Source organism: Cibotium barometz, chromosome 42, assembly GCF_041138505.1.
Source record: "Cibotium barometz isolate CiBa-2024 chromosome 42, ASM4113850v1, whole genome shotgun sequence".
NCBI lineage: Eukaryota > Viridiplantae > Streptophyta > Polypodiopsida > Cyatheales > Cibotiaceae > Cibotium > Cibotium barometz.
Window position 1 is genome coordinate 4,896,961 of NC_141087.1, and position 72,089 is coordinate 4,969,049.

At 38.7% G+C, this 72,089-nt stretch overlaps 5 protein-coding genes and 1 long non-coding RNA gene across 8 annotated transcripts; all 6 read right to left on the reverse strand.

Annotated features, from left to right (window-relative positions):
* Positions 1–6,820: 6,820 nt before the first annotated feature.
* Positions 6,821–14,033, reverse strand: LOC147614091 (uncharacterized). 3 transcript variants are annotated; one of them, XR_015263017.1, is made up of 6 exons: positions 13,533–14,033; positions 13,333–13,393; positions 13,189–13,245; positions 12,324–12,394; positions 7,148–7,825; positions 6,821–6,998 (listed from the first exon to the last, which is right to left on the reverse strand). It is a non-coding gene; the product is annotated as an uncharacterized LOC147614091 (long non-coding RNA). The 3 variants fall into 3 exon arrangements; XR_015263018.1 differs by lacking the exons at positions 6,821–6,998; positions 7,148–7,825 and adding an exon at positions 11,063–11,518; XR_015263016.1 differs by lacking the exons at positions 6,821–6,998; positions 7,148–7,825; positions 12,324–12,394 and having other exon boundaries at positions 12,448–13,245.
* Positions 14,034–17,627: 3,594 nt separating this feature from the next.
* On the reverse strand, positions 17,628–18,849 carry LOC147614092 (uncharacterized). Its single transcript, XM_086780388.1, has 2 exons — positions 18,373–18,849; positions 17,628–18,292 (listed from the first exon to the last, which is right to left on the reverse strand). Exons 1-2 carry the CDS (start codon positions 18,668–18,670, stop codon positions 18,198–18,200), a joined length of 393 nt encoding a protein of 130 aa, XP_086636514.1. The 5' UTR covers positions 18,671–18,849; the 3' UTR covers positions 17,628–18,197.
* Positions 18,850–22,979: 4,130 nt separating this feature from the next.
* On the reverse strand, positions 22,980–23,773 carry LOC147614093 (uncharacterized). The gene is made up of 2 exons (XM_086780389.1): positions 23,314–23,773; positions 22,980–23,202 (listed from the first exon to the last, which is right to left on the reverse strand). The coding sequence occupies exons 1-2, from the start codon at positions 23,591–23,593 to the stop codon at positions 23,159–23,161; spliced, it is 324 nt and encodes a 107-aa protein (XP_086636515.1). The 5' UTR covers positions 23,594–23,773; the 3' UTR covers positions 22,980–23,158.
* Positions 23,774–26,029: 2,256 nt separating this feature from the next.
* LOC147614094 (uncharacterized) lies at positions 26,030–27,071 on the reverse strand. Its single transcript, XM_086780390.1, has 2 exons — positions 26,593–27,071; positions 26,030–26,480 (listed from the first exon to the last, which is right to left on the reverse strand). Exons 1-2 carry the CDS (start codon positions 26,876–26,878, stop codon positions 26,362–26,364), a joined length of 405 nt encoding a protein of 134 aa, XP_086636516.1. The 5' UTR covers positions 26,879–27,071; the 3' UTR covers positions 26,030–26,361.
* A 4,123-nt stretch (positions 27,072–31,194) lies between these two features.
* LOC147614095 (uncharacterized) lies at positions 31,195–31,988 on the reverse strand. Its single transcript, XM_086780391.1, has 2 exons — positions 31,529–31,988; positions 31,195–31,416 (listed from the first exon to the last, which is right to left on the reverse strand). The coding sequence occupies exons 1-2, from the start codon at positions 31,806–31,808 to the stop codon at positions 31,373–31,375; spliced, it is 324 nt and encodes a 107-aa protein (XP_086636517.1). The 5' UTR covers positions 31,809–31,988; the 3' UTR covers positions 31,195–31,372.
* A 2,257-nt stretch (positions 31,989–34,245) lies between these two features.
* LOC147614096 (uncharacterized) lies at positions 34,246–35,285 on the reverse strand. Its single transcript, XM_086780392.1, has 2 exons — positions 34,808–35,285; positions 34,246–34,695 (listed from the first exon to the last, which is right to left on the reverse strand). The coding sequence occupies exons 1-2, from the start codon at positions 35,091–35,093 to the stop codon at positions 34,577–34,579; spliced, it is 405 nt and encodes a 134-aa protein (XP_086636518.1). The 5' UTR covers positions 35,094–35,285; the 3' UTR covers positions 34,246–34,576.
* Between the last annotated feature and the right edge of the window lie 36,804 nt (positions 35,286–72,089).

Consider the following 72,089-nt stretch of genomic DNA (forward strand, 5'->3'; position numbering starts at 1 on the left):
AATAATGCTAAAAGAAGACTTCCTACCATATTCTAGGATTGGACATCCTATGCAAAAAAATGATTTTCATCATATTCATGAGACATAAATTTTTGTAATTATGCATAATTAATTAATTATGGTAAAAGATAAATTTTTGGTAAATTTATTTTTATACAAAAAGAGGAATTCCCATGATATTTGAGACCCAAGTAATTAAATGGTAAAATAGGAATTTTTGGCATAATTCAAATTATGAGTATTTATCAAAAGTAAAATTTTGAGCATTATTAATTTTATTGAGGAATATGGGTAGAATTGATTTTTGTAAATCCCATGAATCTTTTACTCGAAAAGAAGAATATTGAATATATTTTACTTGAGAAATTTGAGAAAGAATATGAAAATATCCATTGAGAAAACTTGGATAATTCTTATTTAGAAAAGAGAATCTAGAATCCCTGGAAGGATCAAGGATCCAATGAGTAAATGGAAGTTTAGAATTAATTCTCATTAATGAAGCTTAAGGAATGAAAATACAATACTTAAATGCTCTTTTTGAATTTTTACTATATTCAATTCTGATAAGGTTTATTTTTCCTTTTTAAACCTTCAACAACACTCTGATACCTAGATTCAATGGGATCGAGAAAAAGTACCTTTAACTAGGCCAAGCAATTGGCACAGAAACTTAGAAAAGTCCTATCAGTATCAAAAGTAGAAAATGGTACTAAAAGTGGATGTGATAAGATGTGATGTGGATCAGAATGTGTGTATGGGATGTAAATGGATGTGGATGTGAATGTGATGTGATAAGATGTGAATGTGATGTGATGAGATGTGAGTGGATGTGATGAGATTTGGATGAGATGTGATGTGATGTAAATGGATGTGGATGGGAATGTGAGGAGATGTGGATGAGATGTAAATGGATGTGGATGTGGATGTGATGATATGTGAAAGGATGTAATGTGATGAAAATGGATGAGAATGAGATATAATGTGATAAATGTGCATGTGAATGAATGAATGGATGTGGATGAATGTGATGTGAATGAATGTGGGATGTGAATGGGTGTGATGGATGTGAATGGATGCGATGAGATGTGAGTGGATGTGGAGAGATGTGGTGAGATGTGAATGTGATGTAATTGTTGAGAGATGTAATCGCGGTGTTGTGTGTATGTGGGAAAGCACCCTAGAGGTGCAAGATATTGTGGCAAGATAAGAATGCCACATGTAATATTGTATGGTGTGTGTGTTGACCAAAAGAGTGGAAAAGGGAGTGCCACATGGATGATGATGTGTAAAGTGGGATAAGGCTAGAAAGTCTATATCATTGTATGGTTCATTGTGAATGCAATAGATCAATAGAACTTGTATTGAGTGTGCAATCTCTCTCTCTCTCTCTCTCTCATGGAGTTTTTAGTGTGGTATAATCCACCTTAATTATGTTGCTTAATCTATATACTTCACCACCATGGAGTGTGCAATCTCTCTCTCTCTCTCTCATGGAGTTTTTAGTGTGGTATAATCCACCTTAATTATGTTGCTTAATCTATATCCTTCACCACCATGATCAATCCCATTTTAGGATTGTTAACATGGTATCAGAGCTTGGGTGGGCTCTTGGTCATGGGGTGATTATTTATGTGTAGTTTTTTCTTGGTTATGTGTTTATTTGATTAAGCATTATTTTCAGTTTATTATGATTTTTTTAGCACACTCATATTATCATTTGGATTTGTATTTGTGAGGATTTGAGATGAGATTTGCAACAAGGAGGTTGCATAGAAGCTGCCCAAGAGAGTATTAGTGATGGGATATGTGGATCCCATGGATCTTTGCATTTGGCAACAAAGAGGTTGAAGGTGCACATGCTTGTTCAAGTGGTGGACATGTGGTTATGGGCTGATTTGCAGTCCATGTTGGAGCTTGTCAAGAAAATGGCATGGCTCGTAGTTTGCTCAATGAAGGAGAGCAAAGAAGGGGATGAAAACCTTGGTAGTTTTCACATGTTTTGCACCTTGGTTTCATGGTAATGAAATCTTAAAAAGAAGAAGCACCCTTGAAGCATGCAAATAGCATGCATTACAAAGCTCCTATGGAGAGCTCGAGAAGTGGGGAAGGCCCAATGCAGCCAAGTCTCAGTGGAAAAACTATGGCAAGAGAGAGTCGTGGTGATAAGAAGCAGCACGAAAAAGATAAGATCCCATGATAGCTCCTCTAGTAGGCAACCTCGAGCACACATGCGATGTAGTCAGCAGAAGGCAACTAGAGTGAGCAAGAACCCTTATGCATAGGTCATGAGGAAGATTGTAGGAGTGGAGAACAAAAGTTCACTATGGGTGCATCCGCCTTAAGAGGGTGTTGCATGGAATCTCTCAGTGTATGAGAGAGAATCGTAGCTACAATAGAGGTGCAAGCTTTGGCTATGGCGTAGAAAAGCTGTGTAGCAAACCACCACGAGGAAACAGGTGCACACTATTCCACAATTTGATGAAGCACTGGAAGTTGAAAGAAAGCTCGTGCTAGTGGAGTATGCTGTGAACCACAGTTCAAAGTAGAAGGTAGAGTGACGCTTAAAGAGGAGAGGCCTTGTGATAGTAGCGATGGCAACTATGAAGGTTCCATGGCTATGGTGATGCTAAGAAAAAGAGTCCATGAAGAAGACGATGATCACCTATGCGGGTCCCAGCCAGCTATGCAAAGTCTAGCGAGCAACCGATGAAAGCGGAGAGCATTGGCTGCAACGCATTCAATACATGGCATGCAGGATTGTAGGTGCCGGCATTGTAGAGAATTTTTTTAAAAAGAATTAATTTAACCCTTATTTTGGCAGTGAGGGTCATTCAAACACAACATATCATAAGCCTTGTTCACAACATGCCTTGTTCACATGCCTTTAAGAGGCATTATATGAGAACGTGTTCACATGCCTTTAAAAGGCATTATATGAGAACATGTTCACACACAAAAGACTTTGTAATTTTTATTTTCACCCATAATTAATGATGGGGAAATCGTCCCCGAGCCTGCAAGCTCAAAACGGGAAATTTTTGTAATCACCCACATTGGTATGAGGGTTGCCCTGCCCGAGCTCACCTAGAAGCTCGAAATGGTTGTTGCGTGATGTGTGCATTAGCGATGCACCTGTGAGGTGCATGTGCATGGGTTGGTTCTCACTCGAACTTCCATGTTCAAATCGGACTCAGTGGTTCCGCTGTGAGCGAGTCGGCTCAAAATGGACTAGGTGTCTAAGATGGTAGACACGCGCACACATATTTGGTTGATGAACACTCCAATGTATCATTGAGGGAGACTGTTGAGAGCTAGCGATTGCAGTTGTGCAATGCTACATTGATGGGTGATGGGTGAGTTGTGGAACACCTCAATTAAGAGGGGGTGTTGAGAGATGTAATCGCGGTGTTGTGTATGTGGGAAAGCACCCTAGAGGTGCAAGATATTGTGGCAAGATAAGAATGCCACATGTAATATTGTATGGTGTGTGAGTGTTGACCAAAAGAGTGGAAAAGGGAGTGCTACATGGAATGATGATGTGTAAAGTGGGATAAGGCTAGAAAGCCTATATCATTGTATGGTCCATTTATGAATGCAATAGATCAATAGAACTTGTGTTGAGTGTGCAATCTCTCTCTCTCTCTCTCTCTCTCTCTCTCTCTCTCTATCTCATGGAGTTTTTAGTGTGGTATAACCCACCTTAATTTATGCTTAATCTTGTGTCTATCACCATGATCAATCCCATTTTTGGATTGTTAAACAGTAATGAGATTTGAATGGATGTGATGTGATGTGGATCTGGTTAGATATGAATGGATGAGATAAGATGTGGATAGATGAGATGTGATGTGATGTGGACTTGGGTAGATGTGAATGGATGTGAAGTGATGTAAATAGATGTGAACGTGATGTGATGATATGTGGATGTGATGTGGATCTGAATGAATGTAGATGGATGTGATGTGATATGAACGGATGAGATGTGATGTGGATATGTTGTGATGTGATGTGATGAGAGGATAGATGTGATGAGATGTAATATGATGTGATTGGATGAGAATGGATGAAGACGATGGGAATACACATGACTGGATGTGGAATAAGCAACGTGAATTGATGTAGAAGAATGTGGAATAACGAGAAATGATGTGGAACAATGTGGAAAGCTGAGAGTTCGTTAGAAACTGTATTTATGAAACTTGTTTTTAAATGACTGTTTTATGTCAAGAATGCTAGGGAATCATTTTGACCATCTTGTGAATAAGGTCGTGGAGAGCTACGTGATAAAGTTGCAACATTTGACGGAGAGTCAACGGAGGACATCTCACGTAGCAAGGTCGGCCGAGGTCTTGTTGACCAGCCTCGGTTCGATTTAAATGGTGAGCTTTCGGTACGGTGGATGAGGGACCAAGGAAGCGGCCTATGAGTGAAGCGGTAGGTGACCTGCGAAGGAGCTTAGAGGGTGCTGACCATATGGTGCTCGAGCTATGGGTCGCCAAAGATACCCATGCGTGCGTCGGGGAAGAAAATAAAACAAGGAAATAGAGTTATTTTCTGAACTCGGGTATGGATCTGGTTGATTGGCCTTGTTGGTCCTCAACAACGGATGAGTCCATCACTCTCTTATATGGATCTGTTGGTTGATCTTGCTGATCTTAAATAGAGAGTCCATCCAGATTTTCCTATCTGATTATAATTTCGGGTACTATAAGCTAGGAACTATTGAAAAGGCACCTGAGTGAACATGTGGTGAGCGTTCTGGTTGCCAATGATGCCATAGGTACACCAATGAAGGAATGATTGTAAATTTGAATTCAAGCTAGATATTTTGGAGGATTATGATCAATGATGCTATGGATTCATTAAAAGATTGTTTTAAAGACACCTAAATCAATGAAACATGCAATTTCATATTAGTGTGACTATCTTGAAGTTTGCTTGAAGCACTAGCTAGGGGGCTTGGGAACTCTTTGCTAAATCTGTGAAATGACCATACAATAATATAAGCTTTGTAGCCTTATCCCACTTTACACATCATCATCCATGCGGCACTCCCTTTTCCACTCTTTTGGTCGACACTCACACACCATACAATATTACATGTAGCATTCTTATCTTGCCACAATATCTTGCACCTCTAGGGTGCTTTCCCACATACACTTCTCACATACACACAACACCGTGATTACATCTCTCAACACCCCCTCTCACCCATCACCCATCAATGTAGCATTGCACAACCCCAATTGCTACCTCTCAACACTCCCCCTCAATGATGCATTGGAGTGTTCATCAACCAAACATGTGTGCGCGTGTCTACTATCTTAGACACCTAGTCCATTTTGAGCCGACTCGCTTACAGCAGAACCATTGAGTCCGATTTGAACATGGAAGTTTGGGTGGGAACCAGCCCATGCACATGTACCTCACACGTGCATCGCTCATGCACACATCACGCAACAACCATTACGAGCTTCTAGGTGAGCTCAGGCAGGGCAACCCTCATACCAATGTGGGTGATTACAAAAATTTCTCGTTTTGAGCATGCAGGCTCGGGGATGATTTTCCCATCATCAATTAAGGAATCAGTTACTTAGGTTTTCAATTTGTCATCCCTTAATTAGATCCATTGGGTGCAAAGGTCAAACAGCAGTAATCTGTCAACACAATCCACTAATCTCATAGTGATTTGCTGAAGTTATAATCGTTTTCCAGGTACTAACATCATCATAGGGATTCGTCCCATTCATCCTCATTGTGGCTTTGTTCAATTTATCTTCCTTCAACCAGAATTTAGAAATCATCATCTTTCAATTAGAATCTAAATCAATTCATCAAATCTCAACCAGAATTCAAAAATCATATCAACCAGCATTCGAATTCATCCTCTGGATAGCATTTTTGCTTATAACTTCAAGGTCTTAGATTTACTCGTATACATTGTCAGTAAAGAGCTGTAGATATACCCATGATATATACGATTAGTCACGGTCCTTGGAGCAATAAGGTAAATACCATCATATCTATGCCTCAAGCAAGTTAGGGATTCTATATAATTGCGGTACTTCCATCTGAAGACCCAATTTCCAATTTATGAATCTTCATTCTGAATATCAATTTGTATGAATTTCATCACACAATTACAATCTTTTACTGGTACTTCATAAATTTTTGACATTTCTCGCTTCTCGGTTGATCCTCTTTAGCCAATTCGCTCTGATACCAGCTGAAAGATCCCTACCCCCTCCGTGCAACGAATTCAGGGGTGCTGGCAGTAGTGTTTGGAAGCATGGAGGGTACTGTGCTTCGTGACTCCCTTGCATAACCGAGGGCATCGCCCCCCTCTTTTTTCCTTGTAACCAAATATCAAAAACATCTTTCCAACAAACTTGTGATGCATGACTTGCATTAAGTGATAACAACATCAATGCATCAAGCGTCTCTAGACACAAGCTACTTCTCAAGCTACTCTTTATGTCATTTTGTCGAGAGAAACCTCGCTCACATGATGTTGTACTCACTCAAATTACTATGCTTGCTTGCCATAAATACATCAGTCTTGGAAATGTGTCCCACCAAGTCTTTGTGTTGCTGCAGATTGCCCAAGCATCATGCATACCTCTACTCCTAGTAACCCTGTACAGCATGCCAACAAAATCCTTCCGTTGACCCAAACATTTCCTAATGTCAATTGTTAAATCATTAACATTAAGCTTGCCAATAAGCCTCTCTAACCATTCTTTAGTCTTTTTATCCCTTTCAATTACATCTGAAGGATAGGTAATGGATTAAATAGCTTGACCGAATTGAAATCCCCAAGATCAAGAAACCTATTATTTAAAGCATTCAAAACATCTTGTACAAATGTCCATCCAATGCAAATACATTCAACAAGGGAACCACTTGCACTTCTAGCATCATGAGGCAGTACATTGAGATCAAGAGTTGCATCCTCCTCTTCTGAATCACTTGTGCTCTGCCTCGTTTCTTTCTTCGAGCTAATTTTGGAACCGGCACAAAGTGTAGCACATGCTTATGAGTAAACCCATTAGAATCAACATATAACATATTCCCATCTTTTGACATGTTCAAAAACTTTGTAAGCTATTTTGAACCAACACCAAATTGGCCTTCATAAGATATATACCTTTTAGTAAGCTTCTCAAATGTCAAATCCAAGTAGACTCCAATCATAGTAACATCCATGTTCTCCATCTCTCAAATTTTGCATTTAATTTATTCAATTCAACCAAAACATCAGCCAACAAATGATCATAAACTGGACTTGAAAGATTGTAGCATAATTGTACAATTTTTTCTCATGCATTCTCCATTGCTCCAAAATAGCACGCATTACGGGAACCAATCTTTCCATTACTTGGCCTCTAGATGGCCATCGAATTGCATGGATTTGTAAAACTTTCAAGTTTGCAATATGATACTCATGCATCAAGTTTCGAAGTTCGACATGTCGATTTGTTGATTTCCCTAGCCATGCATATACCTTGTTCGCAACCTTATCAACAAAAGCAAACACATGAGGATTCGATGCAAAACCATCCTTTGCTTTTGTTGTTGCAAGTGCCTCACGGTGGGCAATACAATGCACGCCCATAATTCATGAAGCCGATGCTTGAAACTGTGCCACTGCACTCAACAACAGACTAACAACAAAAACAAGACACAAAAGGGAGACACCCAATAGTTGAAGATAGCTTAACAAAATGTTGAAACAATCAAAATAAGAATCCAACCTAGAAATAAGTTGTCGCCAGGTCCATGTCCTCCACCAAGATCGAAAGTAGCTAGCTATGATCACAACTCACTAATCAAGATTCAAGAATCATAAAAGTAAGTTAAGAGAGAAAGACAGATAGAGAGCAATTTCATTTAATTGTACACAATCATACAATACAAAACCACCTCTACATATTATAACATTTGTCATGTTGTGGTATATGCCCAAAATGAGGAGAAACAAGAGGATGTTTAGATCATTTGGAGGGCTATGTAGGCTATTTGGAGTGCTGTTGGACAGTTCTATGGACAACCAAAGTATGCATCCAAGTGCCCACCATCACACTACTCAAAGGGGGCTATCCATGAATGAAACTATTTATGCTATTTTGAGGGAATCCCTAATAGATGACCACGTGAACCTGGTTTCACCAACAAGTCCACAAGCCAGACAACCCTCTCATCTCCTATTTAAAGGGAGTCTGGGCCCTTATTTTTGCTATCTCAAATACATGCAAGCACATCCCCTTCTAGCAACCTTCAACAAGTGGTACTACAGCTATTAGAAAACCAAGTCTACAAGCTGCATGAGCATGATGGAGATGCAAGATGATATGGACATCTTATTGCTTTATCATCTATGACTACCAAGGGTACCACTGAAGAGGGGCTAGAGATAAAATCCTGCAAGAGGTGAACATCATTGGCTTGTGCAGCCACCATGTAACCCAAGCTTTGACTGTGAGCAAACTCAAACTAAAACATACTACACATGCTAACCCAAGCTCTGACATTCTTATTTTCTGTCCCAACAATCTCGAACAACAAAAAGAAGCAAGCGACAATTTCTAGGATGCCTACGTCAGGTAGAGACGAGTAGAGTCTAGACCTGAGACAAGCTGCAAGCCTGAGGCGATTCTCCTGAGTCCTTGTATGCAAAGGGTGAAGACGCCTTTATGAGCAAACACCAAAACGACTCATGAGAGGACCCCTTATATGAGTTGAGTAGACCGGTTTTGCAAATGCTGGAGATTTTACTTGCTGCAACTTGCAAGTAGCAATGGTTCTCTTTGATCGAATGATTCAGGAATCATGATAACCCGCAAAGGCCAAGATTCAGGAATCAGGAAACCAACGCCACTTAACTTCCAAACAGTGAACAAGATGTGCTAATCATTGGATGATATGCACCGCCGGCCCATGCATAGCCGATGGTAAGAAAGAGATTAAAATGGTACCAATCAGGATTAGATTTCCTGATTGAGCCATTAATTTTGATGATTAGAGCCGTCGAACGATTTACTATGGGATTCTTGACCTTCCAACTTGTTGCCATCGCGGCCCCCCACTACTTTACTCCCAAAAGATTGCTATAGAGAATGCGGCTTAATCATGCCCTAATGGCCTGCATCAAATTGTAGTTAAATGACAAAGGGCCTGAGGAGATTTTTGGAAATTGACCGATTTGCGGGCACATTCTTGGCCAGCCTCTAGAGTTCAACTCGTGGGCGAGTGCAAAAAAAAGAGGGGAAGAAAGAAAGAGAGAAATGTCATAGACTGGGAGAATCCAAGCCAAGGCGATGTTAAAAATGGAGATTAAGAAAAACAAGTGTGATTTGAAACGTGAGAATTGGGATTAGTGAGGGAGGTTTAAAAACTCACTGGCGGCGTCACCGCGTGAAGTGTGAAAGGTGGCGATTGGTTGCTAATGAATAGGGATTAGAGAATATAAATTCCAAGGTTACAGCCTGTAGAGCCAATGCAAGCTGCAAGAGAATGAAAAAACAGAGCTCTAAGCGAGTAAGCATGCTGCGTGTTTCAACTTTCCTCTTTTGGCTAAAAACAAAAATTGAAATTTTTAAAATTTCAAGAAAACGTGGCCCAGTGCCCAGGTTTCCAACGAGCCACGCAAACGATGCATCGTGCAATCATGCAAATTCATGCAATAAAACGTGAATATTTATTAATATTAATTAATTAATCGATTCCCATGAATCCCACACACATCCCTAAGGTGGTTAAAACTTAATACTGGTTACTAACTTTCTAGTGGTAACTTAGTGGTTACTAGTAACTTACTACTAATTAGTGGTTAGTGGAGTGCTTATAGATGTGTCATGTGTGCATTGTGTATTATATAATACACTATATATATATATATATATATATATATATATATATAAATGAAAAGCACTTTTTTAAAAATGACGTCATTTGAAAGGCATTTGAAATTATTGTATTTCAGAGTGAAAAGTTAATTCTAGGACATTGCATGTTTTTTGACATAGTTTTTTTTAAAATCTTTTTTGATTGGCAAAATCACCCTTGACAGGTAAAACACCCGTCAAATTTAGGCCATGGTGCCAATAATTACTGTTGCTACTCCTTTGGATCTTTGTTCCCTTTAAAGTTTATGCCTTTGGAGTTTGCAAGTCGAGACAGAAATGCTATCTAAGAGTCAAGCCAATTGACCACCTATGACCGTATGACAACGCGTAGGGAGTGGGCTATTCTATCTATCTATTTATCTATACACGATAACGCGCAAGTGTCCTAGGGTTGATGTGGGGCTCTTTGTTATTTCTTTTGTGAAATTTCAAAAGATGTTGAGCAGAGTCTGAGCACGTCATCACCGCGAGAGGGAGGGCGGTGACGTGGTGCTCTGTGCGTTTTGTTTTCTGAAATTTCAAAAAGGTGCACAGTCCAGTGCATATCACCACTGCGAGAGGGAGATCGGCATAGATATTGTCGTTAAGCCTCGCTAAATGTGTTATCTCAAACCTCTACGTAGGCAATAACTTTTGGATCACTCTTTTTTCCAACTTAGGTACTAAGGTGGATTTTTTCATAGTTTTCTATTGGGAAAAAGAAATGGACAGATTGAGGTTACTAATAGTACTATCTTAGATCTACTCAGAGCCTATGTAGGCTCTGAGCAGATCTCAAACCTCTACGTAGGCAATAACTTTTGGATCACTCTTTTTTCCAACTTAGGTACTAAGGTGGATTTTTTCATAGTTTTCTATTGGGAAAAAGGAATGGACAAATTGAGGTTACTAATAGTACTATCTTAGATCTACTCAGAGCCTATGTTTCCTAACAACCTAATTCATAGGATAAGTACATTCATCTTCTCCAGTTTGCTTACAAATAATACTCCTCATTTATTACTGGTAGAGCACCTTTCAAAATTGTGTATGGAAAACCTTTGCCTATGCTGCTGGCAACTAGACTTTCCCATAAAATTGAAGCTGCTAATCAATTCACTATCGATTTTACTAGTATTTTAAATGATGTAAAACATTCTATTGCTTATGCTCAAGAACAATATGTTAAGAAAGAAAACCGTAAACGTAAAGCTATATCTTTTGAAATTGGAGATTTATGTACTTTTGAGAATTGAGAAGCGTCGACTTAAGAGTGTTGAAAACTTTATAAATGTTATGTTTATCCCAAGATTTTATGGACCTTCTAAGATGATTCAAAAAATTAACGATGTTGCTTATAGACTTGAATTAACTTCTCCTCCTTGGCAGATTCATAACTTATTTCATGGAGTTTACTAAAACCTTTCAGGGGATCACTTCCCACCCATCTTGTGTATGAGCAAGAAGCTTTTCTTCTAGATACTATCATTGTTCATCAGATTACATCAACTCATTACTGGAAATCAATATATCAAATACTTGGTGACTTTTCAAATCATTCTCGTGAAGATGCAAGATGGGTCCCTGAAATACTTTCGTGCCTTCCTTGAGATCCTTTGTTCTTTTTAACAAACCTGTGATTGAGGGCAATTGTAAACTCAAGTAAGAGAGAATGTTATGGGAATATATTTTAAGCCCTCTTAAAAATATTATTCTATGCTCTTAGACAATTTGGAGACGCTTGGATTATCTTTGCGTCAAGCCAAATCATCTTAATATCATGGATGATGCTATTATAAGTATTGATACCTTTTGTGTACATTGACATATGGTTGGGACCTCTAATGTTTGTTATAGTTTGGTTTGTATGGAAGGGTGATTATTATGAGTTACTTACACCTGGCAAACATGTATGTGGTTATGGTTTGTATTCACTCTTCCATCTTCTTCACACCAAGTGCATTTTATGCGGTCCTCATTACATGGAGACTTGCATAAATATGCCCAAGGATGTAGTAGAGTCCATTGAGTCCTCCACTTCCTTTTGGGTTTACTGGAAGAAGACTATTGGAAAATCTCATTACAAGTTTCTGAGCTCCCACCACTACTCATGTCCTACATTGGCACTGGTCCGTCTTGACAAAAAAGAATCTATTGAAGGCTGTGACTTTTTCTTTTTGCCGCGTCCTCTATGAGGCACTAGATTGGGACGGTTAGCCATGACTGAAAATATAAGAATAAAATAAGAAAAAGAAGCCACATGAGAATAAAGAGAAGAGAGCCTACCTTAACAGTTAAGCACGTTCATTTATACAAGGCAATTATACTACTATAACAGGGGAACAACAGACAACAACAAAAACAAGACACAAAAGGGAGACACCCAATAGTTGAAGATAGCTTAACAAAATGTTGAAACAATCAAAATAAGAATCCAACCTAGAAATAAGTTGTAGCCAGGTCCATGTCCTCCACCAAGATCGGAAGTAGCTAGCTATGATCACAACTCACTAATCAAGATTCATAAAAGTAAGTTAAGAGAGAAAGACAGATAGAGAGCAATTTCATTTAATTGTACACAATCATACAATACAAAACCACCTCTACATATTATAACATTTGTCATGTTGTGGTATATGCCCAAAATGAGGAGAAACAAGAGGATGTTTAGATCATTTGGAGGGCTATGTAGGCTATTTGGAGTGCTGTTGGACAGTTCTATGGACAACCAAAGTATGCATCCAAGTGCCCACCATCACACTACTCAAAGGGGGCTATCCATGAATGAAACTATTTATGCTATTTTGAGGGAATCCCTAATAGATGACCACGTGAACCTGGTTTCACCAACAAGTCCACAAGCCAGACAACCCTCTCATCTCCTATTTAAAGGGAGTCTGGGCCCTTATTTTTGCTATCTCAAATACATGCAAGCACATCCCCTTCTAGCAACCTTCAACAAGTGGTACTACAGCTATTAGAAAACCAAGTCTACAAGCTGCATGAGCATGATGGAGATGCAAGATGATATGGACATCTTATTGCTTTATCATCTATGACTACCAAGGGTACCACTGAAGAGGGGCTAGAGATAAAATCCTGCAAGAGGTGAACATCATTGGCTTGTGCAGCCACCATGTAACCCAAGCTTTGACTGTGAGCAAACTCAAACTAAAACATACTACACATGCTAACCCAAGCTCTGACATTCTTATTTTCTGTCCCAACAATCTCGAACAACAAAAAGAAGCAAGCGACAATTTCTAGGATGCCTACGTCAGGTAGAGACGAGTAGAGTCCAGACCTGGCTGCAAGCCTGAGGCGGTTCTCCTGAGTCCTTGTATGCAAAGGGTGAAGACGCCTTTATGAGCAGACACCAAAACAACTCATGAGAGGACCCCTTATATGAGTTGAGTAGACTGGTTTTGCAAATGCTGGAGACTTTTACCTGCTGTAACTTGCAAGCAGCAATGGTGCTCTTTGATCGAATGATTCAGGAATCATGATAACTTGCAAAGGCCAAGATTCAGGAATCAGGAAACCAACGCCACTTAACTTCCAACAGTGATTAACAAAATGTGCTAATCATTGGATGATATGCACCGGCCCATGCATAGCCGATTGGTAAGAAAGAGATTAAAATGGTACCAATCAAGATTAGATTTCCTGATTGAGCCATTAATTTCGATGATTAGGGCCGCCGAACGATTTACTCTGGGATTCTGGACCGTCCAACTTGTTGCCATCGAGGCCCCCCCCACTACTTTACTCCCAAAAGATTGCTAGGCTTAATCATGTCCTGCATTAAATTGTAGTTAAATGACAAAGGGCCTGAGGAGATTTTTGGAAATTGGCCGATTTGCGGGCACATTCTTGGCCAGCCTCTAGAGTCCAACTCGTGGGCGAGTGCAAAAAAAAGAGGGAAAAAAAGAAAGAGAGAAATGTCACAGACTGGGAGAATCCAAGCCAAGGCGATGTTAAAAATGGAGATTAAGAAAAACAAGTGTGATTTGAAACGTGGGAATTGGGATTAGTGAGGGAGGTTTAAAAACTCACCGGCGGCGTCACCGCGTGAAGTGTGAAAGGTGGCGATTAGTTGCTAATGAATCGGGATTAGAGAATATAAATTCCAAGGTTGCAGCCTGTAGAGCCAATGCAGGCTGCAAGAGAATGAAAAAACAGAGCTCTAAGCGAGTAAGCATGCTGCGTGTTTCAACTTTCCTCTTTTGGCTAAAAACAAAATTGGAAATTTTAAAATTTCAAGAAAACGTGGCCAGTGCCCAGGTTGCCAGGCAGCCACGCAAATGATGCATCGTGCAATCATGCAAATTCATGGAATATTTATTAATATTGATTAATTAATCAATTCCCACGAATCCCACACACATCCCTAAGGTGGTTAAAACTTAATACTGGTTACTAACTTACTAGTGGTGGTTACTAGTAACTTACTACTAGTTAGTGGTTAGTGGAGTGCTTAGAGATGTGTCATGTGTGCATTGTGTATTATATAATACACTGTATTATATATATATACTCCAGTAACCACTAACTACTAGTTAGTGGTTAGTGGAGTGCTTATAGATGTGTCATGTGTGCATTGTGTATTATATAATACACTGTATATTATATATATATATATCTAAAAAAATAAAAAGCACTTTTAAAAAAATGACATGTCATTTGAAAGGCATTTGAAATTATTGTATTTCAGAGTGAAAAGTTGTTTCTAGGGCATTGCATGTTTTTTAACATAGTTGTTTTTAAAATCTTTTTTGATTGGCAAAATCACCCTTAATAGGTAAAACAAAAATTAGGCCCTGGTCCCAATAATTACTATTGCTACTCCTTTGGATCTTTGTTCCCTTTAAAGTTTATGCCTTTGGAGTTTGCAAGTCGAGACAGAAATGCTATCTAAGAGTCAAGCCAATTGACCACCTATGACCATATGACAACGCATAGGGAGTGGGCTATTCTATCTATCTATCTATCTATACACGATAACGCGCAAAGTGTCCTAGGGTTGATGTGGGGCTCTTTGTTATTTCTTTTGTGAAATTTCAAAAGGTGTTGAGCAGAGTCTGAGCACGTCATCACCGCGAGAGGGAGGGCGGTGACGTTGTGCTCTGTGCATTTTGTTTTCTGAAATTTCAAAAAGGTGCACAATCCAGTGCATATCACCACTGCGAGAGGGAGATCGGCATAGATATTGTCGTTGAGCCTCGCTAAACGTGTTATCTCAAACCTCTACGTAGGCAATAACTTTTGGATCACTCTTTTCTCCAACTTAGGTACTAAGGTGGATTTTTTCATAGTTTTTTATTGGGAAAAAGGAATGGACAAATTGAGGTTACTAATAGTACTATCTTAGATCTACTCAGAGCCTATGTTTCCTAACAACCTAATTCATAGGATAAGTACATTCATCTTCTCCAGTTTGCTTACAAATAATACTCCTCATTCAGTACTGGTAGAGCACCTTTCAAAATTGTGTATGGAAAACCTTTGCCTATGCTGCTGGCAACTAGACTTTCCCATAAAATTGAAGCTGCTGATCTATCGATTTTACTAGTATTTTAAATGATGTAAAACATTCTATTGCTTATGCTCAAGAACAATATGTTAAGAAAGAAAACTGTAAACGTAACGCTATATCTTTTGAAATTGGAGATTTATGTACTTTTGAGAATTGAGAAGCATCGACTTAAGTGTTGAAAACTTTATAAATGTTAAGCTTATCCCAAGATTTTATGGACCTTCTAAGATGATTCACAAAATTAATGATGTTGCTTATAGACTTGAATTACCTTCTCCTCCTTGGCAGATTCATAACTTATTTCATGGAGTTTACTAAAACCTTTCAGAGGATCACTTCCCACTCATCTTGTGTATGAGCAAGAAGCTTTTCTTCTAGATACTATCATTGATCATCAGATTACATCAACTCGTTACTGGAAATCAATATATCAAATACTTGGTGACTTTTCAAAATCATTCTCGTGAAGATGCAAGATGGGTCCCTGAAATACTTTCGTGCCTTCCTTGAGATCCTCTGTTCTTTTTAACAAACCTGTGATTGAAGGCAGTTGTAAACTCAAGTAAGACGGAATGTTATGGGAATATATTTTAAGCCCTCTTAAAAATATTATTCTATGCTCTTAGACAATTTGGGGACGCTTGGATTATCTTTGCGTCAAGCCAAATCATCTTAATATCATGGGTGATGCTATTATAAGTATTGATACCTTTTGTGTACATTGACATATGGTTGGGACCTCCAATGTTTGTTATAGTTTGGTTTGTATGGAAGGGTGATTCTTGTGAGTTACTTACACCTGGCAAACAAACATGTATGTGGTTATGGTTTGTATACTTATAAAACATTTGTTTACCAATTTATTATTGGTTATTTTATAGGTGAAGAGGATTCAACAAATTGAGGAGAATTCACATATTATTATTACTTGACACACATTTTTGTAAACAAGCTTTGTATATACATGTGCTAGCTTGTGCACATTTTGATTTATTTTGATGAAAGTCTTGGTTTATCAAGCTTCGACTTGAACTTCAATATACTTGGTAGTGAACAAGGTTTGTAAAGAAAAAGATAAGAGTAATGTAAAATCATGTAAGGAAATAGTAAGGGAGGTGAGAAAGTACAAGTGAGACAATTGTTCACATTCAAATTTGATTATTTAAATGATTGGAAGTGTCATTTAGTCTAATACAAAACGTAGTTTTACGTGTCACTTGAAAACACAATAAGTTGTGTTTCTTGGTGACATACAACTTACGAACATTTAATTGTGTAGTGACACACCAGATTATATTGCTTGGTGCATAATCAAGGTTGACACTCCTAATGTCAAAACCATAAAATGTGTCCTTTGAAGTGACTACATCGCTTTCTAGTGGTCCATGAAAAGAATAACCCGTGCTATAGACTCATTTACTATCTAACATATTCCTAGGTAACTCCCACCCTCTTTGGGGACTTTAGTTATTCCAAATTGAGAGATGATTTAGTAGAGATTATATATTCTCGACGCGTTTTGCTTACTAGTGTGTTAAAAAAAAAAGAGATTTAGTCTATTATAAATCTCAAATATAAAAAATACCAACAAATTCCTCATGTCAAGGTTTCAAAATCCAAACTTTTGGGATATTTTAATTCAAAATGAATTCAATTTTCTCTTAAAATCAGTATAAGTTATAAGTTTTGAAATTGAATGTTTTTCACGATTTGAACTCGAGTATTGTTAACTATATTGATTTCACAACTCCATTTGCTACTATTTTATAACTAGTAGCCATGCTTACATTTGAGTTGAAATCTCTTAAGCCCCTAGAAATTCATTATGTTCACCACCACCGGGTTCTACTCATGTTCCTTATGCATATAATTCTCATGTGGGTCGAATAGTGGACCAAATGTCATTGTATGAAAAGAGTCCCAACTATTGACTAGCACGATATAGTACCAATTACCATCACATCTAATGATAATTAATCATTGGATGTGGTGGTAATTAACTATTAGTTAGCCCGATATAGTACCAATTACCAACACATCCAATGATAAATTAATCACCTCCTATAGATACCTAGCCATCATCACACCAAATCAATACACAAAAACACTAACCATTGCACAAGCAATTAAACATAGGCAAACCATTACAAGTTTTTTACATTGCAAATAAAAATTTGGAAGAAAAGGCAAAACGGTTGTTTCAGACTGTACCACTAGAAGAGGTAGTGCCTGGAGGTGGAAAAAAATGATTTGTTCACTTTCCATGTCTGTGAGGCAGAAAAAGCTTTCGACCTCCACACATTGTTGCCCTGAGGTGGCAAAAAAATGATTTGTTCACTTTCCATGTCACACCTATCCGTGAGACAGAAAAAGCTTCCGGTCTCCACACGTTGATGAGAAACCCTCTTACAAAATATAGAAGGTAAGACTCTAACCACTTGGGCTATGCCCATTGGTGTTGAACAGTATATAATGGAGGAGGCTAGGCCAACTTATTAGGCCCGGTAGAGTCTAAACCGGGCCTGATGTACTAAATTAACAATAGGCCAACTTATTAGGCCCGGTAGAGTCTAAACCGGGCCTAATGTACTAAATTAACAAGAGAACAGCTCTCTTTCTGCCCTTGCCCTTGGATGGAGAGAGAGAGAGAGAGAGAGAGAGAGAGGCGAAGAGAAAAGAAAAGGATGAGAAAACTTTAGTAGTTTTACATCCAAGTCAGCATCATGCCCCTTTATTTACGAGTGATGAGAATGCTAATAACTGAATCGTGAGGGTCGTTATCCGCAGCGAGGGGGGAAATAATACATGTCGTTTCGGTAGTAGCAGTGGTAGCCACCACAGCTGCAGTACGGTGGATAACACCGGACGATTCCTGTGCAAAGACAGACAGATTAGTCAAGCTGGCATATGTGCAAAAGGGTAATTTAGATCGAGGAGGCGGCGCTGCTTCACCTTCCGGGCAAGGGGGTGGCGGCGGGGGCGGTGGAGGCGAAGCAGGCGGAGCAGGCGGAGGAGGCGCCACCTCCACATCGCCATCGATACAGCTGGCGCAGTGCGTCTCCACCCAGCCATTGGAGTCGAACTGCGAGTCTGCACTGGGGTACCAACCGCTGCATATCCGCCCCACTATGCTGGCCAACAACGCGACCACCGTGATCACTGCCAGCACCACGAACATGACACCCAGCCCGCCGCCGCCGCCGCCGCCTGGCTGGCTGGCACTGCAGCTGAAATTTGCACAACTTGCCATGCTTCGTTGGTCTTAGGCCGACAGCACCGGAGATGAAACCTTACTCTGAACTACACCATGTGATTGATCTTCCAAAACTGGAAGTAGGGAAGACTACCTTCTTCTGCTTTGCCGCAAGCTTATCAACCACACTCTTCTAATGGCTTTGCACTTCTTTCTACCCTTTCAGTGACTAAAAAAAGTCCCTCGTGGTGCACAATGATTTGTGTAACCGGGTCAAGAGATCCAAAGACTGACTTCCCGTGACTTTTCTGTTAAGGGGTCTCGTACAATGGAACCCCTCCTTCCTTTGGATGCCCGTGGGGGCCACTTTCTACTCTATTCCATAATTTTCATTTTCGTGCAAATAATCCCCAAACGGATCAAAGATATGACGTTAAGTGTACTAAGTAAGCATCACGTTTAGTCACATTTACACATACTATCTATTCAATTTATGGTTTGCTATTTCAAGGTAATGATCAACAAGAGTTTCCACCTTTACAAATTTGCTAAGTACTAGAATTTTTACCTTTGCATTTAAATGCCTTGAGCAAAAATGGGCTATTTTCTATGATGGGAAAGCTTTCATTTAAAAAATTTGCAACCTGAAACCAACGGCTCGTCCAATGGAACCACATATACATGCAAAAGGGGGTTAAACAGTCGTTGTTAAGGTAATTAACTTATGTGATTTTTATAAGGGAGTTCTAAATTTTAGAATACTAACATGTATGCTTATAAAAAAGGGGTAAAAGATTATGTTGAAAAAAATATAAAAATAAAGGTATTTTACATACATGCATGCATGTGTGTATTTAAAATACATGCATGCATGCATGCGATAAGGGGCTTCTACATATATAGATCTATACACACACACACACACATATATATATATGTATGTATGTATGTATGTACGCATGCATATATATATATATATATATAATGAAGCAACAACTTTTAGATTAGGTCTAGGACCATGGTAATGGGCCCGGGTACCAAGAGGCTCATGGGTTGTCATTTGTACCCTTTATGACTTTTATGATCTTTGGACATTATCTCTCTTGGACATTTGTAGGTTCTTGGAGCTTTTGGTGTATGGAAGACTATTTCCATCCTCTTGGTGAGAAGTTAACTCACTTAGGCATCATAGTTCTTTGTATGAGATTATCTCTTTAATCTTGTATTAATCTATGGTGATTATCTCATATCTCACCTTTATTATCGCTCCATTTCAATTAGCATCAGAGCTCTTGTCTTAGATCCTTATTTAAGGAGTGATTAGGAGATTAATCATTTTTAAATTTTTTTAATCTAATTTTTAAAATGTATTTTTTAATCATGATTAGTGATAATAATTTTTGGATTACTATTAATCTAGTTTTTTAGAATACATTTTTTGATCATGATTAGTGTTAATCATTCTCCGATTAAGAATTTCCATAGTTATCAAAATGCATTTTCTTGATGTTCTTGAAAAGCTTCTTGATTTTCTTGATTTTTGTAGAAATTTTACATGAATTAGAGTCTATTTCCATCAAATCTTCACACAAACCCTAGTTTCCTATTATTATCATTTACAACATCCTTTGAGTTCTTTGCATTCTTGGTGGGGAGATTCTTGGTTACGATGTAGTTTTGGTGAAAAATTCCTATCAAATATATTGGAGACATATTGCAAATATTGCAGATTTTGATTCACTTTTCAACATAAGTCAATAGATTAAAGATCTATTGCTGTTTTGTTACATATTTGAGTGCAGGATTCAAGATCAGTGTAGAGTTATTGTTCAAATTATAGTTGTGTGCAGATTATAGTTCTATGTAGATAATTAGAGAGCCATTATGCAGATTTACAGTTGTTTTACAGATTTGAACATGTTTATGTTGCAGAATTGTGAAGATTTCAAAGAAAAATTCAGATTGGAGCAGATATTGTGTAAAACTTTACTAAGTAGAGTGAGGTTTTAAAGAATCTTGGTGAAAATTTGTAAAGATTACAAAGGCATTGTGCAAATCAAGCTTTCTGCATGGATTTGGAGTTAAATTTTGCTATAAATTAAGTCTACAATAATTTCAATAATGGAAAGCTTGATCAAATTTCAAATCTTTGTCTAAAAGAGGTCTTACTTGAGCTTGATTAAGAGAAGGATTATAGTGATATTGAAGATCAAAAGGCTACTAATGAAGATCAAATCTTTGTCTAAAAGAGGTCTTGCTTGAGATTGATTAAGAGAAGGATTATATTGATAGTGAAGATCAAAAGGCTACCAGTGAAGTAGGTTCAAGAATAACTTGCTTACAATACTCCGTCTTATATCCACATAAGGTAGAAGGCTAGAAAGCTCAAGCAACATCCAACAAATCTAACACTTATGACACAGTAGTGGTTCTAATAGAGAAAGGCATTAGATTTACAACAATCTTTGGTATATGGTGAGGATGTGCTAGGTCTTGTAATACTGAAAGAGACCAAAGATCACATGCACCTTGCACAAGCAGATGCCGAGGAACTTTACAAAACTGGTGAAGGCAGCTTGGACACTGAGGAAGCCACCATCATTACCATTCTAAGCACCAGTGGCAATACAAATGATAACCCATGAGCCCCTTATATATGTACTTTAGGGTGGACGTTCTTGAGTGAAGCCCTACATCGCGTTGTATTGAAGCTCAAAATCAATTTTCAATTATACATGATGTGCATAGGAAAAGAAGGAATGACACAATCATTAAATTATGAAAACAGACAGATAAGACTTGAGAACTCACCTTAAAATTGCCTCAGGATTGGAGACTGTCTCACGGATCAGTGTCGGAAAGATTAGGAGAATTGCCAACAATGGTCACACTGTCTCTCGGAGAGGAGCAAGCAAGAATGAGAAAATAGTTGCATAGGAAAAAAAGCCGTGTGTTTGAAACTCACGCTATAAATAATGCATGTGGGAGTGCATGCGGTATCCCACGGTTTAAATTACATGTGGTAGGATTACATTGGCAGCCGCCCATGTTCTTTCACACAAGTGATAGACACATGTCACTCATGCATTGAATCATCATCATTGCATGCCACACACGCACTTAACCCCGTGACTTCTGACGCGATCATGTGGCATCACATCTACTTAACATGGGACCCCTTCTATTAAACCCTTAATCGTCAAATTAAGCAGCAAGCTCTCTGTAAACAGAAGCTTCTTTTCATTGATTTTTATCGGCGTGATTTGCTCTCTGTCATTACACCACCATCTCATCCCTTCATGGATGACATCCTATTTGACAAGTATCCCTTTATCAATCCAATGTTTACTAACTTGCACCATGTCTTCTTCTTCCTTTTCTTCTTTCATTATGAAGTCAATACAACGCGATATGGGGGTTTCAATGTGTTGGAAGTCTTTCCATCACGTTGTAGTCCATTCAATCCAATTTTTTTTCATTGTTGATCGTTTGAGCCTATTTTGTGTTTCTTTGATTATGAATGTAATACAACGTGATTTACTGGTTTGAATATATTGTATGTTTGCATATCGTGTTGTATTTGAGCCGATTTTTTGTGTTGGAGTTTCGTTCATTGTGGATTCTGTGAGACCCCTGCCCTCTCCGCGCATCGAACTACTCTGGAGTAGTGCTAGCAGCAGCAAGTAGCAACCTCAAGCGCATAGGGCGGCAGAGCTTCCCACTCGTCGGGGCCTCGCCCACGAATGTCCGGGCGGCAAGGGACTAGTCCGGCGGCTCTTCCAAAACCGAACCTGGAAAAAACTTTCCTTGCCTAGAAAGCATAGGGGATTCCTCTAGGAAAATCTTCTAACAAAAATTTATCTAACGGGGTCGAGTCTAGGCTATCCTTCACTCGGATGACCAACTTGAAGGAGGAACAATCTTTACACTTGATTCATAGAAACCAACACTTTTTCCCCATCAAAAGAGGCACATCCATTGACCCGATCTCTTAAAGCAGATTGTCCAGGTTTCTAAGCTACTGATCCCATCCTAAACGAACTCCTACTACCGAGATTAACCTTTATTATTTAGTTTATAAAACTTCCACCGTTCCAGCCTAACCCCATCCAATCCCATGCGTTAGTCAACCGCTCAACCACTGTACTTGGTGGAATATTCAGTTACTCACACACCCATAATTGAAATGCCTTTCTTAACTTTAGCTTTCAAAAACAGTTACACACGCACACCTCGTACGCACACACTCCTCTTTCAAAACATGGAAGAGTAACCAAATATCACACCAATACATTGATTATAAAATATCATAACTCGAAAATAATCCAGTTCCATTGTTTTCCAATCAAGTGTCATCCGGACTCTCCAGTTGTTGAAGACCGACTAGTTAACCAATGAGATGATCCAGTTTCATAGTTTCTAGTTTACTTAAATATATACATAGCACACTGCTCCAACTCCTTGAAATCTCCCTCGACATACACTTGGGTGTCCAGGGTAATCGCGAGCCCAGCACCGTCTGGTCAGAACCCTCTAGGATCCTCCTTAGGTGCTATGGGCAACGGGGGCGGGGCAGCAGGCAGTGCACGCTGAAAAAAAAAAATCACAAAGGCAAATTAGTCAATTTAGCATGTGTGCAAAAGGGTAATTGAGATAAACAAAATATGTAGCTCCCGGAGGAGGCGACGGCGCTGCTTCACCTGGGGGTGGTGGGCATGGATGGCATGGCGGGGGCGGGGGCGGTGGCGGGGGTGTGGGCTCCGGAGGCGGATCCGGAGGCGGAGGCGGAGGTGGGCAATCGCACTTCGAGTGGTACCAATCACCGCACATCCGTCCTATCACGCAGGCCACCACCCCGAGCACCGTGATCACAACCAGCACCATGATAAACACCTCGATAGCTTGGCCCGAACTGATCTGTATGTCGCTGCCGCCGCTTGAATGGCTGGTGTTGCAGCTGAAATGTTGACAACTTGCCATGCTTCGTTGGTCGACAGCACCGGAGATGAAACCTTACTCTGAACTAGACCGATTACTAAACATATATAGCCTACAACATGTGATTGATCTTCCAACAGGAGGATTTGTACTTGAGGCAGAATCTTTACAGGCAAGCTTATCAACCACACATCTCTCGTCGTCTCTTCAGCCAGCAATAGTGACAAAAATTTCATCTATGGACTTTCAATGATTTGTGTAACCGGGTCAAGATCATGGGTCTTGCATGGAATCCCCCCTTCCTTTTGATGACCGTAGGCCAGCTTCTACTTTATTCCATGAAAAATTTTCATTTTCATGCAAATAAATTGATGATAGTCCTATGCATTAAAAAAAAAGAGTATGCAACTACGTAGTACGCATCAAGTTTGTGCATACTATCTATTATTCAAGTTGGCATAATTTACGGTTTGCTATTTAAATTCAGCCTTCAAAAATTTGAGAAGTACTAGTCAAGGATGATTTTTTACCTTTGCATTTAAATGCCTTTGACCACAAAGGGGCTGTTTTCCATGGTGGGAAAGCTTTTATTCAAACTTTTCTCAGCCAAAAAATGAATTGCTCTTCCAATAGCGCCTATTGTTGTCAACATAGTCTTGCTGACATCCGTCTCAACGACCTCCAATCCAATATTGATGTAATTGTTGCATCTCCTAGTGGCATAGTAGATGGTAGATGAACACTATGACTTCTTTTTTAGTCTGGTTTGATGTTGGGGTTTCTTTTCTAGAACAATAGCTTTTGCTAAAGATGTTCATGGATTTTATTTATGTATTTGGTCTCATAGGCCATTTTGGCCTTCTATAGTCATTACAGGCACGTTCACAGCACATCTCTAGAGTGTGGAGTGTAGGAGAGTGTGTGGAGTGTCTATGAGTGTCTAGTGGCACTCCTAGTGGCATAGTAGATGGTAGATGAACACTAGGACTTCTTTTTTAGTTTGGTTTGATGTTTGGTGTTTCTTTTCTCGAACGATAGCTTTTGCTAAAGATGTTCATGGATTGTATTTATGTATTTGGGCCATTTGGCCTTCTATAGTCATTACATGCATGTTCACATCACATCTCCAAAGTGTGGAGAGTGTGTGGAGTGTAGGAGAGTGTGTTCAAGTTGTGAACTTACTTTGTGGAGAGAATGTAGGAAATGATTGAGGAGGTGTATGACTTCATCAATTATGTATTTTTATGCTTGTATTCAACTAATATAAGAGGCACTCTCTAATGAAGAAATACACTTGATTTACTCCTCTAATGATACTCAAGTTTCATTAATCTCTTTAATCACTTCTCATTGTTATGTGTTGAGTATGTGTTCTAATCATGTCTCTAATCAAGCTTATGTCTCCTTGATCCACCATGATTATGTTGCTCTTTCTGATGCTTTAGCCCTGAAATCCCCTTTAATAGCTAACACAATATACATATTTGTCTTCATATAGTACTTGGCCAACATCATTGCTTGTTATTGGAGTGCATCCCTTGAGCTCTTACATCCACCATGCAATATTTGCTTTGAGACCCTTGATTTACTTGATCATTTTGAAACTTTTACTAAATCCATCCACATGAAGAATGAGCTTTAGAACTTTTGGGTATAGTCCTTGACTTTGCCAAACCTTTGTTCCAAGTCATCCCATTCACTTATCAATTTATCTTTGCGTAACTTCGAAGTTAAGGCGTCTTATATCTCATCCTTAAATGCTTCCCATGTGGTGACGTTGTAGCCTTCATCATGCATATGTCTCCACTAAGTATATGCATACCCTTCCATGTGGAGTGAAGCAAAAAACACCTTAGCACGATCACTAGGTGGATTCATCTCAAAGTACATGTCCAACTTCTTGATCCAATCATCAAACTCTCCATTGTTCCCTTGAGTTTTGTAAAGGCCACCTTGTCTTTGAATTCTCATAATTCTCTTTGGTATTTCCTATGCGAAGCGTGATGGATGGACCATCATGATCCCAAGAGCCATCAATAGCATTAAATGTTATAACTCCCACTATGCTTATACAAGCATAGTAGAGGTTTAGGTGGCTGGGGCCATATGAGAGAGAGAGAGAGAGAGAGAGAGAGGGAGAGAGAGGAAGACGGATCGGGATCGATATTTAAAAAAAAACATTCGTAAGATTTAAGTGATCTAAAGTGAGAGAGATAGAGACAACCCGCTTCGAACCTCAAGATTAATGCGTGAGAGACGGAGAGGAGAGAGGAAGCCAGATAGCGATTAATGCCACAAGAGACGGAGAGAAGAGAGAGGAAGCCAGATAACGGTTAATGCACGAGACAGAGGAAGAGAAAGGAAGCCAAATCACGAGCAGGATTTTTAAAAAATTTGTCATTTAAAAAAACATTGCTAAGGCTTAAACCTTAACCTATTTCATGAATTAGTGTTCGCTTAGAATTACTAATTCTTTGGATATTGAAAATTAAGATTCACAATGTTAAAGCACTCTTTGTTAAGAACGTGCGACATTAACAATGCTACAAAGGTAAAGACCGAAATAATAATAACAATTAAATCACATAGTTAATGGGATGGCTTGAAATATATTAATTAAGCGAGAGAGGCAGGACGGCTGCCTTTGTTCTGAGAGAGAGGGAGAGAGAAAGAGAGAACCCACAGGGTGGGGAAGGCGTCTGGGACCATCCAAGTGAGCATGATATTGTTGCGCCATCAACCACAGTGGGTGCGAGCCCCTTTGCGGGTGATGAATGCTAATTACTCAATCGTGAATGCGGAATGCGTCGTTATCCATACGGAGGGCAATAATACAGGCCGTGGCAGCCACAGCCGCAGGACGGTGGGTAGCACCGGACGACGCTGCAGGTGCTATGGGCAACGGGGGCGGGGCAGCAGGCAGTGCACGCTGCAAAAAAAAAAATCACAAAGGCAAATTAGTCAATTTAGCATGTGTGCAAAAGGGTAATTGAGATAAACAAAATATGTAGCTCCCGGAGGAGGCGACGGCGCTGCTTCACCTGGGGGTGGTGGGCATGGATGGCATGGCGGGGGCGGGGGCGGGGGCGGTGGCGGGGGTGTGGGCTCCGGAGGCGGATCCGGAGGCGGAGGCGGAGGTGGGCAATCGCACTTCGAGTGGTACCAATCACCGCACATCCGTCCTATCACGCAGGCCACCACCCCGAGCACCGTGATCACAACCAGCACCATGATAAACACCTCGATAGCTTGGCCCGAACTGATCTGTATGTCGCTGCCGCCGCTTGAATGGCTGGTGTTGCAGCTGAAATGTTGACAACTTGCCATGCTTCGTTGGTCTTAGGCCGACAGCACCGGAGATGAAACCTTACTCTGAACTACACCATGTGATTGATCTTCCAAAACTGGAAGTAGGGAAGACTACCTTCTTCTGCTTTGCCGCAAGCTTATCAACCACACTCTTCTAATGGCTTTGCACTTCTTTCTACCCTTTCAGTGACTAAAAAAAGTCCCTCGTGGTGCACAATGATTTGTGTAACCGGGTCAAGAGATCCAAAGACTGACTTCCCGTGACTTTTCTGTTAAGGGGTCTCGTACAATGGAACCCCTCCTTCCTTTGGATGCCCGTGGGGGCCACTTTCTACTCTATTCCATAATTTTCATTTTCGTGCAAATAATCCCCAAACGGATCAAAGATATGACGTTAAGTGTACTAAGTAAGCATCACGTTTAGTCACATTTACACATACTATCTATTCAATTTATGGTTTGCTATTTCAAGGTAATGATCAACAAGAGTTTCCACCTTTACAAATTTGCTAAGTACTAGAATTTTTACCTTTGCATTTAAATGCCTTGAGCAAAAATGGGCTATTTTCTATGATGGGAAAGCTTTCATTTAAAAAATTTGCAACCTGAAACCAACGGCTCGTCCAATGGAACCACATATACATGCAAAAGGGGGTTAAACAGTCGTTGTTAAGGTAATTAACTTATGTGATTTTTATAAGGGAGTTCTAAATTTTAGAATACTAACATGTATGCTTATAAAAAAGGGGTAAAAGATTATGTTGAAAAAAATATAAAAATAAAGGTATTTTACATACATGCATGCATGTGTGTATTTAAAATACATGCATGCATGCATGCGATAAGGGGCTTCTACATATATAGATCTATACACACACACACACACATATATATATATGTATGTATGTATGTATGTACGCATGCATATATATATATATATATATATATATAATGAAGCAACAACTTTTAGATTAGGTCTAGGACCATGGTAATGGGCCCGGGTACCAAGAGGCTCATGGGTTGTCATTTGTACCCTTTATGACTTTTATGATCTTTGGACATTATCTCTCTTGGACATTTGTAGGTTCTTGGAGCTTTTGGTGTATGGAAGACTATTTCCATCCTCTTGGTGAGAAGTTAACTCACTTAGGCATCATAGTTCTTTGTATGAGATTATCTCTTTAATCTTGTATTAATCTATGGTGATTATCTCATATCTCACCTTTATTATCGCTCCATTTCAATTAGCATCAGAGCTCTTGTCTTAGATCCTTATTTAAGGAGTGATTAGGAGATTAATCATTTTTAAATTTTTTTAATCTAATTTTTAAAATGTATTTTTTAATCATGATTAGTGATAATAATTTTTGGATTACTATTAATCTAGTTTTTTAGAATACATTTTTTGATCATGATTAGTGTTAATCATTCTCCGATTAAGAATTTCCATAGTTATCAAAATGCATTTTCTTGATGTTCTTGAAAAGCTTCTTGATTTTCTTGATTTTTGTAGAAATTTTACATGAATTAGAGTCTATTTCCATCAAATCTTCACACAAACCCTAGTTTCCTATTATTATCATTTACAACATCCTTTGAGTTCTTTGCATTCTTGGTGGGGAGATTCTTGGTTACGATGTAGTTTTGGTGAAAAATTCCTATCAAATATATTGGAGACATATTGCAAATATTGCAGATTTTGATTCACTTTTCAACATAAGTCAATAGATTAAAGATCTATTGCTGTTTTGTTACATATTTGAGTGCAGGATTCAAGATCAGTGTAGAGTTATTGTTCAAATTATAGTTGTGTGCAGATTATAGTTCTATGTAGATAATTAGAGAGCCATTATGCAGATTTACAGTTGTTTTACAGATTTGAACATGTTTATGTTGCAGAATTGTGAAGATTTCAAAGAAAAATTCAGATTGGAGCAGATATTGTGTAAAACTTTACTAAGTAGAGTGAGGTTTTAAAGAATCTTGGTGAAAATTTGTAAAGATTACAAAGGCATTGTGCAAATCAAGCTTTCTGCATGGATTTGGAGTTAAATTTTGCTATAAATTAAGTCTACAATAATTTCAATAATGGAAAGCTTGATCAAATTTCAAATCTTTGTCTAAAAGAGGTCTTACTTGAGCTTGATTAAGAGAAGGATTATAGTGATACTGAAGATCAAAAGGCTACTAATGAAGATCAAATCTTTGTCTAAAAGAGGTCTTGCTTGAGATTGATTAAGAGAAGGATTATATTGATAGTGAAGATCAAAAGGCTACCAGTGAAGTAGGTTCAAGAATAACTTGCTTACAATACTCCGTCTTATATCCACATAAGGTAGAAGGCTAGAAAGCTCAAGCAACATCCAACAAATCTAACACTTATGACACAGTAGTGGTTCTAATAGAGAAAGGCATTAGATTTACAACAATCTTTGGTATATGGTGAGGATGTGCTAGGTCTTGTAATACTGAAAGAGACCAAAGATCACATGCACCTTGCACAAGCAGATGCCGAGGAACTTTACAAAACTGGTGAAGGCAGCTTGGACACTGAGGAAGCCACCATCATTACCATTCTAAGCACCAGTGGCAATACAAATGATAACCCATGAGCCCCTTATATATGTACTTTAGGGTGGACGTTCTTGAGTGAAGCCCTACATCGCGTTGTATTGAAGCTCAAAATCAATTTTCAATTATACATGATGTGCATAGGAAAAGAAGGAATGACACAATCATTAAATTATGAAAACAGACAGATAAGACTTGAGAACTCACCTTAAAATTGCCTCAGGATTGGAGACTGTCTCACGGATCAGTGTCGGAAAGATTAGGAGAATTGCCAACAATGGTCACACTGTCTCTCGGAGAGGAGCAAGCAAGAATGAGAAAATAGTTGCATAGGAAAAAAAGCCGTGTGTTTGAAACTCACGCTATAAATAATGCATGTGGGAGTGCATGCGGTATCCCACGGTTTAAATTACATGTGGTAGGATTACATTGGCAGCCGCCCATGTTCTTTCACACAAGTGATAGACACATGTCACTCATGCATTGAATCATCATCATTGCATGCCACACACGCACTTAACCCCGTGACTTCTGACGCGATCATGTGGCATCACATCTACTTAACATGGGACCCCTTCTATTAAACCCTTAATCGTCAAATTAAGCAGCAAGCTCTCTGTAAACAGAAGCTTCTTTTCATTGATTTTTATCGGCGTGATTTGCTCTCTGTCATTACACCACCATCTCATCCCTTCATGGATGACATCCTATTTGACAAGTATCCCTTTATCAATCCAATGTTTACTAACTTGCACCATGTCTTCTTCTTCCTTTTCTTCTTTCATTATGAAGTCAATACAACGCGATATGGGGGTTTCAATGTGTTGGAAGTCTTTCCATCACGTTGTAGTCCATTCAATCCAATTTTTTTTCATTGTTGATCGTTTGAGCCTATTTTGTGTTTCTTTGATTATGAATGTAATACAACGTGATTTACTGGTTTGAATATATTGTATGTTTGCATATCGTGTTGTATTTGAGCCGATTTTTTGTGTTGGAGTTTCGTTCATTGTGGATTCTGTGAGACCCCTGCCCTCTCCGCGCATCGAACTACTCTGGAGTAGTGCTAGCAGCAGCAAGTAGCAACCTCAAGCGCATAGGGCGGCAGAGCTTCCCACTCGTCGGGGCCTCGCCCACGAATGTCCGGGCGGCAAGGGACTAGTCCGGCGGCTCTTCCAAAACCGAACCTGGAAAAAACTTTCCTTGCCTAGAAAGCATAGGGGATTCCTCTAGGAAAATCTTCTAACAAAAATTTATCTAACGGGGTCGAGTCTAGGCTATCCTTCACTCGGATGACCAACTTGAAGGAGGAACAATCTTTACACTTGATTCATAGAAACCAACACTTTTTCCCCATCAAAAGAGGCACATCCATTGACCCGATCTCTTAAAGCAGATTGTCCAGGTTTCTAAGCTACTGATCCCATCCTAAACGAACTCCTACTACCGAGATTAACCTTTATTATTTAGTTTATAAAACTTCCACCGTTCCAGCCTAACCCCATCCAATCCCATGCGTTAGTCAACCGCTCAACCACTGTACTTGGTGGAATATTCAGTTACTCACACACCCATAATTGAAATGCCTTTCTTAACTTTAGCTTTCAAAAACAGTTACACACGCACACCTCGTACGCACACACTCCTCTTTCAAAACATGGAAGAGTAACCAAATATCACACCAATACATTGATTATAAAATATCATAACTCGAAAATAATCCAGTTCCATTGTTTTCCAATCAAGTGTCATCCGGACTCTCCAGTTGTTGAAGACCGACTAGTTAACCAATGAGATGATCCAGTTTCATAGTTTCTAGTTTACTTAAATATATACATAGCACACTGCTCCAACTCCTTGAAATCTCCCTCGACATACACTTGGGTGTCCAGGGTAATCGCGAGCCCAGCACCGTCTGGTCAGAACCCTCTAGGATCCTCCTTAGGTGCTATGGGCAACGGGGGCGGGGCAGCAGGCAGTGCACGCTGCAAAAAAAAAAATCACAAAGGCAAATTAGTCAATTTAGCATGTGTGCAAAAGGGTAATTGAGATAAACAAAATATGTAGCTCCCGGAGGAGGCGACGGCGCTGCTTCACCTGGGGGTGGTGGGCATGGATGGCATGGCGGGGGCGGGGGCGGTGGCGGGGGTGTGGGCTCCGGAGGCGGATCCGGAGGCGGAGGCGGAGGTGGGCAATCGCACTTCGAGTGGTACCAATCACCGCACATCCGTCCTATCACGCAGGCCACCACCCCGAGCACCGTGATCACAACCAGCACCATGATAAACACCTCGATAGCTTGGCCCGAACTGATCTGTATGTCGCTGCCGCCGCTTGAATGGCTGGTGTTGCAGCTGAAATGTTGACAACTTGCCATGCTTCGTTGGTCGACAGCACCGGAGATGAAACCTTACTCTGAACTAGACCGATTACTAAACATATATAGCCTACAACATGTGATTGATCTTCCAACAGGAGGATTTGTACTTGAGGCAGAATCTTTACAGGCAAGCTTATCAACCACACATCTCTCGTCGTCTCTTCAGCCAGCAATAGTGACAAAAATTTCATCTATGGACTTTCAATGATTTGTGTAACCGGGTCAAGATCATGGGTCTTGCATGGAATCCCCCCTTCCTTTTGATGACCGTAGGCCAGCTTCTACTTTATTCCATGAAAAATTTTCATTTTCATGCAAATAAATTGATGATAGTCCTATGCATTAAAAAAAAAGAGTATGCAACTACGTAGTACGCATCAAGTTTGTGCATACTATCTATTATTCAAGTTGGCATAATTTACGGTTTGCTATTTAAATTCAGCCTTCAAAAATTTGAGAAGTACTAGTCAAGGATGATTTTTTACCTTTGCATTTAAATGCCTTTGACCACAAAGGGGCTGTTTTCCATGGTGGGAAAGCTTTTATTCAAACTTTTCTCAGCCAAAAAATGAATTGCTCTTCCAATAGCGCCTATTGTTGTCAACATAGTCTTGCTGACATCCGTCTCAACGACCTCCAATCCAATATTGATGTAATTGTTGCATCTCCTAGTGGCATAGTAGATGGTAGATGAACACTATGACTTCTTTTTTAGTCTGGTTTGATGTTGGGGTTTCTTTTCTAGAACAATAGCTTTTGCTAAAGATGTTCATGGATTTTATTTATGTATTTGGTCTCATAGGCCATTTTGGCCTTCTATAGTCATTACAGGCACGTTCACAGCACATCTCTAGAGTGTGGAGTGTAGGAGAGTGTGTGGAGTGTCTATGAGTGTCTAGTGGCACTCCTAGTGGCATAGTAGATGGTAGATGAACACTAGGACTTCTTTTTTAGTTTGGTTTGATGTTTGGTGTTTCTTTTCTCGAACGATAGCTTTTGCTAAAGATGTTCATGGATTGTATTTATGTATTTGGGCCATTTGGCCTTCTATAGTCATTACATGCATGTTCACATCACATCTCCAAAGTGTGGAGAGTGTGTGGAGTGTAGGAGAGTGTGTTCAAGTTGTGAACTTACTTTGTGGAGAGAATGTAGGAAATGATTGAGGAGGTGTATGACTTCATCAATTATGTATTTTTATGCTTGTATTCAACTAATATAAGAGGCACTCTCTAATGAAGAAATACACTTGATTTACTCCTCTAATGATACTCAAGTTTCATTAATCTCTTTAATCACTTCTCATTGTTATGTGTTGAGTATGTGTTCTAATCATGTCTCTAATCAAGCTTATGTCTCCTTGATCCACCATGATTATGTTGCTCTTTCTGATGCTTTAGCCCTGAAATCCCCTTTAATAGCTAACACAATATACATATTTGTCTTCATATAGTACTTGGCCAACATCATTGCTTGTTATTGGAGTGCATCCCTTGAGCTCTTACATCCACCATGCAATATTTGCTTTGAGACCCTTGATTTACTTGATCATTTTGAAACTTTTACTAAATCCATCCACATGAAGAATGAGCTTTAGAACTTTTGGGTATAGTCCTTGACTTTGCCAAACCTTTGTTCCAAGTCATCCCATTCACTTATCAATTTATCTTTGCGTAACTTCGAAGTTAAGGCGTCTTATATCTCATCCTTAAATGCTTCCCATGTGGTGACGTTGTAGCCTTCATCATGCATATGTCTCCACTAAGTATATGCATACCCTTCCATGTGGAGTGAAGCAAAAAACACCTTAGCACGATCACTAGGTGGATTCATCTCAAAGTACATGTCCAACTTCTTGATCCAATCATCAAACTCTCCATTGTTCCCTTGAGTTTTGTAAAGGCCACCTTGTCTTTGAATTCTCATAATTCTCTTTGGTATTTCCTATGCGAAGCGTGATGGATGGACCATCATGATCCCAAGAGCCATCAATAGCATTAAATGTTATAACTCCCACTATGCTTATACAAGCATAGTAGAGGTTTAGGTGGCTGGGGCCATATGAGAGAGAGAGAGAGAGAGAGAGAGAGGGAGAGAGAGGAAGACGGATCGGGATCGATATTTAAAAAAAAACATTCGTAAGATTTAAGTGATCTAAAGTGAGAGAGATAGAGACAACCCGCTTCGAACCTCAAGATTAATGCGTGAGAGACGGAGAGGAGAGAGGAAGCCAGATAGCGATTAATGCCACAAGAGACGGAGAGAAGAGAGAGGAAGCCAGATAACGGTTAATGCACGAGACAGAGGAAGAGAAAGGAAGCCAAATCACGAGCAGGATTTTTAAAAAATTTGTCATTTAAAAAAACATTGCTAAGGCTTAAACCTTAACCTATTTCATGAATTAGTGTTCGCTTAGAATTACTAATTCTTTGGATATTGAAAATTAAGATTCACAATGTTAAAGCACTCTTTGTTAAGAACGTGCGACATTAACAATGCTACAAAGGTAAAGACCGAAATAATAATAACAATTAAATCACATAGTTAATGGGATGGCTTGAAATATATTAATTAAGCGAGAGAGGCAGGACGGCTGCCTTTGTTCTGAGAGAGAGGGAGAGAGAAAGAGAGAACCCACAGGGTGGGGAAGGCGTCTGGGACCATCCAAGTGAGCATGATATTGTTGCGCCATCAACCACAGTGGGTGCGAGCCCCTTTGCGGGTGATGAATGCTAATTACTCAATCGTGAATGCGGAATGCGTCGTTATCCATACGGAGGGCAATAATACAGGCCGTGGCAGCCACAGCCGCAGGACGGTGGGTAGCACCGGACGACGCTGCAGGTGCTATGGGCAACGGGGGCGGGGCAGCAGGCAGTGCACGCTGCAAAAAAAAAAATCACAAAGGCAAATTAGTCAATTTAGCATGTGTGCAAAAGGGTAATTGAGATAAACAAAATATGTAGCTCCCGGAGGAGGCGACGGCGCTGCTTCACCTGGGGGTGGTGGGCATGGATGGCATGGCGGGGGCGGGGGCGGGGGCGGTGGCGGGGGTGTGGGCTCCGGAGGCGGATCCGGAGGCGGAGGCGGAGGTGGGCAATCGCACTTCGAGTGGTACCAATCACCGCACATCCGTCCTATCACGCAGGCCACCACCCCGAGCACCGTGATCACAACCAGCACCATGATAAACACCTCGATAGCTTGGCCCGAACTGATCTGTATGTCGCTGCCGCCGCTTGAATGGCTGGTGTTGCAGCTGAAATGTTGACAACTTGCCATGCTTCGTTGGTCTTAGGCCGACAGCACCGGAGATGAAACCTTACTCTGAACTACACCATGTGATTGATCTTCCAAAACTGGAAGTAGGGAAGACTACCTTCTTCTGCTTTGCCGCAAGCTTATCAACCACACTCTTCTAATGGCTTTGCACTTCTTTCTACCCTTTCAGTGACTAAAAAAAGTCCCTCGTGGTGCACAATGATTTGTGTAACCGGGTCAAGAGATCCAAAGACTGACTTCCCGTGACTTTTCTGTTAAGGGGTCTCGTACAATGGAACCCCTCCTTCCTTTGGATGCCCGTGGGGGCCACTTTCTACTCTATTCCATAATTTTCATTTTCGTGCAAATAATCCCCAAACGGATCAAAGATATGACGTTAAGTGTACTAAGTAAGCATCACGTTTAGTCACATTTACACATACTATCTATTCAATTTATGGTTTGCTATTTCAAGGTAATGATCAACAAGAGTTTCCACCTTTACAAATTTGCTAAGTACTAGAATTTTTACCTTTGCATTTAAATGCCTTGAGCAAAAATGGGCTATTTTCTATGATGGGAAAGCTTTCATTTAAAAAATTTGCAACCTGAAACCAACGGCTCGTCCAATGGAACCACATATACATGCAAAAGGGGGTTAAACAGTCGTTGTTAAGGTAATTAACTTATGTGATTTTTATAAGGGAGTTCTAAATTTTAGAATACTAACATGTATGCTTATAAAAAAGGGGTAAAAGATTATGTTGAAAAAAATATAAAAATAAAGGTATTTTACATACATGCATGCATGTGTGTATTTAAAATACATGCATGCATGCATGCGATAAGGGGCTTCTACATATATAGATCTATACACACACACACACACATATATATATATGTATGTATGTATGTATGTACGCATGCATATATATATATATATATATATATATATAATGAAGCAACAACTTTTAGATTAGGTCTAGGACCATGGTAATGGGCCCGGGTACCAAGAGGCTCATGGGTTGTCATTTGTACCCTTTATGACTTTTATGATCTTTGGACATTATCTCTCTTGGACATTTGTAGGTTCTTGGAGCTTTTGGTGTATGGAAGACTATTTCCATCCTCTTGGTGAGAAGTTAACTCACTTAGGCATCATAGTTCTTTGTATGAGATTATCTCTTTAATCTTGTATTAATCTATGGTGATTATCTCATATCTCACCTTTATTATCGCTCCATTTCAATTAGCATCAGAGCTCTTGTCTTAGATCCTTATTTAAGGAGTGATTAGGAGATTAATCATTTTTAAATTTTTTTAATCTAATTTTTAAAATGTATTTTTTAATCATGATTAGTGATAATAATTTTTGGATTACTATTAATCTAGTTTTTTAGAATACATTTTTTGATCATGATTAGTGTTAATCATTCTCCGATTAAGAATTTCCATAGTTATCAAAATGCATTTTCTTGATGTTCTTGAAAAGCTTCTTGATTTTCTTGATTTTTGTAGAAATTTTACATGAATTAGAGTCTATTTCCATCAAATCTTCACACAAACCCTAGTTTCCTATTATTATCATTTACAACATCCTTTGAGTTCTTTGCATTCTTGGTGGGGAGATTCTTGGTTACGATGTAGTTTTGGTGAAAAATTCCTATCAAATATATTGGAGACATATTGCAAATATTGCAGATTTTGATTCACTTTTCAACATAAGTCAATAGATTAAAGATCTATTGCTGTTTTGTTACATATTTGAGTGCAGGATTCAAGATCAGTGTAGAGTTATTGTTCAAATTATAGTTGTGTGCAGATTATAGTTCTATGTAGATAATTAGAGAGCCATTATGCAGATTTACAGTTGTTTTACAGATTTGAACATGTTTATGTTGCAGAATTGTGAAGATTTCAAAGAAAAATTCAGATTGGAGCAGATATTGTGTAAAACTTTACTAAGTAGAGTGAGGTTTTAAAGAATCTTGGTGAAAATTTGTAAAGATTACAAAGGCATTGTGCAAATCAAGCTTTCTGCATGGATTTGGAGTTAAATTTTGCTATAAATTAAGTCTACAATAATTTCAATAATGGAAAGCTTGATCAAATTTCAAATCTTTGTCTAAAAGAGGTCTTACTTGAGCTTGATTAAGAGAAGGATTATAGTGATACTGAAGATCAAAAGGCTACTAATGAAGATCAAATCTTTGTCTAAAAGAGGTCTTGCTTGAGATTGATTAAGAGAAGGATTATATTGATAGTGAAGATCAAAAGGCTACCAGTGAAGTAGGTTCAAGAATAACTTGCTTACAATACTCCGTCTTATATCCACATAAGGTAGAAGGCTAGAAAGCTCAAGCAACATCCAACAAATCTAACACTTATGACACAGTAGTGGTTCTAATAGAGAAAGGCATTAGATTTACAACAATCTTTGGTATATGGTGAGGATGTGCTAGGTCTTGTAATACTGAAAGAGACCAAAGATCACATGCACCTTGCACAAGCAGATGCCGAGGAACTTTACAAAACTGGTGAAGGCAGCTTGGACACTGAGGAAGCCACCATCATTACCATTCTAAGCACCAGTGGCAATACAAATGATAACCCATGAGCCCCTTATATATGTACTTTAGGGTGGACGTTCTTGAGTGAAGCCCTACATCGCGTTGTATTGAAGCTCAAAATCAATTTTCAATTATACATGATGTGCATAGGAAAAGAAGGAATGACACAATCATTAAATTATGAAAACAGACAGATAAGACTTGAGAACTCACCTTAAAATTGCCTCAGGATTGGAGACTGTCTCACGGATCAGTGTCGGAAAGATTAGGAGAATTGCCAACAATGGTCACACTGTCTCTCGGAGAGGAGCAAGCAAGAATGAGAAAATAGTTGCATAGGAAAAAAAGCCGTGTGTTTGAAACTCACGCTATAAATAATGCATGTGGGAGTGCATGCGGTATCCCACGGTTTAAATTACATGTGGTAGGATTACATTGGCAGCCGCCCATGTTCTTTCACACAAGTGATAGACACATGTCACTCATGCATTGAATCATCATCATTGCATGCCACACACGCACTTAACCCCGTGACTTCTGACGCGATCATGTGGCATCACATCTACTTAACATGGGACCCCTTCTATTAAACCCTTAATCGTCAAATTAAGCAGCAAGCTCTCTGTAAACAGAAGCTTCTTTTCATTGATTTTTATCGGCGTGATTTGCTCTCTGTCATTACACCACCATCTCATCCCTTCATGGATGACATCCTATTTGACAAGTATCCCTTTATCAATCCAATGTTTACTAACTTGCACCATGTCTTCTTCTTCCTTTTCTTCTTTCATTATGAAGTCAATACAACGCGATATGGGGGTTTCAATGTGTTGGAAGTCTTTCCATCACGTTGTAGTCCATTCAATCCAATTTTTTTTCATTGTTGATCGTTTGAGCCTATTTTGTGTTTCTTTGATTATGAATGTAATACAACGTGATTTACTGGTTTGAATATATTGTATGTTTGCATATCGTGTTGTATTTGAGCCGATTTTTTGTGTTGGAGTTTCGTTCATTGTGGATTCTGTGAGACCCCTGCCCTCTCCGCGCATCGAACTACTCTGGAGTAGTGCTAGCAGCAGCAAGTAGCAACCTCAAGCGCATAGGGCGGCAGAGCTTCCCACTCGTCGGGGCCTCGCCCACGAATGTCCGGGCGGCAAGGGACTAGTCCGGCGGCTCTTCCAAAACCGAACCTGGAAAAAACTTTCCTTGCCTAGAAAGCATAGGGGATTCCTCTAGGAAAATCTTCTAACAAAAATTTATCTAACGGGGTCGAGTCTAGGCTATCCTTCACTCGGATGACCAACTTGAAGGAGGAACAATCTTTACACTTGATTCATAGAAACCAACACTTTTTCCCCATCAAAAGAGGCACATCCATTGACCCGATCTCTTAAAGCAGATTGTCCAGGTTTCTAAGCTACTGATCCCATCCTAAACGAACTCCTACTACCGAGATTAACCTTTATTATTTAGTTTATAAAACTTCCACCGTTCCAGCCTAACCCCATCCAATCCCATGCGTTAGTCAACCGCTCAACCACTGTACTTGGTGGAATATTCAGTTACTCACACACCCATAATTGAAATGCCTTTCTTAACTTTAGCTTTCAAAAACAGTTACACACGCACACCTCGTACGCACACACTCCTCTTTCAAAACATGGAAGAGTAACCAAATATCACACCAATACATTGATTATAAAATATCATAACTCGAAAATAATCCAGTTCCATTGTTTTCCAATCAAGTGTCATCCGGACTCTCCAGTTGTTGAAGACCGACTAGTTAACCAACGAGATGATCCAGTTTCATAGTTTCTAGTTTACTTAAATATATACATAGCACACTGCTCCAACTCCTTGAAATCTCCCTCGACATACACTTGGGTGTCCAGGGTAATCGCGAGCCCAGCACCGTCTGGTCAGAACCCTCTAGGATCCTCCTTAGGTGTCCTAGCTCTTCACTCAAAGGTCGCTTCGTCGATCCCTTGCCCATTGCACCGGGAGGAGTGCACCATTTTTAACCATACCGAGGCTGGTCAAGACCTTGGCAGGCTTTGCCACGAGAGACGTCCTTCACTAACTCTCCGCCGTCGCCGTCGGCTATTTGCAACGTAAACTCTCCTTATATTAAACAACAAACCAGATACTTCCTCCAGCATTCTGGCATAACGCTATTTGCAACGTAAACTCTCCTTATACTAAACAACAAACCAGATACTTCCTCCAACATTCTGGCGTAAGGCAGTCCTTTACAAAAAAATTAGAGTTTCTATGCAAGTAGGATTTTTCCATTGAATCTGTTTTCATCTCACGAAAAGCTATTTCACGAAAAAACATCTCTAGTATTGGTTTCACAAGACCTTTCATTCAAAACCCAGACCTCCTCAATGAAAATCCTGAATCTCGTATCTCGAGTGATTCATCCATCAAATACAAATCAAAACTAATTTCTAACTTATTTCTAGACGATTTCAACTTCTCTAAATCAGGCGGGTATCCCTTCTTCATACTGAGGAAATGGGAATGGTCACAAGTCTTTGGCTTAATTTACGATTCAAGAGATGGGTAGGCATCTAACTGTCCCACCTTTTTCAAGTGGTCATGGTCTAGCACCAAAATGCTTGAATTTATTCCTAGATTTATTTCCTATTTCTATTTTGGAAAAATTTTGCCATAACCGAACAGTTTTTCAATTTAAATTCAATAATCAAGAAACTTGAAAATAAGTATTCGTACTTATAGCTAATATAAAAAATAAGAATTTATCTCCTTCTCCTTTTCCAAGGAATTGCATAAACATGAATTCCTAAAATTTATATAAAAATAGACATGAGAATTTCCTATAGATATTTCTCCATTTATCTCATAAAATAAATGTGAATTCTAATCGCATGGAGAAACATCTAATAGTATGCAAATTCATTCTACTTTAGATATAAAAGAACTATAAATAATTCTACTCACATGAATAATGGAAATTAAACATGGATATTTCTTTTCTAAATTATCCTTTAATAAATATGCATGCATCATTTCATTAAAATATTCGCATGAAAATATTCTTAAACATTCTCTTTTCCATTTAAACCTAGGCATCAACATGCCATAAATATATACATGGAAATATGATGAAACATTCTCTTCCGATGCTAAAATTAATTATGCATATTCATATATAAAAATGTGATGAAACTTCCTCTTTTTGATATAAAAATATTCATGTAAAATATGTTCACACAACTACTTTTGCTATCTAAAAATGTCTGGGCATAAGCATACCATGAATATATATACATAAGAATATATTCACACATCCTCTTTTGTCATCTAGATAATTATTCATACACATGCATGAATATAATTATGGAAATATAACAAAAATTCCTCTTTTGACATCTAAACACTTATGCACACACATACTATAAATGTATAAAAAAATCTGCAAGTAGCTTTCTCAACCAAGCTACCTCACATGCTGCCATAGCAGCTCCTCTGTACTCGGCCTCTGTACTGGATAGGGCAACCGTAGGCTGCTTCTTGCTGCTCCAAGTCACAGCAGCACTCCCCAAAGAAAACATGAAGCCACTAGTAGATCTTCTATCTAAGATACTACCAGCCCAATCAGCATCTGTGTACCCATGTACATCTCTGTCCCAGTTTCATAAAACAGTCCACAATGCAAAGTAGACCTCACATACCTCAGTATGCGTCTCAATGCATCCAAATGCAGTTTCCGTGGAACCTGCATAAACTAATTCACCAACCTAATAGCATAGCTCAAATCTGGTCTGGTGATCGTCATGTAGATCAAACTTCCTACTATGCGTCTATACATAGTAAGATCCTCCAAAATCTCTCCTGAATCTGCACTCAACTTGCCATTCTGATCCAATGGCACGGAAATAGGCTTACAGCCTGTCATACCATACTTGGACAACATGTCCAAGCCATACTGTCTCTGCAGTAATCCAATACCATGTGGTGAATCTAAGCTCCCCCAGATCCTTCATCTCAAACTTCTGTCTAAGCAAGATCTTTACATCAAAGATCTCTGCATCATGCTCCCCCGTTACTAATCAAGTCATCTACATAGATGACAACAAGCACAACCCCTCTATCACCATGTCTCACATACAACGAGAAATCTGCATTGGCTACATGAAAGCCAATAGTGACAAGATATTCAGAAATCTTGTTAGACCATGCTCTTGGTGCTTGTTTTAAGCCATACAAGGCTTTCTTCAACCTGCAACAAACATGCTCGGGGTGACTCACATCCTCATAACCAGGTGGCTGCAACATATACACCTCTTCTTGCAAATCCCCATGCAAGAATGCATTCTTTACATCCATCTGATGTAAAGACCATTGCTTTGACGCAGCCACTGCTATCACAACTCTCACTGTTGCCATCTTGGCAACTGGGCTGAAAGTTTCCTCATAATCAATGCCATATGTCTGCACATACCCTTTGGCTACCAATCTAGCCTTATACCTGTTTATGTTTCCATCACTGTTATGTTTTACTTTGTACACCCACTTGCATCCAATGGCTTTCTTGCCTTCAGGCAATTGCACTAAATCCCAAGTTTCATTTCCATATAGTGCATCCATCTCCTCATCCATAGCTTTCTCCACACACATTTCCAACAGCCTCATCAATGCATGTGGGCTCTACAACTTGCACAACCTTTGCCATATATGCATAGTGATGTGCCACATAACCATCATAGGTAAACCTCTGCACAGGGTTTTTCACTCTCCCAGATCTTCGCAGCTTTTCATTCATGGCTTCCATAGCCTTCTTTACACCAGGTGTTCTCATAGCTAGGATCCCAAGCTCCTCATAAAGGCTCATCTTTGAGCCACTAGACTCTCCATCAACATCTCCTGCAGAAATGTCAGGCATACCAAGGGGCTCAACCACTTTCTCTTTTCCTTTACGTGATGTACTAATCACATTTGCAGGACTGGTATTATGACGCAGCCTACCACTCCATGGTTTATCAACAGACCCACTAGATGAGGACTCTCCTGGTCCACTCAAAGACTGTGATTGCTGACCTGCATTGTGTGCAACCACACTTCCACTCACATCAACCCCAACAGCTTCTTTTTCAGCAGCATACCAGCTGCTCATCTCATCAAAGACAACATCCCTGCTTACCCTCAACTCACGTGTAGTTGGGTTATAACACCTGTATCCCTTTTGCTCAAGGGAATATCCAATAAACACACATTTTTCAGCTTTTGGATCCAACTTAGTTCTCAGTTCATCTGGCACATGCACATATGCAATGCATCCAAAGACTTTCAGATGAGACAAATCAGGTTTTCTGCCAGTAAACCTCTCCTCTGGAGTTACATCATGTATGGCTGCAGTTGGAGTCTTGTTCATGATGTATACTGCTGTAGAAACAGCCTCAGTCCAATAGCTATGCGACATATTCTTCTCTTCCATCAATGCTCGCGCAATCTCAGCAATGTGCCTGTTTTTTCGCTCAGCAACTCTATTTTGCTGCGGAGTGTATCTGCATGTAAACTGTCTCCGAATACCATTCTTCTTCAAAAATTCAGAGAACTCATTGGAGAAGTACTCTCCCCCTCCATCTGACCTTAGGCACTTTACATATTTCCCTGTTTGCTTTTCAACCAAAACTCTGAAATTCTGAAAGTAAGTGAACACCTCACTTTTCTCCTTCATGAAATATACCCACACTTTCCTTGTGTGGTCATCAATAAATGTCACATAATACCTGTAGCCTCCCATAGACATGGTCTTCGTAGGACCCGATACATCTGAATGCACAACATCTAGTGCATTTCTGCTCACATATCTGTTACGTGGAAATACATGCTTTGTTTACTTTCCAAATTGGCATGCTTCACATATTCTCTACATACCTTTCACTTTAAACTTTGGCAGCCCTGTCACAATTCCTTTAGTCTGCATAGACTTCATTCTTTGCACATTCACATGTCCAATTCTTTTATGCCAAATGTCTGTGTCTGCAACAATTCCTGAACCATTTGCAAACATCGCAGCACTCATTTCAGGCATGTCTACATTCAACGTAAACATTTTGCCCACTCTGTTGCCTTTTGCAACCAACCTGCACTTGTCTTTAAAATCTTCAACATAACAACCACATCACGGTTAAACCGAACCTGCAAACCCTGCTCAATTATTTGGCCAATTGAAACTAGATTCTTTGTTATGTTTGGAACGTTGCAAGGTACTTCACTTTGCGATCCTGCATAGACAATGGCACATCTCCAACATGGGCAATTGGATGAGTAGTGTCATCCCCTGTTTCCACAAAACCTGGTCTTTCAAGGTTTTTCATCTCCTTGAACCACTCCCCATGACTTGTCATGTGGTTCGAAGCACATGAATCCACATACCATACATCATCTTTTTGTGCTGCTTCAACATTTTTAGACATGGCATTCACGACATGCTACATAACAAACAACCTTTCATTATCCTCATTGTTTCTGCTTGAGGATGCATAGTTGTTCTGCTACACTTTTCCATTTTGCATGTCAGCCTGCTTCTTATAACATTCTGCCTGTACATGTCTAGGCTTACCACAATAAAAGCATTCACGTGCATCATTATATTGCCTTTGCCAATTTTCACATCCTCTTTAACTCCCCCTGCCTCTGAATTTGCCTCTTCCACCTGTGTGTTATTGATGTTGTTATTGTGTATTCTGGGACTGTTGTTGTTGTTGCTGCTGCTGGCCATAACTCTGATTACCTGTTCGGCCACCTCCTTGACCGTGTCCACGGCCTCCTCTACCTCGTCCTCTTCTTGAACTTGTGTAGAAGGCCTGTTGCTCTGAACTGTTTTTGTTTTGTGAAGACTGTTGGTCTTCACCCAAGCTCTTCTCTTCTATAATTAGCATAGACACCAAATCTGTAAAGTTGGGAATGTTTTCCCGAGTCTAAATAGACGTCTTGAACACCTTGTATTGTGGCCCGAGACCACGTAGATAGACTTCCACCTTATCATCATCATCTACTGACACACCAATAGATGCAAGGGATTCCACAATACCCTTTATCTTCAATGCATAGTCATTCATCATAGACATGCTCTTTTTCTCCACAGTATGAAGTTCATTCTTCAACTGTATCTTACGTGCCTTGGTATTTGTTTCATAGAGTTTTACCGAGGTGTCCCACGCCTCCTTGGGGGACTTGGCATCCTGAATGTGCCCAATCATGGTGTCCTGTATACTAATGGAGAGCCAATACTACATAACTTTCCTGGCTCCTTGGTTCTAGTCTTTAAACTCTTTCACATCTGCAGTTTTTGGGTTTATGTCCGGTATCTCCAGCACTTGCCTCTTCATGCTCACCTTCTATGTAGTCCCAACAGCCCTTTCCCATCAGGAAATTTGTCAACCTGAACCTCCAAGCATGGAAGTTGTTCTTATCAAGCTTCTCAGCCACAATCTGGGTTATGCCATCATTTGACATCTTGCCAGACATAAATTTACTAGAAACAACACTCTGGTTTGTCCTGCACAAACTGCTGTATTTTCTGCAGCGGTACTGTAGTACTCTCAAATGTCACAACCAGTGACTTCAAAATGCATACATACACCCAATGGCAACTGTTGACCTCTTTGCAGCACCCACAGTGTATGCACAGCCAATCTGTCTTCCTGCAGTTCTTAAAACAGATTTCTACAGAGAATCGATGACTTTACCGCCTGCTTTCTGAAAAACGAAGGTCCAGACGCGCCCGAATCGCGTTTTCGGCCTAGAAAATTTATGTCCGATAGGACTATAAATTTATGTCCGATAGGACTATATAGTTGCCCTATAGCTTTACTCCCGCGAAGAAAGCTCCTCAATTAGAGATCATTTGCCGGTGCCTCCCGTAGAGCTCCCGACAAGGGTATAGTCACCAACACAAATAGGGAAGAGTAGTTAAAGCTCTTACCCTCGTACCGCTTCTTGTGGTTCTCTTGCTTTTTGCAGCAGCTCAGCCCTTAGCATGAACCAGGCTCTGATACCATGAAAAGATGCAGGGGGGAAGAGAGCTTGAGCTCTTGCAAGCACACACACACACTCACAAAACCCTAATAGAGAACACACAAGGTGAGAGGCTGAAAATCTTCTTCTACTTCACTCAACACTCAACACACCATATACAAGATAAGAGTACACACAATATGAAAGGTACTCAACCAAATACATACAAGGGTTCTCTATAGTGTGAACCCAACTAAATGAGCTGGCGCTATAACTATGCCAGTCTCTAGAATGGCTGTCACACAGCCTGTCATCCCACTGGCCGCATATCACCCAAGATCTCACCAACCATGCCAGTGGTATAAGTGTGGGGCCTATCTCCCAGGCGGGTCATCAGTGTCCACTGCCTCACTAGATGAACTCGATATCTCAACACCTAGAGCCATGCCCCTCTGTCTCCAACATATGACCTACCGAAGAGGCTTAGGTAGATAATAGAGAGCTCCCAAAATAAGAACCCCCTACTAATAGGCCAACCCCCTACTACGACAGCTAAAACCTACCAAGTAAATCGGGTAGCTGAATATCTCAAAAACCTAGGGGATGACCATCTCAAAAGGACATACACAAAGGTCTAAATCCTAATACCCTATATGAATAAGAGCTTGAGGACAAGCCAAGCTAACCTTCCTCAAGGAACATCATCTACTCCCAGAGACATTGTAGGTCTCCCTTCCTTCCTCTCTTCTTAGATCCAGATCCCCATTGGAACCTTGCTTCAAGGTAGTCCAATCTTATGGAAGGATCTAAAAGATTGGATGGAGGGATGCCTCGAAGTAGGCATGCAGGAATCCACAGAGCTAGATAGCTCTAATGAGACTGAGGAAGATGAACTCATTGAACCCCTCAAGATCACTCGCACTCCCACCACGGTTTGAGTCAACATACTTGGATAATATTTCAAAGGTGATGAACTCAATGCAGCATTACCAATAACCTTCGACGTCTTCCAAGTCACTCTACCATCCTGGATGGGGGGGCATAAGTGAGGTGCATAGGAACCAGGTTTGCGACAGCTGATGGGCAAGAGATTATGTATCTCTACATGCTTAGCACTTCATACTTTCCTGATGTTGCAACTCATGAACCTGAAAAGGTCGATAATGCGGAACCATCACAGGAACACGCTCACATAGAACTCACAAACCCGATGGATTCCTTGGATAAGAACATTGCAAGATTCCTCCCTCTAGCTTTTGAGGTGTAAAGGTGTAAGAACCTCCCCTTCTGTTCTTAAAATTATTCCCCTCTGTGAATAGGAGAAAGATCTTATTTTACCTTGTTTTGGACTAGAGAGAGATAATCCAAAATTTAGATATCTTTGGATATAAAAATCCTCCTAGTGTCTAAAATGGATTCCCCTGAAACAGAAGTTCAAAATGAACTTTCCAATGTGCATTAGGAATTAATTGAAAATGGTATAAGGGACCTTAGCCTAAGGATCTACATTTTTAGAAATTTTTGGATTATGGTCCAATTAAGGTTCCAATGGGCCAATTGGATTAATCCAAGTGTTGGGATGAGATAAATCCAAAGAATAAAATAAAATACCCAAAAATGAGTAAATGCTCACATAAGATGAAGAGTTGGCTGTGTACAAGGTTTATTAGTTAAAAATTATGAGATATTACTAAAAAAAAGAGATATTTTAGAATAATGATGTATTTTTGACACCTTAGTAAGGAGAGGGGGACTCTTGAGGTAGGCGCCTATTTCAGATGTGTGGAAGGGTTTTTAATTCAAAAAAATTGTGATATCTTTTGGATCAAACCAAATCAAAAAGGGAGCCAAACTGGTCGAAATCTTGTTCAAATTGAGTCAAACTAAACCTGGAAAATTCTAGAACCCAGTTGGACTTGGTTAGTGGCCTCCCTCACCTATAAATAGACCCTTAGTATTTTGTAAAAAAATATTGGAGCTATACCATGCCAGTATTATATTAAAATAATCATATTATCTATTATCCCTTAAATTTTCCTCTCTCTTGGGAGCTTGGAACTCTCTCTCTCTACAACAACTCTTGGAGTTTCTCTTCTCCTCTTGGTGGACCAATTGATTGGTCGGGGGCTTCACTGCTAATAGATAATCAAGCCAAACTTGGAGGTAAAATCAAATTTTATGGTTTTTTCTAATTTATCTCAATGACTTTCTTCTTCTCAACCCCTCTCAAGCTTGAGAAGCTTTCTAAATAATTATTTTAATTAAAATCAAGCTTTCCCTTAAAGTCTTAATTCTTAATTAAGAGAAAGTTAATCTTTATGCTTTTCTGTAATGCTTTCTTTAAGTAAATCTCTCTCTCTAAAAGAATAGCCATATTTATGGTTAAATCCTTGGAAAAAGGATGCTTCTCAATGATAGTCTCTTAATTCAAAGCTAAACTCTAGGCTTGATAAGCTAGAGATTAAGAAAATGGTATTTTTATGATTTTGTGTTAATAAAAAATGGTTAATTATTTTAGATTATTTATTAGTAGTTAAAAACTACTTTGGTTGATTCTAAATGAGAAATAGATTATCTTATCAATTTGGGAAAAGAGAAATAATGGAATTAGTTAACCAAGTGAGATAATCATAATTAAGTTTATGATTATGATTAAAATTATGATTTAAATTCATAGTTTGATTTTAAGCATGAAAAAGAAACTACTATCATATTTTCATTACAAGCTTTTTGTTCTTTAGAAAAAAATTAAGAATTATCTCAGTAATAGTAGCAGCGAAGCTATGGTAAATTTTTTAGAAAATAATACATATCTTATTTTATGCATATGCTAAAAGAGGACTTCCTACCATATTCTAGGATTGGACATCCTATGCAAAAAGAATAATTTTCATCATATTCATGAGAAATAATTTTTTTGTAATTATGCATAATTAATTGATTATGAGAAAAGAGTGAATTTTGGTAAATTTATTTTTATACAAAAAGCAAAATTCCCATGATAATTGAGATCCAAGTAATTAAATGGTAAAAGAAAAATTTTTGGTAAATTTATTTTTATGCAAAAAGAGAAATTCCCATGATATTTGAGATCCAAGTAATTAAATGGTAAAAGAGAAATTTTTGGCATAATTCAAATTATGAGTATTTATCAAAAGTGGAATTTTGAGCATTATTAATTTTATTAGAAAATATGGGTAGAATTGAATTTTGTAAATCCCATGAATCTTTTACTAAAAAAGAAGAATATTGAATATATTTCACTTGAGAAATTTGAGAAAGAATATGAAAATATCCATCGAGAAAAAGTACCTTTAACTAGGCCAAGCAATTGGCAGAAACTTAGAAAAGTCCCATCGGTATCAAAAGTAGAAAACGGTACTAAATGTGAATGCGATGTGATAAGATGTGAATGTGATGTGATGATATCTGAATGGATGTGGATGTGGATGTGGATGTGAATGTGATAAGATGTGTATGTGATGTGATAAGATGTGTATGTGATGTGATAAGATGTGAATGTGATGTGAGTAGATGTGATGAGATGTGATGTGAGAAGATGTGAGTGGATGTGAATGTGATGTGAGAAGATGTGAGTGGATGTGACGAGATGTGATGTGATGTAAATGGATGTGGATGTGAATGTGATGAGATGTGATGTGATGTAAATGGATGTGGATGCGAATGTGATAAGATGTGAATGTGATGTGAGGAGATGTTAGTGGATGTGGATGAGATGTGATGTGATGTAAATGGATGTGGATGTGAATGTGATGAAATGTGATGATATGTGAATGGGGGTGATGTGATGTAAATGGATGAAAGTAGAAACCCGCAGGATCGCCAGTGTATATTCGTGACTCAAATCAGACTTTTACTAAACCTAATTCGGATTCATAGAAGTAAATGAGATGTGAAGTGATAGATGTGCATGTAAATGAATGGATGGATGTGGATAGATGTGAATGTGAATGAATGGATAGATGTGCATGTGAATGAATAGATGGATGCGGATAGATGTGAATGTGAATGATAGGATGGATGTGGATGAATGTGATGAGATGTGATGAGATATGGATAGATGTGGATGTGATGTAATAATGTAGATGGAATGAATGAGATGTGATGTGAATATATGTGGACGTGATGTATACACATCCACATCCATTCTTCACATACGCATTAACATCCATCCATTCATTCACATCTATCTGATTCACATCACATCTCATCACATCTATTCACGTCACATCTCATCACATCTATTCACATCACATCCCATCCATCCATTCATTCACATCTATCTGATTCACATGACATCTCATCACATCTATTCACATTACATCTCATCACATCTATTCACATGACATCTCATCACATCTATTCACATCACATCTCATTTCTATGCAAGTTTTCAATTTGATTTTCTTTTGAATACAAGGAGTATTTCTTGAATCAGTATAACTTCTTGATTGGAATTCTCAATTTCATACCAAAATTCCTCAAAATCTATAACTTTGATCCACAGATCAATTCGAAGGGTCTCAAACTTAGTTTCAGATTTGGCGAGAGTTTTGAGTGTATTTTTCTAATCTGGTCACGCCTTCTTTCCTCGAAACTGACGAAAGAGTTTGGTCTTGGTCATAGTCTGATTCTAGGTTCGAGTCAGATAAGATTTTTCCTGAACTATCTTTCTCGAAAAGGTTTGGTAATTCAATTACTATTTTATTGAATTTCTTTCTTTGAATATTCACTTAACTGATTTCTAAAATAGTTACGAATTCCAATGAGGAATAAATTAATCATTTATCTGAATATTTTGATCTTGATAGATTTCTTGAATTTTCTTTTTACAATCTGTGTGAATATAAAATGATAGAAATTTCTCTCTTAGAGTATTTAATTATTCATTTATCAAATACTCAGAATTTAAACATGGAACTTAAGAGAATTCTAATTTTGATATAAAAATTCTTTATGCATCTATGTAAGATTACTCCCTAGCCCCTCAAGATGTCCAGTTTCTTCCCCTGTAATCAATCCCCTTTTCAGAATAATAAAAGATCTTGTTTTTACCTGTTTTGGCCTAGAGAGAGAAAATGTTCTAGAGAGAGATAACTCAGTTTTTAGATATCTTTGGATGAAAAAATATCCTTTCTTATTAAACTAAATTTCCCCGAAACAGAAGTTAAAAAAGAATTTTCTAAGGTGCATTAGAAATAAATTATAATCTGCTCAAAAGGCCTTAGCCTAAGGGTCCAGATTTTTTGAAAATTTTGGATTAAGATTCTGAGGGACCAATTAGATTAATCCAAATGTAGGGAGGAGATAAATTGAAGAAATAAAGAAAAACCCCCTAAAAATGAGTAAATAATCACATAAGATGAAGAGTGGACTAAGTACCAAGGAAAATAGTTAAAAAACTCATTTTTGACACCTCAAAATGGGGATTCTCCCTTATGAAGGAGGCACCTTTTTTCTCATCATTGCTTTCCATTTTAAATCAATAAAATGAGATATTTCATCTCTCCTCTCTCCTAATTCAAGTCTAGTTCCAAAAAGTAAGCTGAACTGACCCAAAAATAGTCAAAAATTGACCAAACTGATCTGAAAAATTCTAGAATTAGTTTGCTTGGTTTGAGGCTCACTTTTTCCTATAAATAGAAGCCTCCCCCTTTGTAAAAGCTTAATAGTGTTTATGCACTGTTACTCTACTCCTCCCCAGAGCCAAAAACATTGAATTCACTTATTTTTGACTAATTCCTCTACAAAGAATTGGTGGCCACTCTTGATCCAAACAAGAGTAGAACCCTCAGTCCCTCAAGCCAAATGAAAGCTAACAAAACTCTATGTAAGTTACCAATTCTACTTTTTTTTAATTCTAATCTATGGTTTTCTGAGTTCTTTGCTTTTTAATGTGATTATGGATTATAAGCCTTGATGAAAAGGCTTCCCCCTTCTCTTCATTAAGAATTTCAGCCTTTCTTTATCCTAAAATGAGTAACAAATAAATTGAGTTAAACTTTTCCTATTGATTACTCTTTAGAAGTGAAAATTTGATTAGATTAGAGTGCTTTATTTCATCTTGGGATAAATTTTAAAGTAAATTTAAAATGAAAAAATTGAGAAATGGTCAGCCATACAAAGGAGGTTATGAAAAAATTTTCTTAAATTTTGTGGAAAGAAGTTTTATCTTTATGTTATTCATAAAGAATAATCCCCACCGTTTGTGCATTATAAAAGAAATTCTTTTTATTTTAAAAGTGTTATTCCTATTTTATGCATAAATAAATGTATAAAAAGGATTTTCTTTTATTATAAAAGTTTTATTTTCATTAGATTCAATTTTTATGCATAGAAAGATGCATATTGGATATTGTTTTATTATAAAAGTGGTATTTTCATTAGATTCAATTTCTATGCATAGAAAGATGCATATTGGATATTTTTTTATTATAAAAGTGTTATTTTCATCAGATTCAATTTATATGCATAAAAAGATGCATATTGGAAATTTTTATTATAAAAGTGTCATTTTCATTAGATTCAATTTCTATGCATAAAAAGATGCATATTGAAAATTTTTATTATAAAAGTGTCATTTTCATCAGATTCAATTTCTATGCATAGAAAGATGCATATTGGATATTTTTTTATTATAAAAGTATCATTTTCATCAGATTCAATTTTTATGCATAGAAAGATGCATATTGGATATTTTTTTAATTATAAAAGTGTCATTTTTATCAGATTCAATTTCTATGCATAGAAAGATGCATATTAGATATTTTTTAATTATAAAAGTGTCATTTTCATCAGATTCAATTTCTATGCATAGAAAGGTGCATATTGGATATTTTTATTATAAAAGTGTCATTTTCATGAGATTCAATTTCTATGCATAGAAAGATGCATATTGGATATTTTTTATTATAAAAGTGTCATTTTCATGAGATTCAATTTCTATGCATAGAAAGATGCATATTGGATATTTTTTTATTATAAAAGTGTAATTTTCATGAGATTCAATTTCTATGCATAGAAAGATGCATATTGGATATTTTTTTAATTATAAAAGTGTCATTTTCGTTAGATTCAATTTCTATGCATAGAAAGATGCATATTGGATATTTTTTTATTATAAAAGTGTTATTTTTTTATTATAAAAGTGTTATTTTCATTAGATTCAATTTCTGTGCATAGAAAGATGTATATTGGAAATTTTTTTATTATAGAAGTGTTATTTTCGTTAGATTCAATTTCTATGCATAGAAAGATGCATATTGGAAATTTTTTTATTATAAAAGTGTTATTTTCGTTAGATTCAATTTCTATGCATAGAAAGATGCATATTGGAAATTTTTTTATTATAAAAGTGTTATTTTCGTTAGATTCAATTTCTAGAAAGATGCATATTGGAAATTTTTTTATTATAAAAGTGTTATTTTCATTAGATTCAATTTCTATGCATAGAAAGATGCATATTGGAAATCTTTTTATTTTGAAAGTGCTATTCCTATTAAATTGATTTTATGCATAAATAGATACATAAAGAATTTTTATATCAAAATTAGATTCTCTTTAATTCTATGTTTAATTTCCATGAATATTTGATAAATGAATAAGTAAATACTCTGAGAGGGAAAATTCTATCGTTTCATATTCACTTGGTTTGTAACGAGAAAATTCAAGAAATCTATCGAAGTCAAAATATTCAGATAAATGATTAATTTATTCCTCATCGAAATTCGTGATTAATTTAGAAATCAGTTAAGTGAATATTCAATGAATGAAATTCAATAAATTAGTAATTGAAATATCACCCTCTTTTCGAGAAGGATAATTCAGGAAGAAAAAGAGATGTGAGGTAAATAGAAGTGATTAGATGTGTGATGTGAATCAGATAGATGTGAATGAAGATGTGATGAGATGTGTGATGTGAATCAGATAGATGTGAATGAAGGGATGGATAGATGTGATGAGATGTGAGGTGAATAAATGTGATGAGATGTGTGATGTGAATAGGGGTGAAGAGATGTGATGTGAATAGATGTGATGTCATGTGAATCAGGATGTAAATGAATGATATGGGATGTGAGTGAATGTATGTAAAAGAATGTGATGTGGATGTGTATGCGAAGGAATGTGATGTGATGAAAAATGATGTGATGTGACATGAATATATGTGGATGTGAAGTGATAGATATTGGAGAGACAGAAGACTCTCTACACTTGTAGCAAGAGTAGCATGATCCACATATAGCTCAATCCAATGGGATTTGTATCCCTTTCGGAGCTAGGGATTCAACCCGTACCGGTGCATGGAAGCTTATCCCTTTCGAGAGAGAATGCTATGAACACCACTAACAGTCGGTCATTTGAAAGTACACCTAAACCGCCAAAACTACAACTCATTTTTTATTCTACCAAAAAAACTCCAAAATGCTAGTTTTTTGCCCAAAAAAGGTAAAATTTAGAATGAACCTCTTAAAAAATACAAAAAAAACTAAAATTTCATACTTAAATACTCAAAATTAACTTTTTGAACTTCAAAAAGTCATGCAAATTTGGACGTATAAAACCATCATTTTTATTGAAAATAAAATACATTATCAAAAAGTGACATCTAAAGATCTAGCATTCCTTGTTCAAAAGATCCTTCACTTCCTCCCATAAAATTTGTATGGTTTGTTGTCGAAGGTAACTAGATTTCTTTCGAGTGAAGCCATAAATAAGAATTTTCACATCATCTTGATTGATATTATGTGTCATGGTGACTGTCCTCTATTTTCTTTCCCTTTGGGCTTGCCTTAATTATCTCTAGGTATACTTTCTTGCTAGTGCATCATCTCCGCTTGTTTTGAACTAGTGCACATCAATTGACTATACCCTTTGATTCTCTTCTTGAATTTTGATGATCTTTGTGAATCAAAAGGGATATCCACTCTCATCATTTTCTGCTAAGACAATAATTATAATCCCCATTGTGAGCTGATTAACATTTTCTTTCCACATTTTGTTCTCTTATTGGAGTCATTTGCTTGTTTTTCTTACACCAATATAAGCTTCTTGAGTCTCTCCATACATAAGTCTCTCTAGCTCTTCAATTAATTCTAGAGATTATTCTCTCTTCTTCGATACCTCAGTGATGCACATGCCAAAGAAATGCTGCTAATATTTTTATTTCAAATTGCTCTGACACATTTTTCAAGTTCCAAAATCCACTCAAAATTTTACACTTTCATGACATAAAATAAATTTCACCTTAAAAAATCTTAAAAATTTGTTGTAAAACCATCATTTGTTACTACCAAATCAATGGAGACTTCAATTTACATCAAAATTTCATAAATAAAAATGATTGTTTTTTAAAAACAAAGATTTTCACATCTTTAAATCAAATTCTTAAGATAACTTCTCTAAATTTGAATTGAATACTAAAAAAAATATTATAACAAAAAAATCTCTTAAAATAATGCGGGGGGACTAAATGTCATTAATTATACTTTTTACCATGTCCTTTTTATGATTCTTGATTGCTTTTGATGAGATTTATGATGAATTTATAGTAATGAAGACATTTCCATCACACAAATAACCATGCTTTCCAAAAACTAAATGTGGTTTTTGTAATTTTCTCAAAGAGGACAAGATCCTGATCACAATTCTATTTTTCAAATAAGAAATTTGACTTTGTTAAGTGCTTGCTTTTCACAATTTGGTGATTTGCATGCTTTTTGGTTATTTAAAGAATGAAGGAAAGCAACAATGCTTAATTTGACCAAATTAAGCATGGTTGCTTTCTTACATGCTTTAAATAACAAAAAAAAATACAAATCTTTAATTGTGAAAAACAAGCACTTAAGCAGTGAGATTTCTTTTATGATCTCATCCTCTTTGAGAAAAGCACAAAAAACACATTTGCTTTTTGAAAAGCGCGATTCCTTTTGTGATGAAGATGTCTTTTATAATATGAGTTCATCATGTGTCTCATCAAAAGCAATCATTAAATGATCATAGTCCCCCCCCTGCACCCCTTTTTCCCCTACCAAAAAAGTTACTAACCATCTCTTTCCTCCCAAAAGTGCCACATGTGTCACCAACCACCCATCTCCTCCTCTAAATTGAGGTGGTCTAGGGAAGAGTTGTATTCCAGAATAGAGCCCCTCCCCCCTCGCCCAACCCCTGGCCTTACATCCCCCCCTTTTTCCCTCCAAAATGTGCCATTAACCACCCATTTCCTCCCAAATGTGCCACCAACCACCCATCTCCTCCCAAACGTGCCACCAACCACCCATCTCCTCCTTGCTCCTCCTCTAAATTTTAGGAGGTGCAGGGCAGAGTTGTATTCCAGAATACAGCCCTCCCCTTGAGCTCGAAAAAATGCAAGATTTGGAGTCACTATCTCATTTTGAGTTCCGGAAGCCGCCTCCTTCCTGTATTCCAGAATACAGCCCTCTAGAGCTCGTATTCCAGAATACAGGAAGGAGGCGGCTTCCGGAACTTAAAATGAGATAGTGACTCCAAATCTTACATTTTTTCGAGCTCTAGGGGAGGGATGTATTCTGGAATACAACTCTGCCCTGCACCTCCTAAAATTTAGAGGAGGAGCAAGGAGGAGATGGGTGGTTGGTGGCACGTTTGGGAGGAGATGGGTGGTTGGTGGCACATTTGGGAGGAAATGGGTGGTTAATGGCACATTTCAGAGGGAAAAGGGGAGGGGGAGGGGGGAGGAGGTGTGGGGATGCTTTTTTTTGTTGGGGGGGGCAGGGGGGATGGAGGTACAGGCCATAAATGGGAGGGGTGGGGGTGTGGGCGGAAGGGGCGGGGAATGGAGGGGGTGGAGCAAGTTGGGGGGGGGATGGCAGGGCACGGTGGGGTTGCATAGCTTTTTTTGGGGGGGGGGGAGGGAGGGAGGTGGGTTAAGTTGGGGGGGAGGGGTGGGGAATGGAGAGGGTGGGACAAGTGGGGGGGCGAAGGGTCGGGGCGGGGCGGGGCAGGGTGGGAATGCGGGGGTGCCGAGTTTGTGGGGGGGAGGGGAGGGGAGGCAGTGTAGTGCTGGGAGGGAGCCGTAAAGGGGAGCAGGCCGGGAGCAGAGGGGGGTACAAGGAGCAGTTGGGGGGGCGCAGGGGGAGAGGAGGTGCAGTGTGGATTGTGGGAGGAGGGGGTAGGGCGGTGGGGGTGATGTGGGGTACAAGGAGCAGTTGGGGGGGCGCAGGGGGAGAGGAGGTGTAGTGTGGATTGTGGGAGGAGGGGGTAGGGCGGTGGGGGTGATGTGGGGTGATGTGGGGTGAGCGCAGGGGGGGGTTGGTGTGGTGGGGAGTAGGCAAGACTTTGATTTTTAATGAGTTCATAAATTTATATTAGAAAAGATATATTCATCACAAAAGCAACTGATCTTTCCAAAAAGTAAATGTGCTTTTCATGATTTACTCGAAGAGGATGAGATCAAATAAGAAATATCACTGTGTTCAGTGCTTGCTTTTTTGCATGCTTTTTAGTTATTTTTAGCATACATGCAGAAAAGCAACCATGCTTAATTTGGCATGGTATGCTATAAATAACCAAAAAATATGCAAATCTTTAATTGTGGAAAGCAATCACTTAACAAAGTCAAATTTCTTATCTGAAAATAGATTCTTCATTAGGATCTTGTCCTCTTAGAGAAAAGCAAAGAAAGCACATTTGCTTTTTGAAAAGCACTTTTTGCTTTTTGGAAAGCGCAATTGTTTTTGTGATGAAAATCTCTTCTCTAATATAAATTTATCATAGATCTTGTCAAAAGCGGTCATAAATAAAAAAACACATGGTGAAAAGTATAATTGATGACGTTCACCCCCTGTCCCACATTATCTAAAGATATTTTTTTGTTATAACAATGTTTTTGTAGTATTTATATCTTAAGAAGATGTGAACATCTTTGTTTTTTAATTTTTAAAAAATAACAATGATTTTAATTCCTAAAATTTTGATTTAAATTGAACTCTCCATTGATTGGTAATAACAAATGATTGTTTTAGACCAAATTTGTAAGCTTTTTTAAGATGAAAATTAATATTTGTCATGAAAGTGACCAATTTTGAGTGGAGTTTGGAACTTAAAAAAGTGTCTGAGCCATTTGAAACAAAAATGTCACTAAAATTGTCTAAAATAAGGTTACTAATTTTTTTCCACATAAATTATTAGTTTTTTTCACATTTTTAGGTGATTTTAGGTGTTTTTTTGGAGGGACCAAAACTACACCTCACGCCCTGTTGTATTTTGAAACGGTTATATGTTCACTACCTTGACATAGACTTTACACACACAAGCTCAATCTTGCCATAGCTCATTCACTCATCATCCCACTCATTCATGCATCCAATACAAGAAGAAAGCTAAGCTAATGCATACACAAGCTCATAGCATACTTCATTCTCAAGCACTTACTTCCCTAGCATGCACACAAACCTTGAAGCTTAATGGAACTTGAAATAAGCGTGTATTCTCATTCACTACTCAAGCAATGCCTTGCCCATGGATAAGCTACAAGCTATGGAGAAGCTTAAGCTTGAATCCACTACCACACAAAGCCTAATAGAGAATCCACAAGCATCAACAAAGAAGCATGCACACTAGAGAATAGAGATGAGAAGAGAGAAAAACATCATCTCATTGCATTGAATTAGAAGAGCATTGCTCATACAATAGTGTAGATGGGGAGAGAGAAGAGCTTGCACCTCTATGAACAAGAGGGAGAGCTAGTCTCAAGAGAGCTCAAATATGAGTGTAGCCCAATGTGTTCATAAGCTCTCAAATCAGCCACTTTTTATACTAAAACTCCTAAAACTCCTAAAACTTCCCATGTGGGATTATTCTCAAGCCTACTCCCACACTCACCTACAACTTGGAACTTTTTACAAGAGCCCTAAATAAGAATGTCAAGTCTCTTGTTTTCCTGCTTGCATCTTTGTGTTGCATCCTTGCATTGATCACCACTCGTCACGCAACATTCCCCCCTTCCTATTTTGCGCACGTCCTCGAGCGCGTAGATGCCAAGGAAGAGTAACATCTCCAGTGTGTACCTGCAAGCAAAATGATAGGTGGTTTGTGTGTTCTTTTTTTTTTTTGAAAGCAAAAGTACTGACAGACAATAACGAAACAAGCAATTTTACTGAATAAACGTCCAATTAGCTAGAGGAAGGAAACATTGAAGCAGTGTAGAGATTGAATAGGTTAGTTCAAGCGTCAATAATTACTACCTACAGAAGCTAACTAAAGTAAAGAATGTTTTATGCCAAATGTATTGTTCTTTTCCTAGAAGGCAAAAGACAACAGTTAATCGAGGGACTATCAAGTAGTATACCTAGCCTATGCTAATTCAAAGATGTCGGTTCAACACTAATAAATCTAACATAATTATGTATTGGCAGACTCTTGATATTGCTTAGTGTTAAGGTTTAATATTTTAAGCACAACGGCGACCATCCTGGATTAGATAAGCATTTCTCTTGGTGCCTTTCTGTCCTTTTTTTTTTTGGACAGGGCTTTCTTCAGTATGTTTGCGCACCCGCGGTATGGCTATTCCTTGCTACACAAGGCATTGGTCTGGGAAAGGTATAGACCTCCCTCACCTACCATGAATAACAAGGCAATAGGCCACAAACATATACACTTTTCTTTTATTTTTGTCATGCCAATTTTTGTTATGGAAGGTTTATTAGATTGTCCCTAAGCAATGTCCTAGTAAGGGCAAGATATCCACTGATGGTCCTATGATTAATTTAGTCTCTTTGTCCTAGGTCTGGAACTCTACCTTTAGCACAAAACACTAATTACTTTGTATTGCTAAACAGGTAAAAACAATTACGATCAAACTTACACTATCAAGTCTAAAGCCACTAGAATGCTATCCCTACTCTAGACCAAAGGAGATGCATATTGCCATGCTTAGTAAAGTGAAATTTATAAACAATCAAGCAACAAGAAAAATACAAAAAACACTAGAGATTGGCATGAGTTCACCTGTTTCTGTTAAAGCGCTGGTTGTTGAATTGTTTGCACTTGATTGTGTGACTGTCAGTTGTGGTACTGAAGCGGAAGATGTAGTTTGGTGCTTGTATCTGTTTTATTCTGACAAAACAAACTAAACAGAAAGAAAATTAAAAAGACAAAAAATAAAAAACATTGGTGCTAAACACCGGATTTGGCCGAGGGGAAAAACCCAATGGGAAAAAGTGCCCTGGCTTCTAGTTCTTATTAAGAGAGTACAAGTGCTAGTCTTGCACTGGGGGGTGGAGTTTGATTAGGGAAAGAGTAGAATGCCGACGACATTCCAAATAGTTGGAGTTGTAGGAAGAACGCTCTTTCCTTGATAGTCAGGGAGGCTACTTGTGTAGGAGCCTGATTGAAAGTTGTCGGCTTTGTAAGACAAAGTTTGACATTGCTTGTGTTTTGAGGAATAGACTCTGAACTTTATTCGGTTGCAATGTCCTCCTTCTGATGTGTTGCCTCTGAGATAGAAGTGGGTAAAGGTACCCACTTGCCTTTTTCTTCCCATGTCAGTTTGGAGTATCCCTTCCTGTTCGAGACCTTCTGATGATGTTCGATTGACGCGTCAGCTTGTGTTTCCACCTGGACTCTTTCAGGCTTGGTAAGGCATGGTTTCCAGTATTGATTTGGTTTCTGTAAGTGAGGTGGTATTGACTGCTTTTGTTCTTGAGTAGATTCAGGAACATAATTATGTTTTGCTGCAGTAGTCCCTGAATTCTTTTTTGGTAGCCACAAGGTAGTAGCACCCTCGTAGCAGCCTTGTGCTTGCAGAACCTTCTTTGGGATCCACCGTTGTTGAGTGGTCTTGTTGGAGGTGAAACTGTTGGCTTTGGTGAACCTCCTCTTTAGCTTTGTATTCCTTGGATGTTCCTTGGCAGCATTAGGTCTTGCCTTGCGAGCTGCTTTAGGTAACCAGATTTGAATTCTAAGTGCTTCCCCCCTTCCATAGCCTTGTGCATATAAGAGAGATGTTGGCACATGCCATCCTTGTGTATTGTCATTGTTATTATTCACCCAAATCATTGGATCTTTTGAGGATGTCTCTATCACAGTAGGGGATACTTCCTCTACAGATACCATATCTCCTAGCAATAATGATTTGTTTGCTTCATACCTAGGGGCTTCTTGAGGTTCCTCTGCATAGATCGGTCTTAGCATTCTTACGGGAATAATGTCATACCCATCTGGATCACAGAACTGTGTTTGCCTTGGCAATGCACAAGTGTCTATGGTAGCTAAAACATCGTTCCATTCTAAGGGATCTATCAAGTTCTCAGGAAAAGGTATAGGGATATACGCCTCATCCGTCACACTTCTGTCTATGGTAACATTTCCAGGTTGCAAGTCTCGACAAGATGCTCCACAGATCCATAGATCAGCTCTTCCTTCAGACATAGTTGCTCCCGATGCTTCTGAAGAAGCGGAATTAAACTCATCCACACAGGAGAGTGCGTCACATCTCGATAAGCGTGGTTTTTTAGATTCACCCTCATGGTTACATTCTCATGTCTGAGGTACAAGTAATTGTAACCCCAGTCTTGAATCATGTTGAATTGGCGCATGAATGGCCTTCCTAGGATCACTTCGTAATTTGTGTTCTTGCCAAAGTCTACGATGATAGCAAAGGTATGTCCGTACTCAATGCCACATGACTTGACTATAACGTTCTCAAGCAATCCTATGGGACTCTCTAGATTTTCATCTGCCAATTGCAAACTCATCCTTGTACTTCTAATTGCAGGTTTTCCCCACATTTCCCATATAGTTTTTGTTGCTATACTCACCCCTGCTCCGCTATCTAGAATAGCTATAGATTCAATCTTGTTGATCTCCACAGGAAGCGTAGTATTTCCTTCATCGTCTTCACAATGCTTGCCAATTTTGTTCACAGGAACCGGAATTGTTTGCTTAAGCATTAGCCAAGAAGCCTTTGCCTTCAACAACTCCTTAACCTGGATGTTCTGGTTCCACAAACCTTGCTCAGTTAATTGTGTAGCCACTTCTCCCCACAATCTTGGCCTAAGCTTTAAGAACTCTGCGAGTGGAATGGTACACGTAACTGGTGCCGACATTAAAGCTTGTAAACTCCCTATGTCTCGTTTTCCTGATGAGGTTGTCGTGTCATTGATGGTACTCGCATGATTTGGCTATGTGCTTCATACAGTCCTAAATATGAGGGCAGTGTCTTGCATGTGAGCTTGTTGCTCCGAGCTGAGACAACAGTTTGAGCATCATCTGGTAGAGATAAAGCATCTAATTCTTGAACCCTTTGATTCGAGAATTCTACTATAAATAACGGTGGTGACTTGTCAGAAGATGCTAGATCCTCAACTTGTTTTTGCACCGCTTCCCACATCTCCCTTGCTACTGCTTCCTCTATTTCAGGAATTTCATCTCCAAAATCCGTGGTAGTCAATGGTATTGGTATGAGGTAAATCATCTCCTTCAGGCATTTCTGGGAAATGTAGAGATACAATTGCACTTCCCTTTTCCATGCTTGGCGTGGCTTCTGGTATCGTCTCTAAGTTAGGCTTCAGAGAAGTAGGTCCTCTTGCGTACATAGGTGGTGGGCCGTCTATTAGAGTCTGAGTATCCCTAATCAACTGCTTATGGATAGCCAAGTTGATTGTCTCTTCACACTCACGAGGGTTGGGATATTCTTGCAGCTTCTTAGGCAGCTCGGTCAGAGCTGTGATCCTACTATTATACGCTTGAAGCGCTGCATCTAAAGGCTCGTACACCTTGTCCACAAGGACTGATCCTCCTGAGCTTTCCTCAGACTCAGATGCTTTTCCCTTTTGCTCATTTTGAGTTTTCTCTCTGATTTGTTTCATTTTCAACATTCCTTCTAGCTCTTTTGGGATAGAGTTTCCTCCATCAGAGCTCTTCTGCTCCTTCGACTTCTTACTCCCCTTGCTGCGTGGTTTACGTCGAGTTGATTTCTTTCTCTCTTTTCCATCTTTGGATAAAACCTTAATCTCAGAGGGCTTCTCAACAACCTCTTTGACATTCTTTTACGCTTAGGCTCTAGTCACTACTCTTAGCGACACTAGTTCGTTCTCCCCCTCAGATGTCGTGGGTGATGGAATCACTTGAACATAGTTGAGGGGTGCTTTAGCTTTTTGTGCTGCCGGATCCGCAGGCTTCAACAAGCAATCCTTTGGTAGATGGTCAATGCTACACCCTTGGCAAAACCTCTCTATAGGTGGAAACGTAGATGTTGTGCCTATGTTAGCTAAGAGGGGCCGTTTCTTGTTTGGACATTCTCTCGCCCAATGTGGTCCACCACATTCATAGCATGGTCCTGTTTGTTGCGTGGGGTATAGTCTCTTTGTAGGATATGGTCCTGGATAACCTTGAGTCTTGGTTGGCTGAGATCCTATAAGCATCAAAGAGCTTGAGTCTCCATTAAAGTCATGAACTAGGCTTGGTCCGGTTGGGTTCTCAAAGTAGGGTTCGACAGGAGGATGCTCCACTTTGATGTAGTATGGTTGAGAGCTAACCATCTCCATACCTAATTCAGGATTCTCATATTCCACATATCTAAATGAAGTTGTGCCAGGTGGAGGAGGTTGAGCTCCTAGCACCGGCCGTGCTTGCTCTTGAGCAACTAATGTTCTCTCATGGTTCACAACTTGCTGTCTAGGTGCAGAGTTGGCTGCTTGTTCCCTTTGTATCCTTGCAATGTGATTGCAGTCCGAAGTCACATGTGTGTAGTTCCATTTACAAAACTGGCACCACTTCTTTGTTGGTTGATTGCCAACCAATGGTGAAAAGGTTGGGCACTGCTCGGTTTTATGGCTACCTCCACATCCTCCCACAGACGTAGGGGCCTGTAGGTACAGTATGCATGTATGATGGTTGGGGTCGGTAGGAAGGTCTGTAGTATTGCCCCATCTTTTTCAATACTATCTCGGTAATCTGATCTGGATTAACCAATGGCACACTAGAGTCAGAGCCCTTCCCAGAGCTACGTTTATCATCCGGATGACTATCTTGGTTTCCCATGCCAGTCATGTCGAAGTTGTCATCGTGATCCATGGCATCCATGCAACACTCATTGAAGATGACATGCTTCTTTGCGTACAAGTGAGCGTGAAGTGTCTTGTTTCGTAAGCCTTCCAGGAAGATAGAAATTAATCTTCCTTGGCTTGGCTTCTCATCGTCAGGGCATCGATTGATGTACTCCTTTAGCCTATTTACACAATCTCGCACAGATTCTTGATCTTTTTGCTTAAAAGCGTAAATTTGAGCTACCGCATTGTGGTTAATTCCCATTTTTGAAAACGCAGCTATAAAACTCTTTTCCAGCCCATCGAAAGATCGCTTTGCCTCAGGCTCTAAAGTCTGAAACCATGATAAAGACTTACTCTCTAGCGTCAAGCCAAATCCTTCGATTTGCGTATGCGTATCCGTGACTTGCTCCGCATGTATAGCTTGCTTAAAAGCTGCTATATGGTCATATGGGTCACCGGATCCGTCATACTTCTTGACAAGCTTTTGCAGCGCAGATAGTCTCACTTTTCTAGAATATTCATCGTCATGTCTCCTATATGAGTCTCGGCCTCTAAATCTAGGCTCTTCAAATGTCAGTTCACTTGGTCTATGGGGTTCTCTTGGAGGTACATATCCACTTGGTCTATGGGGTTCTCTTGGAGGTACATATCCACTTGCTCGTGGTCTTTCTTCTCCCCTAGATTCTCTAAGAGCCCCGGGTCTCCTCGTAGGATCAATCATTGGAAAGACTGGTCCTTGAGCAGTTGTTTGCATGGAAGGTGCTGGTCGAGCCACACTTGGGGTTCTAGCCCATGGTGGTGCTAGTGTTTCTCCTCGAAAGGCAGATTCATCTGGACGTGCCGTGTCTAAGGTAGACACCTCAGTGAAAAGGGGCCTTCCTTTCCATGTCATTTTCCTAACCTCTAGCCATTCAAGGGTTCTAAAGTCGTTCCCCCATCTATCATGAACACGCTTAGTGAAACCATCTAGATGCTCTACAGTTATTGTATGCATGACTGGAAGCTCTAAGCTCGAGTGCTTAGTGGTTGCATAGTAGGTTTCTACCACATCCCTATACACCTCTTTAATTGGGTCGTCTTGATAGATTTTAACTACTAGAATTTCTTTTACTATGTCCCATGGGTTTTTTTTGGTCTCTTTTTCTTTTCCAGTCCTTTCTCTATCCTCCCAATTCTTGTCGGAAAACAATTCTTCAAGTAAAGAAATGGGTGTACCAGGTCTGCGCGATGTTCCTGGCACATTTGGGTCCGATGGAAGCTCCTTCTTCTGCTTTGCTTGTCTAGGTTGAAGTACACCCAAAGCATCCACTTGTTCAGGATTTTTGGTGACCTTGTAGCGTACTCCATTTCTACCCATGTACATATCGTCTTGGTAGTTTACCCATGGTGTTGGTTCAAACGCAGAATGAATGTCTACAATTTTAACAACAAACCGGCTCATTGGATATTTGTAGATCTCACCGCCATGTGCGTTTGTATACAAGAAATGGAGTCTCATGTTGTCAATCAACTCCCCATCTGGGATTTCAAATGGATTAGCAGAATCTGCCATACCAATGGGTGTGGATGGTCTATTCATGCCAAATGACTCGTTTATGTCCATTGAAATATCACTCTCGGTTCTTGAGAGGCTCTCTGTTTGAGACTCCGAAGATGTCTCGAGAATGCTCTCCCTTGAGTGGTTACCCTAGATGGTGCACTAGTGTTACGTCCCCCTAGTATTGTTCCCGAGCGTAGATGCATACGCTATTTTTAGCTCGTAGGTAGCAGTGTCCAGTTTTTGAAATTTTTTTTTATATTTTTTTCTTTTTAAATATAAATATAAATATATATATATATTTAAACCCTACCTAACCACTAAATGCAACTAACATGAATATGTGTGTAAATACCTATTTTATTTTTTATTTTTTATTTTTAAATTTAATTATTACAAAAATACGAATTATGCAAAAATTACAAAAATTTAAAAAAAATACAGAATATGCAAAAATATGGATTCCAAGGAAAATACATAATTTATAGATTTTTTTAAAATTATTTTTTAATTATTATTTTTATATTTTTTTAAATGCTAAAAAAAACTAAAAAATTACCTAGTATGTAAAAATTACAGATTTTTTATTTTTATTTTTTTAAAAAAAACTAAGACTAACAAAATAAAAAAAATAAAAAATAAAACACATACCTTATTGGGCCGGCCACCTTATCTTCTTCCAAATTCTGCGCCGGCGTCCTTATCTTCTTCGGCGCCTCACGTTCTCTGCAGACCTTCGCTTACAGTTAGCTTCACCGGCCTCACGTTCGCCGCCACAACCCCCGTCGCTTCTCTTCCTTCACCGCCAGCAGCTCTAACTCGGCCACCTCTGCTTCGCCGGCCACCACCTCACCTCCTCGTCTACTGCGGATGGCCCTTCGCCTTCGCCTGCAGCTCCTTCTTAAGCCTTCGCCGGCCACTCCTCAGCTGCAGCCGCCAACCTTCGCCTCCCCGCTCTTTCTTCAGCCTTCGCCGGCACAACCCTGCTCTCTCTGCTCACACCGCCTTCACCTTCGCACCGGCGGGCCTCTGCAGCTTTCGTCTACTGCAGTCACCGGCCAGCTCTCCTTCACACCGGGCCTCTCTGGCCTTCGCCTTCTTTGCTTTCTCTGCCGGCCACCTCACCTTCCACACCGGCCACTTCACCGTCTTCGCCGGCATCTCGCCGCCTTCTTTTCCTCCTCACTCACCTTCGCCTCCCCAGCTCTGCTGCAACTGCCCCTGCTCTGCTGCAGCCGCCAACACTGTATGGGCCTACGCCACCTCCTTTGCACAAGCCTCTCGCCGCCTTCTTTTTCTCCCGTCGGTGCGGCCTCTGCCTCCTTCTCGCCTTCTTCACCGCCGGCCACCACCTCTGTTGGGCCCTTCACAGATGCAGCCGCCCTTCTTGCGACCACAACCTTCTCTTCGCCACCTCAGCTTCTGACGCCACTGTCACAATCCATGGGCCTACGCCACCAACTTCGTGGCCCTTCAGCGAGTGAGCGCCTCAGAAAAGTTCTTTATCTAGCGTGCTGTTGTCTCTCTGTGAGTAGTGAGCTACGGCTCTGCTCAATGAATGATGGTTTCTTTGTGTGTGTGCTAAAAAAAAATATAACAAAAAATAAATAATAAAATTTGCAACCTTATCCGGCCCCTCCTTTGTCTTTGTAATCTAATTTTTCTCTTCTAATCACTAGCTCCGAGATTCCACACTCGTGCTAACCCTAAACCTAAAAACCAAAAGAATTAGTGGTAGTAATGCAAGCTTCTCAACCGGTTTTGAGTCTTCTCCCCGGCAACGGCGCCAATGGAGAGACAGAAGACTCTCTACACTTGTAGCAAGAGTAGCATGATCCACATATAGCTCAATCCAATGGGATTTGCATCCCTTTCGGAGCTAGGGATTCAACCCGTACCGGTACACGGAAGCTTATCCCTTTCGGGATGCTATGAACACCACTACTTGGTTCTTCCTAGTAAATTTGATTTTTATGCATAGAAAGATGCATAAAGGAATTTTTTTTTACAAAAGTGTTATTCTTATTAAAATTGATTTTTATGCATAGAAAGATGCATAAAGGAAATTTTTTTATTACAAAAGTGTTATTCTTATTAAATTTGATTTCTATACATAGAAAGATGCATAATGGAATTTTTTTATTATAAAAGTGTTATTCTTATTAAAATTGATTTCTATGCATAGAAATATGCATAAAGGAATTTTTTTTTATTACAAAAGTGTTATTCTTATTAAATTTGATTTCTATGCATAGAAAGATACATAATGGAATTTGTTTTATTATAAAAGTGTTATTCTTATTAAAATTGATTTCTATGCATAGAAAGATACATAAAGGAATTTTTTTAATTACAAAAGTGTTATTCTTATTAAATTTGATTTTTATGCATAGAAAGATGCATATAGGAATTTTCTTTATTGTAAAAGTGTTATTCTTATTAAGTTTGATTTTTATGCATAGAAAGATGCATAAAGGAACTTTTTTTATTACAAAAGTGTTATTCTTATCAAAATTAAATTTCATGCATAGAAGATGCATAATGAAAATTTTTTTAATTATAAAAGTGTTATTCTCATTAAATTTGATTTTTATGCATAGAAAGATGCATAAAGGAAGTATTTTATTATAAAAGCGTTATTCTTATAAAAATTAATTTTTATGCATAAATAGATGCATAAAGAAATTGTTTTTATTTTAAAAGTGTTATTCCTATAAATTTATTTTTATGCATAAATAGATGCATAAAAGGATTTTTTTATAAAAGTGTTATTCCCATTGAAGTTGATTTTTATGCATAAATAGATTGTAAGGTCCCTGTCTCCATCGCGCAACAAATTCAGGGCTGCTACTAGTAGCGGAAGTAGCACTCGAGGCCTCGCCCACGGTTATTCGGACAAGAGACTAATCCATCGGTTTTTCAAAAACCGAACCCGAAAAAACTTCCCTTGCCCAGAAAGCACGGGCGATTCCTCCTGGATAATTTTTCTCTAATGTAGTCAAAAAGTCTTAACTAACTGAATTGATCTGACCGAACTCGTAAGTCCTATAGTCAGATCGGGGAAAGATTACACTTGGATCATAGAGACCAATGCTTTTTTCCTCATTGAGAGGCACAGCCGTTGATTCTTTTCCATAGAACAATTTTTGTCTGGGATTTACTTCATCTATTGTACCATAACAGAATTAAGTCTCAATTTAGGGATCCATCAGTCCAGCCTAACCCCATCCAGTCCCATGGGTTAGCCAACCGCCCAACCACTATAGTGATGGGATCCAATTAGGAATTTGGTTAGGTTTTGTCCCGGGTACCAGGAAAGGAGTTCCCAGGCCCCCTAGCCGGATATTCATGCAAAACTTAAAACTAGTCATACCACTTACACACCTAGTATGAAATTGCCTTTTTCATAGATTCAGCTGTCTTTAAAACAATCATTTAATGAAATCATAGTTACTGATCATAATCCTCCAAAAATTTCCAGTTGAATTATAATTTCCAATCATTCCTTCCTCAATGTACCTATGGCATCATTGGCAACCAGAACGCTCACCACCTATCCACTCAGGGGTCTTTTCAATGGTTCCTAGCTCATAGTACTTGGCAATATTCCCGTATCAAAATGGAATCTTCGTTGAAGATCAGCGCAAGATCAACCAACAGATCTATATAAAAGAACCATGGACTCATCCGTTGAGGACCAGCAAGGTCAATCAACCAGATCCATTCTCGAATTCAGAAAACAACTCTTACTCCTTGTTCTAATATCTTCCACGATGCACATGTGGGTATCTTCGGTGACCCAGAGCCCGAGCACCGTATGGTCAGCACCCTCTAGGATCCTTCGTAGGTCACCTAGCGCTTCACTCATAGGCTGCTTCCTTGGTCCCTCATTCATCGTAACCGGAAGCTCACCATTTTAATCGAACCGAGGCTGGTCAAGACCTCAGCCGACCTTGCTACGCGAGACGTCCTCGATTGACTCCGTCAGCTGTTGCAACTTTATCAAATTATGTCTCCACGACCTCATTCACAAGACGGTCAAAATGCTTCCCCAGCATTCTTGACATAAAACAGTCATTTTAAAAAACAGGTCATAAATACAGTTTCTATAGTGAACTCTCATCTTTCCACATTGTTCCACATCATTCCTCATTTATTTCATCTGTATTCCCTTTCTCATCACATCATAATCATTCACATCACAATTCACATGACACCACATCAATTCTTGTCCATCACATCCATTTACACCCATCACAATACATTCTATCCACATTATATCACATCACTTCTGTCCACACCATATCTCATTCATACACATCCATCCAATCGTTCACATGTACGACTACCCACATCTATTCATACATTCATATCTGTTGCGTGACGAGTGGTGATCAATGCAAGGATGCAACACAAAGATGCAAGCAGGAAAACAAGAGACTTGACATTCTTATTTAGGACTCTTGTAAAAAGTTCCAAGTTGTAGGTGAGTGTGGGAGTGGGCTTGAGAATAATCCCACATGGGAAGTTTTGGGAGTTTTAGGAGTTTTAGTATAAAAAGTGGCTGATTTGAGAGCTTATGAACACATTGGGCTACACTCATATTTGAGCTCTCTTGAGACTAGCTCTCCCTCTTGTTCATAGAGGTGCAAGCTCTTCTCTCTCCCCATCTACACTATTGTATGAGCAATGCTCTTCTAATTCAATGCAATGAGATGATGTTTTTCTCTTTTCTCATCTCTATTCTCTAGTGTGCATGCTTCTTTGTTGATGCTTGTGGATTCTCTATTAGGCTTTGTGTGGTAGTGGATTCAAGCTTAAGCTTCTCCATAGCTTATAGCTTATCCATGGGCAAGGCATTGCTTGAGTAGTGAATGAGAATGCATGCTTATTTCAAGTTCCATTAAGCTTCAAGGTTTGTGTGTATGCTAGGGAAGCTTCAAGTTCCATTAAGCTTCAAGGTTTGTGTGTATGCTAGGGAAGTAAGTGCTTGAGAATGAAGTATGCTATGAGCTTGTGTATGCATTAGCTTAGCTTTCTTCTTGTATTGGATGCATGAATGAGTGGGATGATGAGTGAATGAGCTATGGCAAGATTGAGCTTGTGTGTGTACACTTTTATAACAAAAAAATTCCTTTATGCATTTTTCTATGCATAAAAATCAATCTTAATAAGAATAACACTTTTGTAATTAAAAAAAATTCCTTTATGTATCTTTCTATGCATAAAAATCAAATTTAATAAGAATAACACTTTTATAATAAAAAAAATCCTTTATGCATCTTTCTATGCATAAAAATCAATTTTAATAAGAATAACACTTTTGTAATAAAAAAAATTCCTTTATGCATCTTTCTACGCATAGAAATCAATTTAAATAAGAATAACACTTTTATAATAAAAAAATTCATTATGCATCTTTCTATGCATAGAAATCAAATTTAATAAGAATAACACTTTTATAATAAAAAAATTTCTTTATGTATCTTTCTATGCAAAAAAATCAAATTTAATAATTAATATCAGTGATATCCATGCATATTCATAGGTGAATATGTACATGGAGTAATTAGAATATTTCTTTTAGATGCTAAAATGGTGGAAATTACTCTTTTGGAATAACATAAAAACAAACTTTCTTTTCCATAAAATTCTAGAAAATTTTGCCATAACCTCCTTTGTATGGCCGATCATTTCTCATTTTTATCATTCTTTATTTAAATTAAATTAACCCAAATTAGATTTATAGAACTCTAATCTACACAATTTTCTAAATTAAAGAGAGTGAACAATAAGAAGAGTTTAATTTATCCCTTAGTTAATCTTTCCAGGATTGAGAAAGGTTGGAATGTAAAGAAGATAAGGGGGTGGCCTTTTTATCAAAGGCATAGCATTTGAATTTAATTCAACATTACCAAAACATAAAAACCAAGAAAATAATAGATTTTTCATTAAAATTTGTAAATAAAGTAAGCAAATTAGCTTACATAGAGCTTGTAAGCTCTCCTTTGGCTTGAGGGATTGAGGGTTCTACTATTGTTTGAAGCAATAGTGGCCACCAATTCACTTTGGAGAGGATTAGGCAAAAAACAATTGAATTATTAAAAAATTCAATATAGATGGCCCAGGACAGTAGGAGCAGAGTAAAAGTGCATAAACACCATTAAGCTTTTACAAAGGAGGAGGCTTCTATTTATAGGAAAAAGTGAGCCTCTAACGAAGCAAACTGGTTCTAGAATTTTTCAAATCAATTTGGTCAATTTTTGACCATTTTTGGGTCAGTTCAGCTTACTTTTTAGATCTAGTTTTGAAATAGGAAAGAGGAGAGATGAAAATATCTCATTTTATTGATTAAAAATTGGGGGTAATGATGAGAAAAAGGCGCCTACTTCATGAGGAAAGATCCCCACACTGAGGTGTCAAATTGAGTTTTTAAATTATTTTCTTTGATCCTTAGTCCACTCTTCATCTTATGTGAGCATTTACTCATTTTTGGGGGGTTTTTCTTTTATTCTTTAATTTATCTCCTCCTTACATTTGCATTAATCTTATTGGTACATAGGAACCTTAATTGGACCTTAATCCAAAAATTTCTGAAAATTTGGACCCTTAGTCTATGGTCCTTTCTACCTATTTTCAATTAATTCCAATTGCACATTGGAAAGTTCTTTTTCAATTTCTATTTCAGGAGGGGAAACCATTTTTGACACTAGGAGGATTTTTATATCAAAAAATATCTCAATTTTGAATTACCTCGCTCTAGACATTTTCTCTCTCCAGGCCAAAACAGGGTAAAACATGATCTTTCTTTTATTTCAGAGAGGGGAATAATTATAAGATCAGAAGGGGAGGTTCTTACACACCTGCA

Coding starts and splice junctions, on each gene's coding strand:
- LOC147614095 (XM_086780391.1), bottom strand. CDS start 31,808: ATGGCAAGTTGTCAACATTTCAGCTGCAACACCAGCCATTCAAGCGGC. Junction 31,417..31,528: donor TCCATGCCCACCACCCCCAG/GTGAAGCAGCGC, acceptor TTTTTTTTGCAG/CGTGCACTGCCTGCTGCCCC.
- LOC147614092 (XM_086780388.1), bottom strand. CDS start 18,670: ATGGCAAGTTGTGCAAATTTCAGCTGCAGTGCCAGCCAGCCAGGCGGC. Junction 18,293..18,372: donor GCCACCCCCTTGCCCGGAAG/GTGAAGCAGCGC, acceptor GTCTTTGCACAG/GAATCGTCCGGTGTTATCCA.
- LOC147614093 (XM_086780389.1), bottom strand. CDS start 23,593: ATGGCAAGTTGTCAACATTTCAGCTGCAACACCAGCCATTCAAGCGGC. Junction 23,203..23,313: donor TCCATGCCCACCACCCCCAG/GTGAAGCAGCGC, acceptor TTTTTTTTTCAG/CGTGCACTGCCTGCTGCCCC.
- LOC147614096 (XM_086780392.1), bottom strand. CDS start 35,093: ATGGCAAGTTGTCAACATTTCAGCTGCAACACCAGCCATTCAAGCGGC. Junction 34,696..34,807: donor TCCATGCCCACCACCCCCAG/GTGAAGCAGCGC, acceptor TTTTTTTTGCAG/CGTGCACTGCCTGCTGCCCC.
- LOC147614094 (XM_086780390.1), bottom strand. CDS start 26,878: ATGGCAAGTTGTCAACATTTCAGCTGCAACACCAGCCATTCAAGCGGC. Junction 26,481..26,592: donor TCCATGCCCACCACCCCCAG/GTGAAGCAGCGC, acceptor TTTTTTTTGCAG/CGTGCACTGCCTGCTGCCCC.